The 72,089-nt window shown below is 44.9% G+C and overlaps 1 pseudogene; it reads left to right on the forward strand.

Moving 5' to 3' along the window:
- Positions 1 to 28,243: 28,243 nt before the first annotated feature.
- Positions 28,244 to 37,174, forward strand: LOC145792064 (ABC transporter C family member 3-like; annotated as a pseudogene).
- Positions 37,175 to 72,089: the final 34,915 nt, after the last annotated feature.

Here is a 72,089-nt window from a genome sequence, read left to right on the forward strand (position 1 = left end):
ACTACTACAGTTCGGACTACTGTCATGGTTCTGAATCTAATCTCACAAAGTGCAATGTAAGACTGATAAATCACCAAAGAGTCTAAATTCGGCAAATCATTTTGGAAAATCGATTTTAATCAAAAAGCGCCAAACATGGACTGCTTTGCCAGATTACAGAGTCGCCACCTAAATATTTTATTTTGGAATATTTAGGAAACCCTGACTCGTGCCTAGGCAACGTGTCCATCATCACCAAAGTTGCCTCGGCTCAGGAACTTGGGTACGAGAGGGGAAGGTCCTAAATGAGCACCCACGCTCGTCCGATCAAAGATCGGCCTCTACTAACATGATATGTTGTTTTTATAAACACATGTTCTTATTCTGGTTATTAATATAACTTACTATGTGATGCGCACAGCATACAAGTATAGACTAAGTCACTAGACTTCGAACAAATCAATTCATATTTATTTTTCGAAAATGGTTTGAAAATGCCACTCGCAAGTGGGCTAAAGCGTGGATTTGCCAGTCTCAAGTGGGCTTAAAACAACATGATTTTACCACTTCACAAAGTGGGCTTAAAACTCATATTTGATGAATTGTCCCAATTCAAGCAATCAATCCTTAACCAAAGGCATTCATGCAATTAAACACTTAAGCACATAGCCTCATGGCAAGCATGCAAAACATGGCAACACTCACACTCATGCAAGGATGCTGAAGCGTAAACGCTTACAGTGTACTCCGAGCCAAAATAGAAAACTAGTTAGAAATCAATGCATGATCCTAGCTATGTTAAAATGCCTAATGCAATGCATGGAAAAATGCAACCAATAGGCTTAGCTATTTAAGATGGCATATGAATGCAACACTTGATAACATGCTTTGAAACATGTATTCAAAAAAAGTGTATTTGAAATTGCGATGCAGTTTGAATGATGCACCAAGCCCGATGCATGCAAGAAAAATGAATGATGCACGCATGCGAGCATAAGGTATGCTAATTGAAAATGCCCCTAAACTAACCATCGAAAGCGGTTAAATAAAAGGGAGAAAGACGTGGGGTTGGAAGACATGCACACACACACACACACACACACACCCTTAGTACAACATTATTCCCTCTCGAAGGAGGGTCCGAATGAACAATCTAAGCTAAGCTAATCTAAGTTAATTAAACTAATCTAATTAAACTAATTAGACTAATTATTACAAACCAATCGAATAACAAGTAAACTACTTACTAATTATTACAACACTTAACTAATTAGCACACTAATTAATTAAATTAAATTACAAAACCATGCTAACTAACAAGTAAAGCATTAAATTACACAGCCTCAGCTCAGCTCAAAGAAGTAGAAGATGCATGCTCGGTTTCTGTCCCGAAAAGCTCTCCGGTTTGCTCTTTAGAGGCTCTGTTTGCAGGGTGCCTTCAAGAACCTTTTGCTGAACCTTACCAAAACAATGTTGGGGAGTGCACCAGTGGCCTGCCGGCCATGAATGGTGGCTGCCAGCCAAGAGTGGACCTCTACCGGCCAACAATGAAAGGGTGCCGGCCATCAATGTGGCACTGTCGGCCACTTGTGTGCTGTGACACCAAACAGCAACAGAGCACAAAATAGAGAAAAATGAAGGTTTTTCCAAGAACATGTATGTACTATGCCCCTCCTTATTATCTCAAAACATCAAAGGAGTGACACCATTGGATCTAAAACCATCAATCAAGCATTTCCATGCATGATGGCCAATGATCCAACTTGCACAAATTCAATAATTGCACAAAACAAAGACACAAAGGACCATTACCTTACCATGGTTGATCAAAGGCAACGGAGACAAAGGGGATTGGCTCACTTTCATTACTTTGAGTATGAAATGAACCAATCCACCTTGTGTTCAATATAACGTCCAATTGAACACAATGCAATGCACACAAAACATGTTTATCTTGGCATGTTTTACTTGATTCAATTCTTGTTTACACATTTTACATTACCAAGCCATTCTTTAGTTGATTTGTCCAATGTGAAAGTCCTCTAATGAGAGAGAGATCAATCAAAGATGACTTAAGAGATGGGAGAGACCATGGCTTTGACTAGGAGGAACCCTCAAAAGAGAGTTAAAGCCATTTAAGTACAAACCTCAATCCCATGGCTTAAGCACAACTTTAAGACTAACCAAGTCTCAAAACAAATCAAACATGAAGAAATGAGGGAGGTGGCAGAATTTCAGTGCTGAAATGGCATGAAACACAAGACTCTAACATGCAAACAACTCATATACAACATGTTGAGAGACTTAAGCATTAAAACTAGTGAAAAGATTTACACTAGAACCATGTAATACCAAACTCAAATGGCCAACCCAACCATGGACAGACCTCAAACATGCCAAAACAGTGGCCAAAATGTGCTGAGATGGTGGCACGAAATGCATGAAAAACATGCTCGCATATTGGCTCATAAACAAGACACAAAGCACCACTCTCAAAAGCAATGAAGAAGTGACATATGTGAGAGTGTGACAATGGTTTATGCACTGAAATTACATATAAAATGATGCTATGGTACACAACCATCACAAGCAAAGCATGCTAGAGGTTTTAATAAACAAAGCTAGTAAGGCCAACTATACAATAGCTATACAAAGCACAACATACATAACCAAGATCACCCAAAACAGACTTTAAGCATGTCAAAGCAAGGTCAAAAATATGCTAGAGTGGAGCCAACACATGCTAGAATAATAAGCTAACTCATTAGGCATGCAAGGCTAGTGAGCAAAATTACACTACAAGTGCAAGAAGCAAGCAAGAAGTGACTTGACCAGCCAAAAACAACAAGCAGGTCAAAAATGTCACGAAAACATGCTGATATCAAGCCAAAAGATGGTAGAAAAACTTGCTCACATGTTAGGCCATCAACACATGCAAACAAAACACAAGGAGGGGAGGCCACCCCCTCCTAATTTGGACCTCAAAACCAAGTTTCTACCACTGAAATTCCTCAAGAATTTAGTGGTTAAGAGGCCAAGAAAAGAGTGTTTTCAAGGCTTTAAAAGATGGCACAAAGCTTAGCAAATAAGCTACAAAAGAGGGTGAGACACCGGTAACCCCAAAAGGGCCTCAAACTACCATTTTTAACACTTAAAAATAGAGGTTTTTGTAGTTGAAAGATAGGCTAAAAATAGCATGCAAAGGTGGCCAAACCAATATACAAAAACAAGCTCAAAAGAGTAAAGTGATTACCTTTGAAGCACAGCAACAAATCTGCAACTTTCTTGAGCTAAAACCAACTTTGAGACCTCAAACCAAGCTTCAAGAGACCTCAGCTCCGATATGAAGGTGTTTGGCTAAGGGTGCTAGTTCAAATATGTAGAGAAAGATCACTTTCAAGGCTAAAATATAGAGAGAGAGGATTCTAGAAAGAGAAAGAGAGGGAGAAATTTTGCTCAGCTCAATTCTTGTAACCCTTTGCATGCATATAGATGAGCCCTATATATAGAAGATACAAAAGCCACTTGAAGAGATCCAACCATCCGCGTGGGTTCAAATGGTCTATCCTGCAAACAACTGGCTCAGAAATATCAGAAAAATATCTATTAAAACATTGGTGGCCGACCGGCTATCAGTGATGGCCGGTAGTGGCTCATTGATAGCCAGCAGGACTCATCAATGGACGGCAGGCCTAAATGCATGGTCAGCAGTCCCATTTCAAAGCCAGCAGTGCACCAAAACAAGCACTATGAAGGGACCAAAGCATGGTCCAAAAATGGGGCAGAAAGGATGCAGGGTTTGGAAAGCTCAAACTTGTGACATTCCACTGCGAAATTTGAGCGCTCGACAAGCGATCAAACTTGTCACTAGATGTACCTACAAGAACATCCAAGTCTTGAGGATGGTCAAAAATGGGGTGTCTACAGGGCCGACATGACATGATGTTGGCCTTGGACTTGACTTTGATTGAAAAACGCCGAGACCGTGCCCTTGCATGTATGGCACGGTACCAGCAACAGCTTGCTAAGTCGTATAATCAACTTGTTTAGCTACACCATTATACATTAGGAGAATTGGTCCCCAAGAAATTGTTTCCCGCTGCTAGGAATCCGGCTGACGAAAAATTGAGTCCTAACTGGGACGACCCCTATCAGATTGACTCAATCGCAGGGACAGGGGCATATCGGCTCAAAGACATGGATGGAAGAAGCTTGCCACATCCGGGGACTTCCACACACTTGCGCAAGTTTTATCATCAAGTCAACTTGTATGGCACGACAGCTTGTTTTGATTTTACGCTATGTATATCTTTCTTTTTTCAATGTTATGTTTTCTCTTGAGTTCTGGTTGTGTGCAAAGCCTACAAATTTGGAGCGCCCTTCGTGAATGACACGTTTGGGCCAACACAAATAAGCCTCTGAATTTGGAGTGCCCTTCGTGAATGACGTTTGGGCCAATACAAATAAGCCTCCGAATTTGGAGCGCCCTTTGTGTATGACACGTTTGGGCCGATTAGGCCTTCGAATTCAGAGCGCCTTTCATGAACGACATGTTTGGGCCAAATACGAATAAGCCTCCGAATTCGGAGCGCCCTTCGTGAATGACGTTTGGGCCAATACAAATAAGCCTCCGAATTCGGAGTGCCCTTCGTGAAAGATGTTTGGGCCAATATAATTAAGCGTCCGAATTTGGAGCGCCCTTTGTGCATGACACATTTAGGCCAATTAGGCCTCCGAATTCGGAGCGCCCTTTGTGAATGACGTTTGGGCCAATACAAATAAGCCTTCAAATTCGGAGCGCCATTCATGAATGACGTTTGGGCCAATACAAATAAGCCTCCAAATTCGGAGCACCCTTTGTGACGTTTGGGTCGATTAAGCATCCGAATTCAGAGCACTCTTCGTGAATGACTTGGGCCAATACAAATAAGCCTTCGAATTTGGAGCGCCCTTCATGCATGACACGTTTGGGCTGATTAATCCTCTGAATTTGGAGCGCCCTTTGTGAATGACGTTTGGGCCAATACAATTAAGCATCCGAATTTGGAGCGCCCTTCATGCATGACACGTTTGGGCCGATTAAGCCTCCAAATATGGAGCGCCCTTCGTGAATGACACGTTTGGGCCAATACAAATAAGCCTCTGAATTTGGAGCGCCAATCGTGAATGACTCATTTGGGCCGAATAATCCTCCGAATTCGGAGCACCCTTCGTGAATGACGTTTGGGCCAATACAAATAAGCCTTCGAATTCAGAGCGCCCTTCGTGATGTTTGGGCCAATTAAGCATCTGAATTCGGAGCCCCCATTGTGAATGACTCATTTGGGCCGAATAATCCTTCGAATTCGGAGAGCTTATCGTGAATGACAAGTTTGGGCCAAACACAAATAAGCCTCCAAATGCGGAGCGCCCTTCATGAATTACGTTTGGGCCAATTAAGCCTCCAAATTCAGAGCATCTTTCGGGGATATTATCATCGACGTAAAGTATTAGACAACTTGATTTGCAAGGAAGATTAATAACTTTCTACAAACATCAAATAAACTAATATTTATTTTCAGTAAAGAAATTGTACTCTTACAGACATTCAGAACAATATGTTTTATTCAATAAATCATAAGTACATGCTTTACAAAAAAAAAAAAAAATACATCAAAATTATTTGGCTCCGCCCTCATCATTAGTCTTCTCGGCTTCGAAAGCCTTGAACGGAAAAGTATAGCTCTGAGATAAGGGTGACGCCGGATCAACGCCCGCGGCCTGAAGAGCCTTGGTCCATCCATACTTGAATCCGCGATTTTCGCATCGACAGATCTCCTCGGCTAGTTTCTCCTTCATCTTCTCTATTCCAATTTTTCGGCCCTCATGGAAGCCTTTCTCATAGGACCTAGCCTTGGTAGATTCTATTGCGAACATACTGGCCGTCTCTCTGTCGGCAATCGCGTGATCCAGAATTCGGCGATTTACTTGCTCCGTGACAATCGGATTCACTTTACTCGCCGAATGAGTCTCAAAGAGGTTAGCTTTCTTTAGCTCATTTTTAGCCTTCTCCACGCGAGCTTGCAAGCTCTGAATGCAAGCATCCCTTTGCTCTATCTCTCTTCGCGTGGCACGTAGATGCATGCCGATTTCATAGGAGATATACAAACCCTTTACTACCCCATAAACACCGTCCCGAAAAACTTCATAATAAGCCCGGTCGACCATGGACTGCTGAACTTATGGCATAAAAAATTGTCAAGCAAACTCGACAGCTACATTTGGGTCGCGAATGATGGAATTCGCCTCCGTCATCAGTTTGTTCCCAACAAAAACCGAAAAACTCAATAGGCGCGGTGTCGCACTGGCTTCACCTCTCAAACGAGGGGAGTTACCTCATTCCTGTCTTTCCTTTTTGGGTGACCTACTTCGATGACGTGGGGACTGCCATTTCCCGAGCTCCCTCGACGTCCTAATCCCCATGCGCGTAGGCTCGCCACCTCGGTTCATCTCTGTGTCCAGCTCCATGAGTGTCCTACCTTCCCCTTTACTGTTGAAGAATAGTCTCCTTGCCATCCACAGTTATCCACACTTCTTTTTTCCTCTTCCAATTTGTTGGATTTGAACGCAACAATGGCACCCCCGCGCATGCAGCCCCCGCCCCATTTATTGATTACAGGGGCAGCACTCCCGAGGCGATCTCATCAATGCTCGCATTCAAGTCCTTGCGCTGATAGGTTCATGTGCCGTAGCCAATCCATGAACCACCGATATTCGGCGTTCTAATTCATTCATTAACTGGGGCAAGGGCAGATTCGTTAATCTAATCGGCTAAATTTCAAGGCCTTGCGCCGATAGGTTCATATGCCCTAGCCACTCCATGAACCACCGATATTCGGCGTTCCAGTTCATTCCTTAATTGGGGCAAGGGCAGTTAGTTAATCTTAATGGCTAATGATTCACCAATCTAATCGACTAAATTTTAAGGCCTTGCGCCGATAGGTTCATGTGCCCTAGCCACTCCATGAACCACTGATATTCGGCATTCCAGTTCATTCATTAGCTAGGGCAAAGGCATATTCATTAATGCATTCAGCTAAATTGAAAAAATACGCAGTTATCTAATCGACAGATATTTAATTAGATGTTTAATTTACTCATGATCGTACATCCTACTAGATTGATAGCTAGCACACGCAAGAGACAGTAGTGAAAAACAAAGGAAATTTTTATTAATAAATTGAGTACAGATAGTAGTCATTTTACACATGAAAATTACCCTAAATAAACAAAAATCTATTGAACAAAAAGTTACTAACAATAGTCTACAAGAACCATGCATGGAAGATGCCTAACAAAAATTGGAATGTCACCCTAGTCAATCTTCAGGGTCAGACTCTAGCGACTCAACATCTACCTGCTCATATGGAATCGGCTGGGCCAATGTCACATTAGCGGCAGTGAGGGCTTTGAGCCAGCCGTGTTTGAAGCCCCAATTCCCAAATTTGGGTACTTGCTCCACATAGTTCTCCAAGACGACGTCCTTCCCAGCTTGGAACGCTTTAGAAACCTCGGAGTCGGCTATTTCCTTCGCCTTCTTCGACTCTTCTAAATTGGCTTCTAATTTGGCAATCACCTCCTTGGCTAACTTGAGCATGTCTTCACTCACGGTTGCCCTCTCCTCGGCGGCCAATCTGAGTTGGTCAGAACTCTTCACCTTCTCTGCCTCGACATTGGCTCTTTCACTCTCCTCTACCGCTCTCGTTGACTTGGATTCGGCTCTTTGAGAGGCCTCTATGGCCTTGCTCTTCTCATTTTCAATTTCAGCTTTCAACAAGACGATCTGCTCAATAGCATCATGTTGACAGTGGCCAATCTCGGCTATCCTGCCCGCCGTCTACAAAGTAAGGAATTAGAGTTAAGTCATAATAAAAAATAAAAAATATACATATAGGCGGAAGACTACAGATAAGGTTAAGTCACATACCAATATGGCCGATTGAGCGTCTAAGGCAATTGACAGCAAAGTCGCTCTATCAACCGGCAGGGAAATTAAGGAAGCCACGCTCAAGGCCACAGCCAGATCTTTCAGAGCCGACGCATCGGATGCAATCGGCACATTCTTTATCCTCGGTTGGACAATGAATGGCACGACTAAGTCTGACTCCTCTAAGCGCGGCCATTTATCGGTAACTGTTTCCTCAAGCTCGGCTTCGAGCTCGGCGGGACATTATTCCCTCCTTTGCTCGCCCTTCTGATCCAACTGTTCAATAATTTGTTCTTTCTCGGCCATTTCAACCTGAGTCATTTCAACTTGCTCCATTTTGGTATTCGGCGGAGAAGACTCAGCCACGGCAGCAGGGGAAGGATCGAATCTGTTAGTCCCGGCCCTCTTCCAGGCGGCCATCCGTTCAGAATTTTTCCTTCTGGCCAGCTACGTTAGCGACTCCCCAACCATGTTGCCACGGTACACGCCGGGAAGGTCTTCTAAGTCAATAAAAATGTCTTCAAATGAGGCGTCCCCTCAGCCTGAAGTAGATGGAGGGTTGGATTGATTAAGGTCGGCTTCTTCAAAAGCCAAGTTCAGAGCCTCGTCAACTTTGGCTTCCAAAGTGGACTGATTAGGTTCTTCGGCTACTTCCTCGGTTATTGGTTCTTCCGCCTGCTCCGAGTCAGAAGCTTCCAAACCAATCTACCTAAGGTTTTTGAAGTTGGGGAATATAGGAGCCGTGAGCTACTGTTCGCCCCTCGGAATCGAAATATTGTCTGCGGCCGAAAAGGTTGCATAAGTCGGCTCATATTTGAGAAGTATATGAGTCGCCCTCCCATGCTTCTGGAGATTTGGACAGAAAAAAAACTGGAGTGTGGTTTTGATTTCCGCAAGCACAGCGTCATCGGCTGAAACAAGAACTTTCTTCAAATCGTTTCCTGCATAAATAAAGCCGATTAAATATATATCAAATACATGTAAGAAGCTTTACGGCCACCTAGTTTGCCTTTTTGTCTAGGCACAAGATCTAAGCGATCGTCGCCCTCGCCAAATTCCCAGTTGCCTTGGACAACGACCATAACATTGTCAACTCGCTTGCCAGAGGTGGCAAGCATAGTCACCAAATGATGGTCGGTGTCCTTAGCCCTGAGAAAGTAGCACTCTTGCTAGCTAAAAGATTTGGCCAAGGCATAGCAATATTGAATAGCAAGGATACCAAGATTGATCCCAAGGCGTCGGTTCAACTCTACAATTCCCATTATGATCTGGTAAAAATTTACATTAGGTTGGGAAGGGATTAGACCCCAGTGGCGAAGGACGACCCATAGAAATGGGTGAAGGGGGAAACGGACTCCGCCCTTAACAATTGATAAGAGAGGAAAGATGATTGTACTCTCATCAGTCCTCTCGATATCAAGCATGCTCTCTGCCACGACTGACAGGTGGACTTCGTCAGGAATGGAAAAATGGTGTTGAAAACCGGTGAATCGATTCGCAGAAAGAAGGGCTTTCAAATGTTTGGCCATCCTAGCCAGTTTAGGGAGTATGCTAAACTAAAAACAAACAAGGAAATGGGATTCAAAATGGGGGACAAGAGAACTTAAAAGAAGCAGAGAAGACAATGAGAAACGAGAGGAAGTTGTAGAGGTTGCAGAGTGAAGGTGTCATACTGAAAGGCGAATAGAAAACTTTGAGTATTCAAAAACATACATTCGAAGGGACAAAGTTTTAAATCGCATTAAATGAAGGAAGCGTACGAAAGGGCGGGAAATCGTGACACTTACGTTGGAATGAGGTTAACCGTCGAATTTTTGTTGACTTTTCAAATCTGAAACCAAACACACTGACTAACTAGTGTTAGTGGGATGTTTGGGGGGCAATTGTGGGAGCCGAATAATTTTGATGGTGGAGATGCGGGGTACACTTAGAAAATCAGGATATATATATATATTATATTCAGCCTTGTCCTGTACGATCAAGACGCCGAATATCTAATCGGCCATAGAACTAGTTGAAGAAACAGTCGAGTAAGAATTGGCATACGACAGAAGGGGCCGAATGAACAATCACACGATAGATTAAGAGTGGGCCCGACCCTAGGGCCCAAGAGGGAATATAAATAGAGGGTATGTGAGAACAAATCCAAAAAACTTAAGCCTTAAGCAAACAATAGACTTACACTAACTTGTCTGTCAGAGTGCTAATTCCGGCACCCCCGACCGAAGTGTTAATCTCTTTTTTAGGTGATGATCAGAGGATCTGGGACGTGCTTCAGGATCCAAGAGTATTTGCAAAACCTACTTCTCCACAAAAGGCATGACAAAGTGCTTCCCGTTCCCTAGTGCTCCTCCGAGTGACTGACCATCACTTTAGACTTGTGAGCTTGCAGGGCTCATAGGATGGGATCGAAGAGGAAAGCTTTTCTCTTCATTTCATTGATGGGTTGGAGAAATGTTCACGACCTAAGTCAGTGAAATCAAACAAACGGGTAATAGGCTGCAAAAAGAACCCAAAAGACTAAGTTCATTTTTCCATATCTCTCTCTCAATATGTGGGTTTACTAGTATTTTGGTTCACTTTCCTCTTCATCTATCTCATTTGCTGAGATAGGGTTCATTCAAAGAGAGCGTGACCCTTTACTCAACAATGATAACCTAGATATGCAATCCGAACTACTACCAATAAAGAGAAGGTAAAGAGAAGGGTGGTGGGTATAGAAAAAAAGGATGGTACAATAGGTCTGGGAAGAATTGAAATATTGGGAAGGGCTTCTAAAAGGTCGAGAGGATGAGGAATTTTGAATCTTGCTTATTGACTTCATTTTCGGTACCGGGCATGGGAATATATGCCTTATCTCTGCTCGTGGGAGCTTGGGCAGATCATTGGTTTTGAGGAGTTGAATATGGAGCAAATGAGCCTCTATTCGTAGGCAGAAGATGAGGTCTCAGGTCACTATCAGCAGGTGGAGTGGAAGAGAGCTTATTCCCCAGAGGGAGAGGGCTCACTGTATTATATTATAGACTTCATTTCTGAATGCATGCTTGGGTCTGGGGCGATTCAAATGCTTGGTTGAAGGCTCCAAGTCAGTTTGCTTCCAAGACATGGAGATGAGGATGGAATGTCAGATGGCTCGGCATCAGAGGAAAGAGATTCTTATAGTTCCGTTCCATGAAGGTCGGAAAAGAAGAGGTTTATTTGCTCCACTTCCATATAGTTGACGGTGTGTGCCCATCCAACTCTCCCTCTAAGCTGGCATTCAAAAGTCTACTTTTTCTATTTAGCCCATATAGAAACGAGTAGGATTTGGGTCGAGGGCAAGGGTAGAGAGCTTGGGATTCGATACCTAGAGGGTGGCAAGTTATTTCCTGCATGGGGTTCAAGGATAGCCGAAGAAAGCTTGGATAACATTCCTTTCTATATAGACTGGATTTCAAGAGATGGTGGATTCGGAGTGGAGTCGGTCGAGAGAACAAAACAAGGACTGAGAGTCCATTGCCTTGAATCGAGTGGAGAGGAACGAAATCAAGCGCTTTCCAGAGCTGGGCTCGCCCGCCTTTGTAGCTCCCACTAGAGGGTTCAGAGAGGCATTTGATCTAGGAGCCTCTTTGCTAGTACATCCTTTCGAGGGTCATATGCAGCTATAACAGGTTCTGGTGCTTCTTAGCTCAGAGTGCATTGCCTTGAGGCAAAAGGATGGTTAAGATGAGCTTCACTTGGTAGTTGTGGGGGCCGCATAGAATTATTACAAAGGGAAGCTGAATAATTTAAAGAAAGAAATCAAGTTATGTACTATACGGCTTTATCCCGAAGGGACAGAGGCCGAATAACCAAATCAGTGGAAGAATCAGCTATAAATCAGGCTGAGTATGAACAGGTAGCCAAATAGCGATTGTTAGTTGGACAAAAGGTGGGCCCAACCATCAACATCATGGACGATTATAAATAAGAAGAGCATCAGCTAAGAAAAGGTATGTGAGAAAAAGTAAGATTAACTTGAGGGGTAAGCAACCCAGAGCGTATACACTGACTTATCCGTCGGAGTGCTAATTCCGGCACCCCCGACCGGAGTGTTTGTTTCTTTTTAGGTGACTAGTTGAGGATCAAGAGCGTCCTACAGGATCCAGAGAGTATTTCCAAACCTTATCTCCACAATTGGCGCCATTTGTGGGAATAAACAAGCACATCCATGGCAGGCGTGACAGAAGATCCTCCAATAGTCAATGATGACCTTACGCCACGAGATGATACCACTCTAAGAAACATGCCTCGGCCACATAACATTGCTGCACAAAGGGCCTTGAACCTCGACTTAGTTGCCCAGACCTCACCCTCGACATCAGCACATGAGACAATGCAAGCGATTATGGATCAGGCGAAGCAAAACGAACAAAGGTTACAAAACATGATGGCTGAGAACTTCACCTCCGACAGGATTTGGCCCTGGAGGTGGCAAAATCCCAACAGGCCGCGTGCTAAGATTGGAGACGACCTTTGGGAATGGATGGTCAACGACCTCGAACTTGGAGACATGATAGTGACAGTGATTCTGATTCATCATCCCCAGAATCGAAAAAGAAGGGACGAGTCGAAGTCTCCAGTTCTTCTAGGGGAAGCCCGCATGCGCAGAATAAGCGAAGAAGAAAGGACTCAGACGAAGAGGATCAACATGACCCCTTTATGCGACAGATCGCAGGGGCAGTGCTACCTAAAAAGTTAAAAGCTTCATCGTTCACCCTATACGATGAAAAGTCAGACCCCACTGATCACATTCGTCATTATAAGCAAGCCATGATGCTTCATGCAGACGATGAGGCCCTCATATGTCAAATATTTTCGAGCAATTTGGGACCATTGGCCGTCATATGGTATTATAAATTGGAACCGGCATCGATTAAGAGCTTCCACCAACTCCAAAAATCCTTCAGGGCAAGGTTCATCACCAATGAGGTCCAGCTGAAGCAAGCTGATTCTCTCTGCGCAATACAAATTCAACTAGGAGAAACCCTTTGTGCATACTCGGCGCGCTATTGGGAATGCTTTAATCTAGTAGATGATGCCTGCAATAACTCCATGGCCATCACCGCCTTTAAGATGGGATTGCATCCTGACAATGCCCTCTGCAGCTCCTTGACTAGACGGACCCTCAAAACAGTCTGGTCGTTAATGAAAAAAGTCAAGAAATACTGCAACGTGGAAGATGATGCCCTGCGGGTCAAAGCCGAGCACAAGGCCAACAAGATGGCCCCGTCCGAAATCGTTCAACCGATGAAGTCTGTACCATCACGAAGCCCTGAACCACAAAATTGGGCTAAACGAGACAAAAGACGAGATTCGCGCCGATCAAATGACCAGTGTTCACATCGAGCTAATGAACAAATTCATGTGGACAGTAGGCGCATAAGGCGCGTGGACAAGAAATATACGGAGTTATCGGAGCCGATCAGTGCGATTATGTCTAAAGTTCAACACCTTCTATTCTTTAAATGACCACCCAAGATGGTGGGACCTCCCGACACGAGGAGACGGGATAGGCGATGCGAGTATCACAAAGACCACGGTCATGATACCGACAGTTGTTATGCGTTGACGGACCACCTTGAGGAGTTGGTACAAGACATTCAGCTTATACAACACGTATGAAAGAACAATTCACCAAAAATAGTAGCTATATGGCAGGATTCACCTCCACTCGGTGTAATTCATATGATATACAGCTTGCCGACCGCATCCGCGGTACATACAATTCAGTCGCATCTTGATCCCCAAAAGTAAATCCCACCAGCAAAACGGTCCTATGAAGCTACGAGTATTACTTTCGATGATTCTGATTTGGTCGGCATAACGGTCCCCCATACTGATCCCTTAGTCGTCGAATTATGCATAAATCGATTCACCATTGAACATGTTCTCATTGACCAGGGAAGTACTTCGAAAGTAATGTACTATAAGACCTTTGTTACACTCGGCTTCATTGAGTCGGACCTGTCTCCAGCTGATTATCTGTTATTCGGCTTCAATGCTAATCTGGAATATCCTTTGGGCAAAATCACACTACTAGTTCGGGCGGGCTCCCGATCAGTGGACGTAGAATTTTTGGTTGTCAACCTTCCTTCACCGTATAATCTCATCATGGGACGAACTTGGTTGCATACCATGCAGGCCGTGCCAAGCACATATAATCAACTACTTCGCTTTCTGGCTGAACGCGGCGTAGAGCAAATTTGAGGTTCCCAAAAATTGGCACAGACGTGTTATCTTCTTGCTGCAAAGACACCAAGGGAGCTAAAAGTGAATTCAATTGAGGTGCCGGATCGGGAGAGCCTTGACGACGTTGGGCAGTTCCCAAGTGAAAAGGCAACCGGAGCCCTGGATCGGGTAGAAATTCATGGGAATCTTGGCAAGTTTTTCATGGTCGACGCTTCCCTGAATAAAGCCAACAGGCAAGAGCTAATATCCTTCTTACTTAGCAACCTTGATGTATTTGTGTGGTCACCGTATGAGATGCTGAGGGTGGATTCATCTGTGTCCCAGCACCGCTTAAACGTTGATCCCAAATGTAAGTCAATTATTTAGAAAAGCCGGCGGTCAGTCGCGAAATTCACAGCTGCTGTTGTTGAAAAAGTTAATCGGTTGCTTGATGCCAGGGCAATCTGTGACGTGACCTATCCTACATGGCTGTCGAATACTGTAGTTGTGAAGAAGAAAAATGGAACTTGGCGCGTTTGTGTGGATTTCACGAACTTAAACAAAGCTTGTCCCAAGGATTACTTTCCCCTCCCCAGAATAGACTAACTCGTAGATGCAACGGCACATCATCAACATATGAGCTTCTTGGATGCCTACAGAGGCTACCATCAAATTGCCATGCATCCAGAAGACCAAGAAAAAACTGCATTCCTCACCCCTAGAGGAATCTATTGCTATAAAGTTATGCCTTTCGGGCTGAAGAAATTAGGGGCAACCTACCAAAGACTAGTGACTACCATGTTCAAGCAGCAACTCGGCCGTACCATGGAAGTATACATCGACGATATGGTGGTAAAGTCCAAAGAAGAGCAAACTCATCTAGCTGATCTGGAAGAGACATTCGGCATTCTTCGCAAATACAAAATGAAGCTGAACGCTTCCAAATGTGCATTTGGCATTGGATCCGAAAAATTCCTTGGCTTCATTGTTAACCACCGCGGAATCAAAGCCAACCTAAGGCAAATCACAACAATTCATGAACTCGGCTCTCCTTGGCCGGTCAAAGAGGTTCAGAAGCTGATGGGAATGGCCGCCGCACTCAACAGGTTCATCAACCGTTCCACAGATCGCTGCCAGCAATTCTTTCATATCTTTCGGTAGGGTAAAGCTTTTGAATGGACCCCCGAGTGTGAAGCCTCTTTGGACAATTTGAAGACTTACCTCCGATCAGTTCCACTCTTGACAATGCCTTCGGCAGGTGATCCGCTCATTCTATATCTGGTAGTGTTTCTGACCGGGCGATCAGTACCGTATTGATAAAGGAAGAACGAGGGGAGCAGCGGCCAGTTTATTATGTGAGCAAAGCAATGGCTAACGCCGAAACACGTTACCTTCCGTTGAAAAAACTTATCCTAGCTCTCGTCATAGCAGCAAGAAAACTGATGCATTACTTTTGGGGGGCATACCATCGGGGTACTAACGGACTACCCCCTCAGGTCAGTGCTCCATAACGCGGAAGCGTCAGGGCGCGTTTCAAAATGGGTTTTCGAACTCGGCTAGTACGATATCCATTTTCTACCTAGAACCTCAATCAAGGGGCAAGTGCTCACCGACTTTGTGGCCAAATTCACTGGGTGTCTCGTCGACTTTAATCCTGATCAAAGTCAACCCAAGCCGAGCTGGAGAATTTACGTTGGGGACATTTGGCAGTTGTATTGTGACGGGTCATCCAACCAATGTGGCAGTGGGGTGGGCGTAGTGATCAATACACACATTCCTTGAAAATACATTGCTTTGCCTTTATTTCTCTCTGTTGCAGCAAAAGGAGAAGTCCAGGAATGGGGTGGCCAACTGGCCGGTTTTAGTGGCCAACGACCACTTGAAGTAGCCGACCGGCCAGTTGTAGTAGTCGACAGCCACTTTTTGTAGCCGACTGGCCACCAATGAAATTTTGCATAAGTGTGCTCCTGAGTTGGAGCAGAGACATACTGGGATTTGGTACAATTTTCAGTGATTAAAACAAATGCAAACAGAGGCATCCGATGGCGAGGCAATGGTGTTTTTGGGTGGATCAACTGAGCATGCATGCGTCCTTCGCCCCTCAAGGCCATTTAGTCGCTTTTGTTAGCTTAGAATAAATTAGCTATTTCATTCATACAAGAGTTGTAATAATTAGATTAGAATAGTTAATTAGTTTTGGTTTGTAATAATTAGTCTAATTAGTTTAATTAGTTAACATTAATTAGTGTAGCTAGTTAGCTTATTCATTCGGACCCTCCTTTGAGAGGGCATAATGTTGTAATAAGTGTGCGTGCGTGTGTGGATGTTTTCCAACTCTGCGTCTTTCTCCCTTTTATTTAATTGCTTTCGATGGTTAGTTTAGGGTCATGTTTTGAATAGTATACCTTATGCTTGCATGTTTGCATCCATTCATTTGTCTTGCATGCACCGAGGCTCGGCGCATCATTCAAACTACATTTTCAATACTTATTTGAATACGTATTCCAAAGCATGTTATCAAATTGAATCAAATCATATGTCATATTAGTAGCCGAGCCTATTAATCGCATTATTGCATGTGTTGCATTAGACACTAAACATAGTTAGGATCATGCATCTTTCTAACTAATTTTTGTTTTGGGTTGGAGTACTTGGTAAGTTTTATGCTTTAGTATGCTTGCATGAGTGCGATTGCCATGTTGCCATGATAGCAGGCTTGCCATGTGGCTATTTGCTTAAATGATTAACTGTATGAATGCCTGTGGATGAAGGCTTTGTTGCTTGAATTGGAAAATCCGCAAATCCGCAAACTTTTAAGCCCACTTGAGAGTGGTGAATTCAAACCATTTGCAAAAACAAACATAAGTTGAGTTGTTCCAATTCTCGCTATTTTAGTCTATACTTGATTGTGTGTGCGTCACATAGTAATGTTAGCTAATAATCGGAATAAGAACGCATAATGTTTATAAAATGACATATCATGGTTAGTAGAGGCTGATCCTTTGATCGGGCGAGCGGGGGTGCTTATTTCATGACCTTCCCCCATCGTACCCAAGTTCCCGAGCCGAGGCAACTTTGGTGATGACGGACACATGGCCTTTGGCATGAGTCAGTGTTTCCTAAATTTCCCCCAAAACAAAATATTTAGGTGGTGACTCTGTAATCTGGCAAAACAGTCCAATTTTGGCATTATTTGATTTAAAATTAATTTTCCAAAAAGATTTGCCGGATTGGACTCTTTGGTGTTTATTAGTTTCATATTGCACTTTGTGAGATTAGATTCAAAACCGTGACAGGAGTCCGAACTGTAAGAGCAATTCGAGCTCTCCGAAAGGGGGCACGAAAAAGTCGAGCTACAACTATTCCATTGTGAGTGGGTTAGAGCGGTTTGGTTTGGAAGTGAGCTTAGCTGTAGAGTGGATTGGGCGTCCATCAACTCACTCTTGAAATGGTCTTGCGACATGTTGGAATGTTTTTAGAAAGCTGATAAGCTGAATGTTTTTTTTAGCATGGTAGCCTAGATAGGTTGGTATATATAGAAGGACCGAAACAATTTTGTTTTCAATCACTTTCCGATTAAGCCCTCCTCAACTTTGCATCAAGCTCGAGTAGCAAGGGCAGAATTTGAATGGTGCTACGGCTCCCTTTACAAACGTGGAAACTTAGAGCTTGGTTGGGGAAGACCCAAGGAGAAGTCAGTGGTCTACTAAGCTGCCATTTTACGAGACCCGGAGGAAGGCTCTTGGATGGACTAGTTAAGTAGTGGAACATTTCATCCTCATTTCAGGGAGAAGCCTTAGCTTGTAGGTGCGCTTGTCAACTCGCCCAGGCTTGCAACCTTTTAGAGATGGAAATTGAGGGAGATAACAAAGAAGTCATCCATTTGTGTGTCTCTGAAAAGGTTTCTCCACGGGAGTGTGGGGCTATTTTTGATGATATCAAGAGATTGGCACTTCAAGGGAACTTCTCTTTCAAATGGAATCCAAGAACAACAAATATAGTAGTACATTAGGTGGCCTAAGCATTTTTGCGTTGCCGTTTTCCACTAGATTGGGTTTCAACTGAAAAATCTAGAAATCCCCTAGATATTGATTTGTGATTATGTATCAATTTTAACCAATAAATAATAATCACAATCAAACAATCAAGACAAATCAACACAACGATTTTAACATGAAAAAATCACAATTGGAGCGCTTCCAATTGTGATAAAAAAATCACGGGCAAAAGTCACAAAACAATCCACTAAGAAGACATAAAGGAATCACACAAGTGTGCTCTCAATTACCTAGCGAATCTACGCCCGAATCCAACCAACCCCTATATGTCTCTTCCAGCCCCGTCTTCACCTCAGAATTATCTTGCCCAACGTTGAATCCACAATGCCGATGTCGAATCCACGACGATGAACCACTCCAGAATCTACCAAAGATTTAGGCCCAAATTCCACAGAATCCACCGAAGAATAACTCTCTCTTTTGTATTGAATAAATAAAACGAACAAATTCTTTGATATATTCCACTCAATTCATAATTAAAACTCTCACAAATATCAAAGGAAACAAGCAAAGAAGCTCCAGATGAAAACCCTAATACCCAAGAAGAAAATCTAGAAGCCGTAACCTTAAAATCTGATTGAAACACATATTTATAAAAAATTGGGCCACGAAGGTCACTTGAGCGAAGGATCTTTCGCTCGAGCGAGAAATGCAACTTCTTAGTATTTTACAGTCAATCCCCAACATAGTCAACGAAGTGGCAAACATGAAAGAATTAACTTCTGAAACATCTCTACAAGGCACAATTTAGGTTGGATTTGCATCTAAAACTTATAGCCTCACTGAAATGAAAGATCGAATAAAATTACAACCAAAGGAGATTTTGTCAAACGAGATTGCCAATAACAAAAACCTAACACTAACCTTCACCTGTTGTATTCAGGCTTTGTTTGCCTCTTGTTTTACTTTCCTTGTTCCCCAAAAAAAAAAAAAAAATGTACATTTCTTTTGTAGGCTACACTTTATTGTTTTGTTCTTTAATTTGCATGTGGCTTTCAACTGATGTTAGTTAGAATACTGTGAATTTGCTTTTTTGTTCTAGTAAACTTGTTAAACTAATACAAAAAAAACGCTTAAATAGTACATTATATTAATGTGTGCAACAAATATAAATTTGTAAAAATTTATTAATAAAGTTAAAGTGATCTAATAAGTCACTTTGTTGTCCACGTACATGTAAATAATGTTACGTAGATCATTCATAGAAGAAAAAAAAATAAAGATTGATCAAATAATTGTAAATATATTATTTAGTTACATTCACTACAAGAAAAAAGGGTTTAAGAGACAGAAATTTTTGGGACGGCACATTTGCCATCCCAAAAAATGACTTTTTGCGACGGCACAACTTGTCGTCGCAAAAAATGTGACCTTTTGAGACGGCACAACTTGCCGTCGCAAAAAATGCGACTTTTTGAGACGGCACAGCTTGCTGTCGTAAAAAATGTGACCTTTTGAGACGGCACAGCTTGCCGTCGCCAAAAAATGTGACTTTTTTAGACGGCACTGCTTGCCGTCGCAAAAAAATGTGACCTTTTGTGATAGCACAACTTGCCGCCGCAAAAAAAAATGTGACTTTTTGAGACGGCACAACTTGCCGTCACGAAAATAGAGTATTTGCGACGGCAAAAATTGTTGTCGTAAAAAAAAATAGAGTTTTTGCGACGGTACCAGCAGCAGTCGCAAAAAAAAAAAAAAAGAGTTTTTTTCGACCGTAATAGGTACCGTTGCACACAAAAAAAAAAGTAAAAAATTTATATATATATTGTGGCTTTGAGACGGCTTCATATATATAGTCACAAAATGGTTTAAATAAATGCAATGGTATTTTTCTGTCATTAAAAAAAAAAAAAACGACGTCATTTTACTCTTTTGAACATTTCTCTTTTCACCTATTTTTTCATCTTCCTATCTCTCTGTCTCTGTCTCTCTTCTCTGTCTCTCTCTCTCTCACTCATTACTCTTCTCTGTCTGTCTGTCTCTCTCTCTTTCTCTCTGTCTCTCTTCTTTTTCTCTCTCTCACTCATTACTCTTCTCTTTTTGCCTGTTTGTCTCTCTCTCTCTCTCTCTTTCTCTCTGTGTCTCTCGTCCATCTCTTTTCTGTCTATCTCTCTCATCTCTCTTCTCTCTATCTCTTCTCTTTATCTCACTCACTCATCTCTCTCCGTCTCTCTTTCGTTTATCTCTTTTCGCTCTTTTTTTTTCTCTCTCTCTCTTTATCTATATATTTTCACCCATTTTTTCATCTTTCTTTCTCTCTTCTCTTTCTCTATCTCACTCATCACTCTTCTCTCTCTGTCTATCTGTCTCTGTCACTCTCTCCCTCTCTCTCTCTGTGTCTCACACTCATCTATCTCTTCTCTCATCTCTTTTCTCTCCCTATCTCTTTCGCTCATCTCTCTTCTCTCTATCTCTCTCATCTCTCATCTCTCTCTGTCTCTCTCGTTCATCTCTCTTCTCTCTATGTCTCTCTCGCTCTTCTCTCTTCTCTTTATCTCTCTCTCTCTCTGTCTCTCTCGTTCATCTCTCTTCTTTCTATGTCTCTCACTCTCTATCTCTTTATCTTTCTCTCTCTCTCTCTCTCTCTCTCTCTCTCTCTCTCTCTTTCTCCTCTACTATGTTCGCGTTGCTCACTTTCTCCCTTCCGTCTTCTCTATTTACTGAGCTCTCTCTCGATTTATCTATCCACTACAAGAAAATGCACTTTTAGCGACCATATGTCTCTCTCTCGCTCATCACTCTGTCTAAGTCTCTTACTCATCTCTCTCTCTCTCACCACCCATCTCCTTTACCACGTTCGCCATTACTGCAAAAGCCATTCCACTACAACCATTACTATCACTGTCGCCACTTCACCTCTACGACTACCATTACTACTACCATTGCCACCACTCCACTACCACCACTACCACTACTGCCACTACTACTACCATTATCTCTCCTTCACCCTTGTCACTCCATCTACTCTACTCCTACCACAACTTCACTACTAATCTCCTTCGTCATCACCACCACCACCACCATCAGCTCTTATCCACCACCTTCACCACTACTGTCGCTCCCTCTCCTCTACCGCAAAAAATTAGTTTATGATTTTTAATAACAAAAAAAAATGGGCAGCAGAAAAATATTTTTCATTGACCACAGAAAATTAACTTTTATTTTAGTGGGAAATATTTTTCATTAAAATATTACCCCTACTTCTACCAAATAAAAAATAATAATATTTTTTCTCATTAAAATAAAAATGAAACAAATAAATTTTCAATCTTAGTAACTAAAAAAAAAAAGAAACTTTTTTTAAAAAAATTCATTAACTACAAAAAAATATATATTTTAACAAAAAATAAAATTTTTTGACGATGGCAACCCTTTTTTCAAAAAAAAAAAAAAAAAAGAGTTAAACGGCGTTATTTTTTTATTTAAATTGCATTTCTGAGCCAAAAAAAAAATTTATCAGTGTGTTTGGTTTGAGTTTTTTGAATTAAGTTTTTTGAAAACTCAATTTTTTTGTTTTCGTATTTTTTTTTTTATTTTTAGTGAATATTTTTAAAATTTTATACATTTTTTTTTTACTTTTTTAGATGCACCTTACTTAGATGTATCTAAAAAGTAAAAAATTTGTGAAAAAGATATTTTAAAAATTTGATAAATACAAAAAATGTACTAAATTATCGTTTTTTTTTTTTTGTATTTTTGGTATTTAGTGAATTTTTAAAAGGTTTTTCTCACAATTTTTTTACTTTTTAGGTATATTTATGTTAGGTATGTCTAAAAAGTAAAAAAAAAAATTTGCTTAAAATATTTAAAAATTTCAGTAAAAACAAAAAAACACGAAAAATAAGAAAATAAAATTTTCTGAAAAGTGTTTTTGAAAAAACGCAACCAAGCAAGCAAAAATTTTTTATTCCCGCCCATTTTTTTCCTTTCCTGCTCCCTTCCCCCCCCCCTTTTCCATTCCCGTTCCCTTGCCCCCCTTTTTCCATTCCCGTTCCCTTCCCCTCCCCCTCCCAAAACAAAAAATCCCCAATCTCAAGCCCAAAAATCCCTAATCTCTTTTTACCCCCCTCTCTCTCTCTCTCGATCAACGGCAAGCGGTGGAGGAGTAGCGTCGGAGCAGCGTCATCGTCGTCGTCGTCGTCGTCGTCGGAGCAGTGTCGTCGTCGTCGTCGTCAGAGCAACATTGGAGCAACAGCAGCGTTGGCCTCCTCTTCTGCCACCTCAACATCTCTTATGTCTTTCTTTCTTTACTCTTTTCTCTCTCTCTCTCTCTCTCTCTCTCAAGTTTCTTTCTCTGTTTCTTCTTGTTTTTGGATTTGAATCTACATCTAGGGTTTTGATCGGGTTCAAGGCACTCTCTTTTGAAAGTTCTACTCTCTGTTTCTATCTTCCTTCGTTTCTTCTTGTCTTGCGATTTGAATATGCTCCTAGGGTTTGGATCGACGGATGACCTGTGCAATATTCAAATTTGATGATTTCTGTTATTTGATGAATGCAATTCAATTTTATGTCTTCATTTTTATTTTTATTTTGTTGCTTCCTAAGCTGAAAATTCAGCATGTTTTGTTTTGTCTGATCATATTTCTCCATTTGCCTATGTTTATCTACTTAGAAATTGTTAGAAACTAGAATTGAAGAAATTGAGTTTTATTCTTTAGCTCTATTATTAGTCCCTTAGATTGAAAATTAAGATAGGATTTCTGCACATAACTAAGATGTTCAATAAAGTGAAAATTGTTTTTCCCAAGTCTTTATTGTAGTCATGGAAGATGTTCATAATCATGTTTGAAGGCTTACACATCAAATGAGACTCATGTTAGCCAAGTCCAACAGATTGATTATCAAAAACCTTGCCTTGCTTCTGCACTGGCATATATTTTGGCATATGAATCTTGTATAATATGACAATTTTGGATACATCAGTACAACACAAAAAAAATTAAGGAAGATAAAGAGGGATCATAAAAATAAGTAGTCAGATCTTAGCTGAATTCAAAAAACTCACATCAAAGTTTCCTGTATAACCTTACAAGCTAGGAAAACCTTCTTTAATTTCATAGTTCATCTTTAAAAAATGAGGTTTTAGCTGTAATAGTCCATGAATAAAAGTAAATTTGTTGTTCTTAAGTTGTATATAGATTTTAATGACATTTGGACATTTTTCCCAACTTGTAAGTTCCCACTTCAATTACCCAAATTTAGTCCATTTGCCAACATAACAAAACACAATGACGCTTATTCACTTCCAACCGAGTTATGAGCTCATTATACTAACATTTTATCTTCCATAAAACAAATTAAACAATCAAATTTTGAATGTTAAACAGAGCTCAAAATTAAATAAACACACAAATGTTGGATAGAAACTCTACGTTCTTGGAGCATAGTAATCACAAACTCATTATTAATTAATCAAAGTTAATGAGGCCACATGTTATGCTAGACCCAGTTTCAATACAGGTTTTTGCCTCCCCAAGTCCCAAAAGATGCAAAATTTATAAATAGCATTTTTTAATGAAATTTATTAATACAACATTCACATGTTTCTTTCAGTGCAAAATTTGGAACCAAATAGAAAAGGAAGATGATTTGTATATGTTTAATAAATTAATGCTAAGAAAATTGTTGTTGCATTTAATTCTACTTTCATGTTAAAGTAATTTGTGTAAGCTGTTGGGGTCTACTTTTTTGCACTCCATGTTTGTGAGGTAAATGGTGCACTGAATGCCATTTCATGTGGCAGAGTTGGTCATATTTCAGGGAACCCTGGTTGCAAAAAGTCAACACAACACTTTTACAACATCTAAGACATGCACTACAATGTTAAAGAGCAACTTGATGATGTAGCTTAATATGTAGCTTTTGTAAGCATGCATGAAGAAAACTTATTTCCTCAATGTCATTTTTTTATGCGAACTGAACTGTGCGAACTTTGACTATTGGGTTTAAACAGAAAAAATAAAAATCTTTCAAGGTTTTAAACTCAAAAGTTAGGAACAAGAAGGTATAGGAAAAAACATAAGGAAAAGGATAAAAAAGGTAGAGGGCTATGCAACTTCCTGACAAAAATCTTGATAAATGGATATATCCTCAATGAAAATTCTGTGCTTCTAAGTTAAAACTTTAGGCTTCAGAGTGGTACTTCTCTTCTTGCTAGTTGCCACCTCTGGCTAAGATGGCTGCATCAGTGGTTCTTCCATTTATAGTTTTTACCAACGTAGTTGGCTGACCTCTTTCATTCGTTTTTGTTTTTGCATCAAATTTATTTATTTTTATTATTTCAGTATTCTTATGTTTGGTATATGGCCCGTTTTTGCAAGTCTAAGAATGGTAGATGTTCAGTATAACTTAAATGAGCAACCAAATGAAGGTGGGCTGTTCTTTTGGTTCTTCAACTCAATTTTTTTGGGCAATGGTTTAACTATTGACTACTAACCCAACTGTGTTGTTTCAATATATGTTATAAGGACATAGTCACCAGTCAGACAAATAAGGTTGTTGACATCTAGCATGCTATAGGTTGTCTAATTTGATGATATCCCAAAAATTGAAATTTCATAAAAGTGTTGATCTCTATGGCATATGATACAAATTAAATGGTAAAACTGGAGTGCTACAGTTGCATAGGTTTGATATCCATTTTATTCTGAATCTTCCTTATCATGTGTAGGCAATTTTGCAACTGGTTTTGAATGTTATATTCTGCTGACGAAAGATGGTAAAACCATTTGTCGAACACGATGCCTTAATCCACTTATTCAAATGTACGAGTATTGTCCTTTACATTTTGTATGCTAATTTGTTGGGTTTTTTTGGACTTTCTTACATCCAATACTGAATTTTCCATTTTTAGGTTGGTTCTTTGTGTGTTAGGTTGATCTTTGACTTGTATTTTGGTGCGCTTTTGTAGAGATTACAAGCCTGTCTCTCATTTTATGCAATACAGTGTCACTTTCCAAGCAGGTTACTAGCCCCATTTTCTTTTAGAATTATGTATGCTAATTCTTACGCAGTTACATCTTCTAGTTGGCCAGAGCCCCGAAAGTTGTAATGAAATTTGAAGTTACACGTGTCCATGGCTATTCAAGTTTTTGAGTGACAGTTACAACTTGTGTGATTAGGTTTGGGTATTAGATTGAATTATTTTTTCTCTTTGTTGGCCATGGAGCACTCCCTGTGATTAGTGCAATTACTGTGCATGAGTCCTATGTTCTTATGCATCTCTTCATAGTACCAGCTTATCTCCCACCTGTAGTTATCTTGTTTTTGTAGGAATATTTATGTTTTTTTTACAAAGTGACATGGCCTAGAGCTTTACATGTTACTTTTTTGACAATTTTGAGGCTTACACATTGTGTCTTTAGACGATTGGTATAATTTAGCTTAACCTATAATGAGGTTCAGCCATGTATATATGTAGACAGATTACGAGTAGGGAAATAAATCTGATTACATTGAACAAGGCATAGAATCCGTGATTGCCTAATCATGGGATATCATTCTTGATATTCTTAAAGTAGGTATTCCAACATCTTTTACCTCTTTCCTTATGTGGATTCTTGTTTTCACACTTCTGGAAATAGGTTGTCCCTTGTAGTTTTTTGGTTGGTCCATTTAAGATGTTTTACATTCTTGATCATGAAATTCTACTCACACTAACTATGAAACATTTTGCAGGCCTCTTGTTTGACCATATCTAATATAGTTCGACAAAAGCCAGATGCTATTGTTTCTAGATTACCTCAATGTATCCTACTCCCTGCTTTTCAAAATTCTCAACAGCAAAATGAGTGGGGACTGTTTTTGGGTTTTCTCCAGAAGTATAAAAGGGTAAAATTATGTACATGTCACTTGATATTCATTTTGTTTATGTTTAGATGTATACTAAGGTCCTTCCAAATAGCCTAAGTTGACATTTCCAGTGCTTGCTGCTAATTTGAATTGAACTGCCTTAAAGAAATTTTTGTTGGTCACCTGACCACCGTGACATGCACTGAAAGAAACATGTGAATGTTGGAAATTTTTATAAATTTCATTATTTGGCAAGGACAATTGGTTATTGACACTGTATGTAGCTAGCTTCTTGGATTATGTAATTTTACAAAGAATTGCAGCTTGAATATCATTTTTTAAAGCCTAAAATTAAAGATGGTTTTGCCAAATTTGTCTCAAATAAATAGTTTGGTGCTATTATTTTCAGCAGGGTCTTATTTGGTGTCATAACTTATTTCCATTGCTTGATTTTCTCAGAAATGCATCTGTTCTCATTGTTAATTGAGATGTTTAATTATCCATGTGGGATTTGATGACTAATAAAAAAATGTTGTATTTGATGTTGTTGGGAGTTAGAGCCAGATTTCAGATATAGTTTTTATGTTTTTTTGTATTTGATGCTATAGTAGTTAAATTTTTATTTTTGTATTTGATTGAGATGTTTAATTATGCATGTGGGATTTGATGACTAACAAAAAAAAAATGTTGTATTTGATGCTATAGTAGTTAAATTTTTATGTTTTTTTGTAATTAACATTAACACATAATTATATTGTCATTAATTATTTTTATTTTTATTTTTCAGATATTTCCCATATAGGAGTGTGCTTCTTGCAGAATGCATGCCTGTGGAGAATGTGGCTAATTTTTTTTTTTGTTATCTACGAAGAATGATGAGAAAAATATTTAATTTTGGCTTATGTTATTTTGAATTATAAACAAAATCATGTATTTAAACATTATATCTGTATTATGGAACATTATGTAGTGAGATAATTTTGTTGATGTGTAATTATGAATGGAAGAATATTTTATTATGGAGAAATTGTTATTTTTATACAGAAATTTTTATATTATTATGCAATTATTATAGAGAAATTTTAATATTTTTATTAATTTTATTGCAGGATGTTTTTTTCTTTTTTGTGACGGCACTACACCGTCGCAAAAAACAGAAAATTTTAATATTTTTATTGATTTTGTTACAGGTTTCACTTTTTGCAATGGCACTAAACTGTCACAAAAATAGAAATTTTATTATTTTTTTAATACTTTTTGCGACGACAGTACACTGTCGCAAAAATTGAAATTTTCATATTTTTAATACTTTTTGCGACGGCACCACGCCGTCACAAAAACAGTGTTCTTGCCGTTGCCAAAAAAAAAAAAAGACTATTAGCGATGGTTTTTTTTTGCTAACATTTTTAGCGACGGTAAAATAGTGCCGTCGGAAAAAGTCAAGAAATTTCAAACATTATTAGCGACTGCAAAGTGCCATCGTAAAAGGCTAAAATGCTGTCGTAAAACATTAGCGACGACACTGTGCCATCACAAAAACTCTTTTACAATGCCCCCAGTTGCAACCCCCCCTCTTGCCATCGCAAAAAGTCATTCTCATCGCAAAAAGTTTTTTGTGACGGCATTAGAAGTATTAGCGACAGCATTTTACCATCGCAAAAAGCTGAAATTTTAGTAGTGATTTATTTTCAAAAAATGTATGATGTATATTCAAAATTATTCTTGAAACTCTCAACCACGAAAAATATTAGTAGTGATTTATTTTAGTAGTGATTTATAGTGTCTCTCAACCACTAAAAATATTTTTGAAACTCTCTTTTTCTCTCTCTAAAAACCTCCTTCCCAGGCCTCATTTTGGGCCGGCCGGCTGCCGCCTTCGGCTATGGAGGTCGGCTGGCCCAGTTCTTTTACTGTGTCTGTTTGTTAGTTTTACATTTAATAAACTTGAATCCCCCTTTATTTTCCCACTAGTGCTGGGCGGGCTGCTGTTGATTTTGCTTGGTGCTTTGGAGTGTTTTGGTGAACGTTATGAATGTGCACTGGGTCAGCAAAGAGGACGATCCAGATCTAGTTAGGATGTTCATTCGGGGGCTTCTTTGTGAGTGAAAGTTTGAGGGGCGTTTTTCCGTTCAGATCTTTGGAGGAGTTTCGGTGTTTTGTCCGGGAGGAAGCATTAGTGTCGAAGATGATCCAGATCTGTGTAGGATTTCATTCGAGCGCTCCTATGCGTATGGGAGTTTGAGGGGTGAACTCTGTCCAGATGTGTGGTGGTGTCTCAGCGGTTGTTTTGATTAAGAGGAGGTCGGTGTTGGATCGTCAATGTAGGGACGGTGGAGTAGTATCAGCAGTGGGTGTGTTTCTTCGGTGTTTGGGTTGTTTCGACCATAGGAGTGGAGGTGTCAGTTGGTTTAGTTCAGCTGTGGCAGTGGGTCGTGCTTCCATCGGTGAGTCTAGAGCAGCAGAGGCAGAGGTGGTAGTTGGTTTAGTTTAACTATGGCAGTGGGTCATGCTTCGGCCATGGTTGTTTCCAGTCTGAGCTTTTACAAGCACAACTACCAGCAGGTTGGTGTTGGACCGGCCTACACAGAGGTTGATCAGATTTCTTACCATGGAGCGTGGAGAGTGTGGGGGAGAAAAAAGGTAGACTGTAGCAGTGAGTTGTGGTAGGTATGAGAAGTTGCAACGAGGGTGTGGTGGAGCACGCTGCTGAAGTGACAAAGGTGGGTTTGGGCATGGAGCTGTCTATGAAGGCAGAGGTGTGCAGCAGCAGACTAGGTCAGGCGTGGAGCTGCCTATGGAGCTGTCTATGGAGTAGCAGAGGCAGAGCTATCTACGGAGCTGTCTATGGAGCTGCCTAATTTTCAAGTGAAAGAAAGCTTTCTTTTATGGAGATGTCAGGAGTGGGTCTTGGAATTGGTGGTATGGGCTGTTGAAAAGACTAATTTTTGAGTTGATTAGTAGTGTGTTTTGTTAAATAGAGGAGTGGAGCTGTTTGGGTGTTGAAATAGAAAATTTTAGTTTGTTGAAAAGAGGATTGCAGGAGCTGCTTGGGTGTTTTAATTTTGGTTTTTGGTATTGGGTTGTGTGGGTTAATTTTGTGGGGATTCTTGTATTTTATTTTCTAGTTAAGTCCTTCTTAACTTTTTTTTTGTTTAAAAAAATCGTGAGGCCAAGGGGTTGGTTGTATGATTGCGAGTAGCAGTAGTAGGGGTATTCTGTACTTTTTGAACCTCTCTCGATGCATTTCGTCTTCCTGTACCTTTAATTTCATATTTTTAATGAAATTTTTCTTTGTTGATAAAAAAAAATATTCAAAATTATTCTTATAGTTAATTTTTTTTTTCAATACAATTATTGAATCAATCTAATTTTTGTACTGACAATTTACACAAAATATAATAAAATGAACTAATCAAATCATTAAAATAAAGTTCATGGGGGCCAAATTGAACTGTTGAGTCCACATTTATGGGCATGATGCTGTTTATAAGCTATATCTCTTTTCTTTTTCTTTTTTTAATTTTTTTTTTCAAAATTATGTCATTTTTTTTTTTTTTTACCTTTTTTTGGTCTATCTTATGTAGACAAATCTAAAAATTAAATTTTTTTTTAAAGATTCTTAAAAAAATTAAAAAGCCAAAATAAGTACACAAAAAAATTCACTATTTTTAGCTTATATTTTTAATTTTTTTTTAATTAAAAAATTTCCAGTTCATCTGTCAGGCAAAATGCAAAAACCTAAGACTTCTTAAATAAAAAAAATTTACTAAAAATGGAAATAAATCAACAAAAAAGCTGAAAAAATAAATTAAGAAAAAAAAAATACGTCAAACACCCATTCTTTATTAAACTAAAGCTTTTCTATTGCCTATATAGCCAAGTTACCTAATATGGTTTTTCAATGCATGTGAATAATTGAAAAATGGAAACTTCCAAAATTAGATATTGCAGAGGCAAGAACCAAGACAAATAAAGGGTTGTGAAACCCTATTTCACCTCCTCTGTATATACTAACTCCTCTCTCTCTCTCTCTCTCTCTCTCTCTCTAGCTTTGTTGAGTTTTTTTTTTTTTTTCTGTTTTTTGAGTTCGATAGCTTCAATGGATCAGCCATTGTTGCATAGAGAAAATACCGGTGTTCGAAGGGACATTGTTTGTTATTCGAATGCCGGGATTTGGAGCCACATTACATTCAGATGGCTAAACCCATTGTTTGAGAAGGGTCAGAGAGAGAAGAAGCTCGAACTGAGCCATATTCCTCTTGTTCCAGAGCTTGAAACAGCAGAGAAAGCTTTTTCAAAGTTGCAAGAGTCTATGCAAAGTCTGGAAATAACTTCATTGCCAAGAGCAATAGCCCATGCCATTTGGAAACCCTTGGCCATCAATGCTGCTTTTGTAGGTAATTCTTTTGCAAAAACAATTTGTGCAAGTGTTCATCTATTTGTACATAAAACAATCACATAATCATACACGTTATTACTTTTCGTGGGTTATATTAGAGAATTTTGTTTAATTCTATGAGTAGTTTATATTTTATTAAACTTTTTTACACATATTTAAAAGTTGGGAATGCATTGTTCTTTTATATATGTAATGTAAGACAGTTATGTCTTATTTTGTATTCGGTTTATGTGTTATCAGATTTTTTCACACATATTTAAATGTTGGGGGCATACTATTTTTTACCATGGGTTATTAAGAGGATTAAGTTTGATTATGTAATCAGTATATGTGTTATTATATCTTTTCACACATATTTAAATGTTGGGGACACTAATTAAACACTCTTATGTAGTAGGAATGTGTGAGAGTAGAATAAAAGAGTAGAGAAAATCTCTACAAAAAAATTGGACTATTACTCAAAAACTGCTTAATGAAATCAAACCCTAATAGTTTCAAAAAAAAAGAAAAGAAATCAAACCCTAATAATATAGGAGATCATAAAATTATAACAATAATAAATAATAAAAGACAGATTTGAGTTAAGGTTAAATTTCTAAAAACAAAAAGAAATATTTTGAAGAAAATAAAAAACTTGTCAAAGTCTAATTTGTTTAGACCAAGGAATTGGAAACAAAATTTTCCAAAAATAGAAAGTTTAAATAATGTAATCTACCCAAAAAAGAGTTTCGGTGTGGGTTTTCTGTCACCGTATATTTTTTCACTAAATAAATGGCCTGTTAGTTCACTTTGTCCATATTTGTATATTTGTATAAAACAATTATTCCAAAAAAGGAAAAAACAAATAGGAGAAAAATATATAGTTATATGATTTTATCATTTTTATCTTTAAAAATGGATGGTAAGTATAGGCCATGTTTAATTTGAGTTTTTGAAATTATTTTTTGAAAAAATAAAAACTAGTTTGACAAAAATAAATATAAAAAATATAGTTATGAAATTTTAAAAATTATTTCTAACCTTCAAAAAGATAAATCTATATAAAAATCATAAGTTTTATTTTTTTATTTTTTTCACTAAACTATTTTTTATTTTTTTGTTTTCTAAAAAAAATTTATGAAAACAAATCAAACATAACAAAAAAAAATTGAAAATAAATCGTTCATTAAGATAATAAATCATGTAATTATGCTTATCAGATCAATTTAATTTTTTTTTTTTTTGCGGATAATTTACACATTGAAGCCTAAAATGAAAACATAGGGTTTTTTTTTTTGTTTTGTTTTGTTTTGTTTTGTTTTGTTTTTTTTTTGGCATATCTGCTTACTTTGCATCTCTTATTAGACTTGATTTAGCTAATTTTCACATCCTTTTGCTATATTGTTTTTTTGTTTGTTTTTTTTTTTTGGCAGGAATTTATGCGGTTTCTTCTTACATGGGGCCATTCCTAATCACACACTATGTAAATTCTCTATTTGTGAACAATGATGATGCATCAAGCTACAACCATGGACTGATAATAGCATTCATTTTCTTCATCGCAAAGAACATGGAATCAGTGTCTCAAAGACAGTGGTACTTTGGTGCGCAACGTGTCAGTGTGCGAATTCGAGCAGCTCTCATGGTGTTAATTTACAAGAAATCGTTGTCGATTAAGTTGTCTCAATCTGGTCCGATCAATTGGAGGATCGTAAACTTGATTAATGTTGACATTGAGAAGATTGGAGAGCTTTGTTTGCAGGTTCATCAAGTTTGGTTGCTCACAGTTCAAGTCTTTCTAGCTCTCATCATCCTTTACAGGAGCCTTGGTGCAGCCCCTTCTATGGTGGCTCTGTTCACAACTGTTTTGGTCATGGTTTGCAACACCCCATTAGCCAACAGGCAGAAGAGGTACTTGCTCTTGGAAAAATTGTAAATTTAGAATTCGAAAGCTTTAAAAAGTTATAATTTTGAATTTTTTTAGAGGGAAAAAAATTGGTTTAGAAAAGACAAAATTAAGTCAATTTTTTGGAAGATTTTATGATAATATATATATATATATATATATATATATATATATATATATATATATTTAATAGTGTTTGGGTTGGCCTTTCTCCCCATTTTTAGTGACGAATCAGAAAAGTTTAAAAAAAAAAAAAGACAAGTGTGGATCTACCTTAATTTTGGTTCAAATTTAATCCTAAAAAAAAAAAAAAATTAAATTTCAATTTTTTTTTTTCCTAACAGGTACCACTCCAAGATAACGGACGTTAAGGACTCGAGAATAAAAGCTACGTCAGAGACTTTCAAGAGCATGAGAGTCTTGAAACTGCATTCCTGGGAGTCCAGCTTCTTGAAGAAACTGCTTGGATTGCGACACACACAATCTGCAGTGGCCTTTCTCTTTTGGGCTTCCCTAGTTTTCGTCTCTGCCGCCACTTTTGGTGTTTGCATTGCTCTAGCTAAAACGCCATTGACATTAGGCACAATTTTCCCAGCTTTGGCGACATTTTGGGTTCTCCAAGAACCCATAGATAACCTGCCTGAGTTCATTTCAATGATTGCACAGACAAAAGTCTTGCTTGATCGTACCCGTGAGTTCATTCAAGAAAAAGACCTTGAGATGCCAGTAAACAATGCTAATAACACAGTGTCATCCTTCAATTTTGTGATTGAGATTGAGAAAGGGGAATATTCTTGGGAAACAAATTCGAAAAAACCAACCGTTCGAATTTCTAATGAGCTCAAAATCAAGAAAGGATACAACGTTGCGATTTGTGGGTCTGTTGGATCGGGTAAATCAAGCCTACTCTGCAATATACTTGGTGAGATTCCCAGGATTTCTGGCTGGGGGATTCAAGTTTATGGATCCAAAGCATATGTTTCGTAGAGTGTGTGGATTCAAACTGGAACAGTCAGAGACAATGTGCTGCTTGGCAACAAAATGGATGAGGAATTGTATGAATCTGTTTTGTGCGCATGCACACTGAACAAGGATGTATCGAACTGGGTTAATGGCGATTTGATTTTGGTGAGAGAGAGAGAGAGGCATGAAGTTAAGTGGCGGTCAAAAATCGGGAATTCAGCCAGCAAGGGCTATTTACAGCGATTCAGACGTTTATTTCCTGGACGATCCTTTCAACGTTGTTGATGCACTTGCCGGGGCACATCTTTTCCAGGCAAGCAATATTTTCATTCCCCACCTCGTTTGCTACAACTTATTCTAAGCTAAAAGCCGATAAATCTAAATTTTTTAATTTTTCGTAGGAATGTCTGACTTGATTCTTGTCAAGCAAGACTGTTGTCTATGTCATCCATCAGTTGGAATTTCTATACGCTGCAGACCTTGTTTTGGTATAGTTTTCTCTGAATTTTCATCTGGTACTAATAATATAATAACTCGAGAACAGTGTTCTTATGATTGCATATTATTTCATAGGTACTGAGAGACGGTAGGATTGTTCAATTTGGAAAATATGGAGAACTAATGGAAGATCCACAAGGCGTACTCGTAAGAATGATGACTAGCCACAAAAACTCTCTCAAACAAGTGAATCCAATGGCACCAAACACAAAATCATGCTCATACGCCCAATCAGAGAAATGGGATTCAAGAGTACCAAACAAACAGTCCTGAGAGTTTAAAAAGGACTAATGACCATGAAGAGACACAAACTGGGAGAGTAAACTGGCTAGTTTACTCGAAATTCATAACTAGTGCCTACAAAGGAGCTCTTATGCCGGTTATTCTCTTATGCGAAGTTATCTTCCAAGGATTGCAAATGGGAAGCAGTTGCTGGATTACTTGGGCAGTAGAGGAGCCAGGCAGGGTGAGCAACGAGAAGATGTTGGGGATATTTGTCTCCTTGTCTGCTGGTGGCTCCATTTTTATGCTAGGAAGGATGGTTCTATTGTCGTCAATTGCTCTGAAGACAGCTTAGAATCTATTTGTTGGCACGATTGCTTCGATTTGCACGGCACCTATGTCATTTTTTGACTCGAAACCTTCAAGTCAGATTCTCAACAGGGTTAGTTTTCTCTTTTTTCTTTTTCTATCGTGTGTCTGTTTGTTTCCTTTCCTTAATTTTCTTTTTTTCTTTATTTTTTCTCCTTTTGTCATCAGTCTTCAACAAATCAAAGCACAGTGGACACAAATATCCCTTATAGATTAGCTGGATTAGCATTTGTTCTTATTCAGCTTTTCTGTATCATCATTCGTATGTGCATGGTTTCTTGGCAACTCCCACTTCTCTTCCTTCTCATCCTTCTCATCTCTATATGGTATCAGGTAAGAAAAATCTCTCTTATTTATGCCCCATTTGTTTGGGTAGAAAATATTTTCTTCACATTGTTTGAATAAACGAGCTTATTTGGGCAATGCCACCACACTACCACAATCATCATCACCTTCACCACCTCACCACTAATAAATTAGTTTCAATGATGCAACCAACATAGGAAAACATTTTCTATGGAAAACATTAAACGGAGCGTTAAATATTTTAACCTTGTATCAGTTTTACTGCATCCACACATATCGATGATCTCACTGCACTACAAAAATGGATCAATCAAGAATGATATCTTCCTAGCTATAATATCTTATTAACATTTCCTAATTTGAGGATCAAAACCAGAATATGATTGGTATGCGAAAAGCCCTATACAAAAACATTTTTTGAAATATTCAATTTTATTTCCACGAGTTACTATATAGCAACTGCTAGAGAAACAGCCAGGATGGTTGGCATGCGTTGATTCATTGTTTCAATCGGGAATATGACTTCCTAACAAAGAGTCTTGGACTGATTGATGACTACTCTCACATTGTCTTCCACAACTCCGCAACTATGGAGTGGCTGAGTGTTAGAATTAACTTCCTTTTTAACCTTATTTTCTTTGTTATTCTCGTCATTCTGGTTACCCTCCAGAGGACATCCATTGGCCCAAGTAAGTAGTCTTCTTCCTCTTCCTCCTCCTCCCCCTCCTTCTCTCCCTTTTCTTTATGAACTATTTTTGAATAACAAAAGATAAAATTGCTTCAATAGTGTTTCATTTTATATCAGGCTTGGTAGGTTTGGTGGCCACATATGGTTTGAATTTGAGTGTTCTACTAGCGTGGGTTATTTGGGACCTGTAAGAGGAGCTAATTTGAGTCCGCTAAATTAATTAGGCTTAATAACCCAAGGTTGGTAGGCCCGAATTTATCGTAGATCCAAGATTGGTGGGCCTAGATTTATCGCCATCAAACGGGCTGAATCACTCTAAGCCTCGAAAGGGTTTAGATCCATGAACTTAGAAACTTACTCGGGCTCAGACTCGAAAGGGTTCGGATCCACGAACCTAGAGATTCGAAGCACTTGGCTTCGAACGGATTCAGACGCAATCTAGAGGGTGCTCCATTAATGAGTCCCATAACACTTGCGGACTCGGAGCTTTCCGGGATTTACATACCAGAACCATGGGCGTAATGGAGTCCGAACAAAGGACCCGATCCTGAGGACGGTGAGTGGAGATAAATTCACTCTTCGATTAAACTAGCCTATACCCGGGTCGAGGTGGCACGATCTAGGGGGTTCCTGAGACTCGACAATATTTGGGGCAGGGCGTTCTCTTGAACTAGCCCTGACCCTTCTGCGGCAGGGCGTCCTCTGGGACTACCCCTGACCCTTTGGGATGATTGGGGATCATTGGTTAGGTATGGCTAAGAAGAAGGGTTCACCGAGAGGTTGATCTCCTCTTCGGGATTTTTCTCATCCTCGGAGAGGTCACCTCCTCGGACAAGGTTGTTAGAGAAAATATTCCTCGTGTGCCTTGCACATGGGCTCCATTCTGCATCATGAGGTGCCTATAAATAGCACACATCCATAGCTTTACAAGGGATAGATTTTGGAGAGACAACTCTTGGGAAAGAACTAATTTCCCTTCTCCATTATCTACCTTGAGAGTGAAAGTGGGAGATCCATGGGAGAGTCTTGCCATTATTCTCTCTCTAACTACTTTGCCTTCTTTTTCACCCAATCTCTTATCTCCATCATCTCCTTTCTTTTGTGTTCTTAGTTGTGACTATTGAAGAATCTAAGCCTCTCATCATATCTAGAGAATTCGAATTTTCTCTTCAAAGATCTTTAAATTTTCCAACGACGTCCTTGAACCCTCTCATAGAGAACCTATGTAATGCAGAAAACAAAATGATCTCAGTTGAGAGAATTCTTAGATTGTCTAACATACCAACTGAAGCACCACTAGTGATCAAAGATTATAGACTAGAACAATTGTGGCCAACAAATGGAAGAATTGACCTGGAGGACCTTTCCATTTGATACACGCCTACTCTCCCGATGGCACTTAAAGGGATATCTTGCTCCTTTTCGGGAGGGAAAATAATTGGAGTTGTGGGTAGAATTGGATAGTTCAAGCTCTATTCAGGGTTGTAGAACCCTTTGAGGGACATATATTGATTGACGGAGTAGATATTAATAAGACAGGCCTCCAGGATTTAAGGTCTCAGTTGAATATAATTGCCCAGGACCCAACCCTATTCCAAGGAATGATGAGAAGTAACATCGATCCTCTGCAGCAACATTCAGATGAAGAGATTTGGGAGGTGAAAACTCGTTCATTTTTTTTATAGAAAAAAAACCATATCGAGCCATATTTTTTACTCATTTTTGTTATGTTCTTCAGGTTTTGAGCAAATGCTACCTTAAAGAAACTATAAGGCAGGATCAGAGACTTCTTGATGCACCCAGTGTGTATATCCGACACCTCCTACGATGGTTGCTAAAGCTCCGAGTGAACCCGAAATAGGCCATGGACTTGGATCTACCAAATGATAAGAATGCCTCTGAGATTTAATCATAAACCACTTTGCCTTGGTTGTATGTAAACCCCCCCTTCACCTCCACCCCCTAAAGTGGTAAAGAAGGGCTCTTTCTTTGGGGTCTAATTTTCTTTCTATCTGACAGGACAAACAAATAGGAAGGGATGGTTCTTTTATTGATAGAAGTCTAACTACAAAAAGATCTCTCTATTACTTTGAGAAGAGAATCGTTGGTTTGACTGACGAACTACGTGGTAAAATTAACCTTCTTTCTTTGATTTTCAGCAAGCCTTTTTGGAAAGTAACAATTCCTTGAAAGGAAGTGAATACTAGAGCAAGTAAAACGGTACTACCAATAGCTTTTATCGATTAAGTTTTTCCGTCATGGCCGTTACTAATTGATTGAATAACGGGCTGGCCATTCTGTTGGACCCTAGTTCAATAAAAGCTATTTGTAGTATCGGTTTCCATTCATGGAGTGGAATGTTCCATTGCTGGAAATCTGCACGTATAACATCTTTGATAACTCGACCCTAATGTTGGGGAGTTTGTGGAGGAAAAAAGTGCCCATCCGCTGTTAAGGTCTGCATCAAATCACTGATCGCCTTGTGCTCCGTTCTAATCTGAGCCATCATTTGTTGATTGGTTTCACCTGTTCCACTTCTTGCAAGGCTTCCCATAAAACTTCCTGGCTTATCCCAGGGGTCGCCACCCGGGGGGGACTGGCTTGCTGCATCATTGGGCCAACGCTTGTAGATGAGGTTGGGTATGGATGCATATTCTTCGTTGGAATTCCCAAAGTAATACATTATCGAAGAATTGTATATTTTTCGTGCTGATCAACAATGATTACAATATCGGGTAACCCTGTCATATATTTAATCTCGCCCCGATATGTTTGCAAGTGAGGTAATTGTCTTTTCAACATAGCTGCATCTCTTTTTGAAAGACGGTTGAGTCTGCCCATTTTTTGTTCCGTTCTCAAGTCTCTGAACTTATGAAGTCTCGTTTCTGTAGTGGACTAATTCGTTATTGTTTACTATTGTAGAATGCAGCGAAGCTAAAGTTTCCCCGCTAGGTACACTATCCATTGAATTCGAGAGGGAAGGCTCTGAATTCGTAGCCCCATCTGTGCAGGTCATCTTTGGGCTGAATAAAGACTCCGGATTCGGAGCGCCCTTCGTGGATATCACGATTGGCCAAGATAAAAAAGCCTCCAAATTCGGAACACTATCCGTGCAAGTCACGCATGGGGCGAATAAGCTTGCGGATTCGGAGTGCCCTTCATGGACATCACGATTGGCCAAGATCAAAACGCCTCCGAATTCAGAGCACCATCCGTGCAGGTCACGCATGGGCCGAATAAGCCTGTGGATTCGGAGCACCCTTCGTGCATATCACGATTGCCCAAGATAAAAAAAAGGCTTCGAATTCATAGCCCCATCCGTGCAGGTCACGCATGGGCCGAATAAGCCTCCAGATACGGAGTGCCCTTCGTGGATATCACGATTGGCCAAGACCAAAAAACCTCCGAATTCAGAGCCCCATCCGTGCAGGTCACGCATGGGATGAATAAGCCTCCGGATTCGGAGTGCCCTTTATTGATATCACGATTCGACAAGATCAAAAAGCCTTCGAATTCGGAGCCCCATCCGTGCAGGTCATGCATTGGCCGAACAAAGACTCCGGATTCGGAGCCCCCGTTGTGGATATTACGATTGGCCAAGATAAAAAAGCCTACGAATTCGGAGTCCCATCCGTACAGGTCACGTTTGGGCCGAATAAAGACTCCGGATTCAGAGCGCCCTTCGTGGATATCACGATTGGCCAAGATAAAAAAGCCTTCAAATTTAGAACACCATTCGTGCAAGTCACACATGGGGCGAATTGTCCTGCAGATTCGGTGCGCCCTTCGTGGACATCACGATTGCCCAACATCAAAAAGCTTCCGAATCCAGAGCTCTATCCGTGCAGGTCACGCATGGGCAAAATAAGCCACCGGATTCGGAGCGCCATTCGTGGATACCACGATTGGCCAAGATCAAAAAGCCTCCGAATTCAGAGCCCCATCCATGCAGGTCACCTTTGGGTCGAATAAGGACTCCGGATTCAGAGCGCCCTTGGTGGATATCACGATTGGCCAAGATAAAAAAAGATCTGAATTCAGAGCCCCATCCATGTAGGTCATGTTTGGGACGAATAAAGACTCTGGATTCGGAGCACCCTTCATGGATATCACGATTGGGCAAGATCAAAAACCTCCGAATTCGAAGCCCCAGCTGTGCAGGTAACACATGGGCCGAATAAGCCTCCGAATCCGGAGCGCCCTTCGTGGATATCACGATTGGCCAAGATAAAAAAGCCTCCGAATTAGGAACACCATCCGTGCAAGTCACGCGTGGGGCGAATAAGCCTGCGGATTCGGAGCGCCCTTCGTGGATATCACGATTGGCCAAGATCAAAACGCCTCCGAATTCGGAGCACCATCCGTGGAGGTCACGCATGGGCCGAATAAGCCTACGGGTTCGGAGCGCCCTTCGTGGATATCACGATTGGCCATGATCAGAAGCCCCTGAATTTGGAGCCCTATCCGTGCAGGTCACACATGGGCCGAATAAGCCTCCAGATTTAGAGTGCCCTTTGTGGATATCACGATTGGCCAAGATAAAAAAGGCTTCGAATTCGTAGCTACATCCATGCAGGTCACGCATGGGCCGAATAAGCCTTTGGATTTGAAGCGCCCTTCGTGGATATAATGATTGGCCAAGATAAAAAGGCTTGCGAATTCGGAGGCCCATCCGTGCAGGTCATGTTTGAGCCGAATAAAGACTCCGAATTCGGAGCGCCCATTGTAGATATCACGATTGGCCATGATCAAAAGGCCTACGAATTTGGAGGACCATCCATGCAGGTCACGCAGGGGCCGAATAAGCCTGCGGATTTGGAGCGCCCTTCATGGATATCATGATTGGCCAAGATCAAAACGCCTCTGAATTCGGAGCCCCATCCGTGCAGGCCATGCATGGGCCGAATAAGCCTTCGGATTCAGAGCCCCATCCGTGCAGGCCACGCATGGGCCGTATAAGCCTTTGGATTTAGAGCCCCCTTCGCGGATATTACGATTGGCCATGATCAAAAAGCCTATGAATTCAGAGCCCCATCCATGCAAGTCACGTTTGGGTTGAATAAAGACTCCAAATTCAGAGCGCCCTTCGTGGATATCACGATTGGCCACGATAAAAAAGCCTCCAAATTCGGAACACCATCCGTACAAGTCTCGCATGGGGCGAATAGTCCTGCGGATTCGGAGCGACCTTCATGGATATCACGATTGGCAAAGATCAAAACGCCTCCAAATTCGGAGCACCATCCGTGCAGGTCATGCATGGGCCAAATAAGCCTTCGGATTCGGGGCGCCCTACGTGGATATCACGATTGACCAAAATGAAAAAGCCTCCGAATTTGGAGCCCCATCCGTGCAGGTCATACATGGGCCGAATAAGCCTCCAGATTCGGAGCGCCCTTCGTGGATATCACGATTGGCCAAGATAAAAAAAGGCTCCGAATTTGTAGCCCCATCCGTGCAGGTCACGCATGGGCCGAACAAGCCTTCGGATTCAGAGCGCCCTTCGTGGATATCGTGATTGGCCAAGAACAAAAAACCTCCGAATTCGGAGCCCCATCCGTGCAGGTCGCGCATGGGACGAATAAGCCTCCGGATTCAGAACACCCTTCGTTGAAATCACGATGGGACAAGATGAAAAAGCCTCTGAATTCGGAGCTCCATCCGTGTAGGTCACACATTGGCCGAATAGAGACTCCGGATTTGGAGTCCCCTTCGTGGATATTACGATTGGCCAAGATCAAAAGCCTACGAATTCGGAGCCCCATCCGTGCAGGTCACGTTTGGGCCGAATAAAGACTCTGGATTTGGAGCGCCCTTTGTGGATATCACGATCGGCCAAGATAAAAAAGCCTCCGAATTCGGAACACCATCCGTGCAATCACGCACGGGGTGAATAAGCCTGCAGATTCGGAGTGCCCTTCATGGATATGACGATTGGCCAAGATCGAAATGCCTCCGAATTTGGAGCACCATCCGTGTAGGTCACGCATGGGCTGAATACGCCTCCAGATTCGGAGCGCCCTTCGTGGATATCACGATTGGCCAAGATAAAAAAGGTTTCGAATTCGTAGCCCCATCCGTGCAGGTCACGTATGGGCCGAATAAGCCTCCGGAGTCGGAGTGCCCTTCGTGGATATCATGATTGGCCAAGATAAAAAAGCCTACGAATTTGGAGCCCCATCCGTTCAGGTCACGTTTGGGCCGAATAAAGACTCCAGATTCGGAGCGCCCTTCATGGATACCACAATTGGCCAAGATAAAAAAGTCCCCGAATTCGGAACACCATCCATGCAAGTCACGCATGGGGCAAATAAGCCTGCATAATCGGATCGCCCTTCGTGGATATGATGATTGGCCAAGATCAAAACGCCTCCGAATTTGGAGCACCATCGGTGTAGGTCACGCATGGGCCGAATAAGCCTCCGGATTCGGAGCGCCCTTCGTGGATATCACAATTGGCCAAGATGAAAAAGCCTCCGAATTCGGAGCCCCATCCGTCCAGGTCACACATGGGCCGAATAAGCCTCCGGAATCAGAGCACCCTCCGTGGATATACGATTGGCCAAGATAAAAATGGCTCCGAATTCGTAGCCCCATCCGTGCCGGTCACGCATAGGCTGAATAATCCTCAAGATTCGGAGCGCCCTTCCTGGATATCATGATTGGCCTAGATAAAAAACCCTACGAATTCGGAGCACCCTTCGTGCTTATGACGATTTGTCAAGATCAAAATGCCTCCAAATTTGGAGCCCCATCTATGTAGGCCACGCATGGACCGAGAGCCTCCGGATTCGGTGCCCCCTTCGTGGATATTACGGTTGGCCAAGATAAAAAAAGCCTACGAGGTCGGAGCCCCATCCGTGCAGGTCACGTTTGGGACGAATAAAGACTCCGAATTCGGAGTGCCCTTCATAATTGGCCAAGATAAAAAAATCCTCCGAATTCGGAACACCATACGTGCAAGTCACGCATGGTGAGAATAAGCCGGCGAATTCGGTGCGCACTTTGTGGATATCACGATTGGCCAAGATCAAAACGCCTTCGAATTCGAAGCACCATCTGTGTAGGTCATGTATGGGCCGAATAAGCCTCCGGATTCGGAGCGCCCTTCATGGATATCATGATTGGCCAAGATAAAAAAGGATCCGAATTCGTAGCCCCATCCATGCAAGTCACGCATCGGCCGAATAAGCCTCCGGATTCGGAGCGCCTTCGTGGATATCATGATTGCCCAGGATAAAAAGGCCAACGAATTCGGAGGCCCATCCGTGTAGGTCACGTTTGAGCCGAATAAAGACTCCGGATTTGGAGCGCCCTTAGTGGATATCAGGTTTGGCCTTGATAAAAAAGCCTCCGAATTCAGAGCACACCATCCGTGCAGGTCACTTAGGGGCCGAATAAGCCTACGGATTTGAAGCTCCCATCATGGATATGACGATTGGCCAAGATCAAAACGCCTCCGAATTCGGAGCCCCATCCGTGCAGGTCACGCATGGGTCGAATAAGCCTCCGGATTCGGAGCGCCCTTCGTGGATATCACGATTGGCCAAGATCAAAAAGCCTCCGAATTCGGAGCCCCATCTGTGCAGCTCACACATAGGCCAAATAAGCCTCCGGATTCAGAGCGTCATTCGTAGATATCACGATTGGCCAAGATAAAAGTGGCTCCGCATTCGTAGCCCCGTTTGTGCCGGTGACCCATGGGCCGAATATGGCTACAGATTCAGAGCGCCCTTCGTGGATGTCATGATGGGCCAAGATAAAAAAAGCCTACAAATTCGGAGGCCCATCCGTGCAGGTCACGTTTGAGCCGGATAAAGACTCCGGATTCGGAGCACCCTTTATGGATATCATGATTGGGCATGATCAAAAAGCGTCCGAATTCGGAGCACCATCCGTACAGGTCACGCAGGGGCCGAATAAGCCTGCGAATTCAGAGCGCCCTTCGTGGATATCACAATTGGCCAAGATAAAAAAAGCCTCCGAATTCGGAAAACCATCCGTGCAAGTCACGCATGGGGCGAATAAGCCTTGGATTCGGAGTGCCCTTTGTGGATATCAAGATTGGCAAAGATCAAAACGCCTCCGAATTCGGAGCACCATCCGTGTAGGTCACGTATGGGCCGAATAAGCCTCTGGATTCGGTGCAACCTTCATGGATATCACGATTGGCCAAGATAAAAAAGGCTTTGAATTCGTAGACCCATCCGTGCAAGTCACGCATGGGCCGAATAAGCCTCCGGATTCGGAGCGCACTTCGTGGATATGATGATTGGCGAGGATAAAAAAGCCAACGAATTCTGAGGCCCATCCGTGTAGGTCCCGTTTGAGCTGAATAAAGACTCCGGATTCAGAGTGCCCTTAGTGGATATCACCATTGGCCATGACAAAAAAGCCTCCGAATTCGGAGCAACATCCGTGCACACGTAGGGGCCGAATAAGACTGCAGATTCGAAGCTCCCTTCGTGGATATCACGATTGGCCAAGATCAAAACGCCTCGGAATTCGGAGCCCCATCCGTGCCGGACACGCATGGGCCGAATAAGCCTTCGTATTTAGAGTGCCCTTCGTGGATACCACGATTGGCAAAGATCAAAAAGCCTATGAATTCAAGACCCCATCCATGCAGGTCACCTTTGTGCCGAATAAAAACTCCGGATTCGGAGCACCCTTGGTGGATATCCCGATTGGCCAAGATAAAAAAAGGCTCCGAATTCGGAGCCTCATTCATGCTGGTTATGTTTGGGCCGAATAAAGACTCCACATTCAGAGCGCCCATCGTGGATATCACGATTGGCCATGATCAAAAAGCCTCCGAATTTGGGGCCCCATCCGTGCAGGTCACGCATGGGCCGAATAAGCCTCTGGATTCGCAGTGCCTTCGTGGATATCACGATTGGCCAACAACAAACAACCTCCGAATTCGGAGGCGCATCCGTGTAGGTCACACAAGGGCCGAATATGCCTCCGAATTCGGAGCGCCCAAAGTGGATATCACGATTGGTCAAGATAAAAAAGCCTCCAAATTCGGAGCACCATCTGCGCAGGTCACGCTTGGGACGAATAAGCCTCCGGATTCGTAACGCCCTTCGTTGATATCCCGATTGGACAAGATCAAAAAGCCTCCGAATTCAGAGACCCATCCGTGCAGGTCACGCCTTGGCCGAATAAAGTCTCTAGATTCGGAGTGCCCTTCATGGATATCACGATTGGCCAACATCAAAAAGCCTCTAAATTTAGAGCCCCATCCGTGCAGGCCACTCATGGGCCGAATAGGCCTCTGTATTCGGAGCCCCCATCGTCGATATCACGATTGGCCAAGATAAAAAATGCTCCGTATTCGGAGCACCATCCGCGCAGGTCTCGCATGGGACGAATAAGCTTGCGAATTCGGAGCGCCCTTCGTGGATATCACGATTGGACAAGATCAAAAAGCCTCTGAATTCGGAGCCCTATCTGTGCTGGTCAAGCATTGGCCGAATAAAGACTCCGGATTCGGAGCGCCCTTCATGGATATCACGATTGGCCGTGATCAAAAAGCCTCTGAATTCAGAGCCTCATCCGGGCAGGTCACGCATTGGAATAAGCCTCCGGATTCGGAGTGCCCTTCGTAGATATCACGATTGGCCAAGATAAAAAAGCCTCCGAATTCAGAACATCATCCATACAAGTCACACATGGTGCGAATAAGCCTGTGGATTCGGAGCGCCCTTCGTGGATATCACGATTGGCCAAGATCAAAATGCCTCCGAATTCGGAGCGCAATCCGTGCACGTCATGCATGGGTTGAATAAGCTTCCGGATTCGGAGCGCCCTTCGTGGATATCACGATTGGCCAAGATCAAAACGCCTCCGAATTCGGAGCACAATCCGTGCAGGTCATGCATGGGCTGAATAAGCTTCCGGATTCGGAGCGCCCTTCGTGGATATCATGATTGGCCAAGATAAAAAAGGCTCCGAATTCGTAACCCCATCCATGCAAGTCACGCATGGGCCGAATAAGCCTCCGAATTCGGAGCGCCCTTCGTGGATATCATGATTGGCCAGGATAAAAAAGGCCAACGAATTCGGAGGCCCATCTGTGTAGGTCATGTTTGAGACGAATAAAGACTCCGGATTCAGAGCGCCCTTAGTAGACATCACGATTGGCCTTGATATAAACGCCTCCGAATTAGGAGCACCATCCGTGCAGGTCACGTAGGGGCCGAATAAGCCTGCGGATTCGGAGCTCCCTTCGTAGATATCACGATTGGCCAAGATAAAAACGCCTCCGAATTCGGAGCCCCATCCGTGCAGGTCACGCATGGGCCGAATAAGGCTCTGGATTCGGAGCGCCCTTCGTGGATATCACGATTGGCCAAGATCAAAAAGCCTCCGAATTCGGAGCCCCATCCGTGCAGGTCACACATGGGCCGAATAAGCCTCCGGATTCAGAGGGCCATTCGTGGATATCACAATTGGCCAAGATAAAAATGGCTCCGAATTCGTAGCCCCATCAGTGGCGGTCACGCATGGGCCGAATAAGGAGACGGATTCGGAGCGCCCTTCACGGATATCATGATTGGGCAAGATAAAAAAGCCTACAAATTTAGAGGCCCATCCATGCAGGTCACGTTTGAGCTGAATAAAGGCTCCGGATTTGGGGCACCATTTGTGGATATCACGATTGGCCGTGATCAAAAAGCCTCCGAATTCGGAGCACCATACGTGCAGGTCACGCAGGGGCCGAATACGCCTGCAGATTCAGAACGCCCTTCATGGATATCACGATTGGCCAAGATCAAAATGCCTCCGAATTCGGAGCCCAATCCGTGTATACCACGCATGAGCCGAATAAGCCTTCGAATTCGGAGCACCCATCATGGATATTACGATTGGCCAAGATCAAAAAGGCTACGAATTCGGAGACCCATCCATGCAGGTCACGTTTGGGACGACTAAAGACTACGAATTCGGAGCGCCCTTTGTGGATATCACGATTGGCCAACATAAAAAAGCCTCCGAATTCGGAACACCATCCGTGCAAGTCACGCATGGGGCGAACAAGCCTGCGGATTCGGGCGCCCTTCGTGGATATCACGACTGGCCAAGATCGAAACACCTAGAGCACCATTCGTGCAGGTCACGCATGGGCCGAATAGGCCTCCGAATTCGGAGCACCCTTCGTGGATATCACGATTGGCCAAGATAAAAAAAGGCTTTGAATTCATAGCCCCATCGGTGCAAGTCACGCATGGGCCGAATAAGCCTCCGGATTCGGAGAGCCCTTCGTGGATATCATGATTGGCCCAGATAAAAAGGCCAAGGAATTCGGAGGCCCATCCGTGTAGGTCACGTTTGAGCCGAACAAAAACTCCGGATTCGGAGCACCCTTAGTGGATATCACGATTGGCCTTGATAAAAAAGCCTCCGAATTCGGAGCACTATCCGTGCAAGTGACGCATGGGCCGAATAAGTCTCTGGATTCGGAGCGCCCTTCGTGGATATCACGACTGGCCGAGATCAAAAAGCCTCCGAATTCGGAGCCCTATCCGTGCTGCTCACACATGGGCCGAATAAGCCTCCGGATTCTGAGCGCCATTCGTGGATATCACGATTGGCCAAGATAAAAATGCCTCCGAATTTGTAGCTCCATCCGTGCCGGTCATGCATAGGCAGAATAAGCCTACGGATTCGGAGCGCCCTTCGTGGATATCATGATTGGCCAAGATAAAAAGGCCTACGAATTCGGAGGCCCATCCGTGCAGGTTACATTTGAGCCGAATAAAGACTCTGGATTCGGAGCGCCCTTTGTGGATATGACGATTGGCCATGATCAAAAAGCTTCAAAATTCGAAGCGCCAACCGTGCTGGTCACGTAGGGGCCGAATAAGACTATGGATTTGGAGCGCACTTCGTGGATTTTACGATTGGCCAAGATCAAAACGCCTCCTAATTCGGAGCCCCATCTGTATATGCCACGCATGGGCCGAATAAACCTCCGGCTTCGGAGCCCCCTTCATGGATACTACGATTGGCCAAGATCAAAATGCCCACGAATTCGAAGCCCCATCCATGCAGGTCACATTTGGGCCGAATAAAGACTCTGGATTTGGAGGGCTCTTCGTGGATATCACGATTGGCCAAGATAAAAAAGCCTCTGAAATCAGAAAACCATCCATGCACGTCACGCATGGGCCGAATAAGCCTGCAAATTTGGAGCGCCCTTCATGGATATCACGATTGGCAAAGATCAAAACGCTTCCGAATTCGGAGCACCATCCGTGCAGGTCACGCATGGGCCGAATAAGCCTCCGGATTCGGAGCGCCTTCGTGGATATCACGATTGGCCAAGATAAAAAAGGCTCCGAATTCGTAGCCCCATCCGTGCAAGTCACGCATGGGCCGAATAAGCCTCTAGATTCGGAGCGCCCTTCGTGGATATCACGATTGGCCAAGATAAAAACGGCTCCGAATTCGTAGCCCCATCCATGCCGGTCACGCATGGGCCGAATAAGCATACGGACTCGGAGCGCCCTTCGTGGATATCACGACTGGCCAAGATCGAAACACCTAGAGCACCATTCGTGCAGGTCACGCATGGGCCGAATAGGCCTCCGGATTCGGAGCACCCTTCGTGGATATCACGATTGGCCAAGATAAAAAAAGGCTTTGAATTCATAGCCCCATCGGTGCAAGTCACGCATGGGCCGAATAAGCCTCCGGATTCGGAGAGCCCTTCGTGGATATCATGATTGGCCCAGATAAAAAGGCCAACGAATTCGGAGGCCCATCCGTGTAGGTCACGTTTGAGCCGAACAAAAACTCCGGATTCGGAGCACCCTTAGTGGATATCACGATTGGCCTTGATAAAAAAGCCTCCGAATTCGGAGCACTATCCGTGCAAGTGACGCATGGGCCGAATAAGTCTCTGGATTCGGAGCGCCCTTCGTGGATATCACGACTGGCCGAGATCAAAAAGCCTCCGAATTCGGAGCCCTATCCGTGCTGCTCACACATGGGCCGAATAAGCCTCCGGATTCTGAGCGCCATTCGTGGATATCACGATTGGCCAAGATAAAAATGCCTCCGAATTTGTAGCTCCATCCGTGCCGGTCATGCATAGGCAGAATAAGCCTACGGATTCGGAGCGCCCTTCGTGGATATCATGATTGGCCAAGATAAAAAGGCCTACGAATTCGGAGGCCCATCCGTGCAGGTTACATTTGAGCCGAATAAAGACTCTGGATTCGGAGCGCCCTTTGTGGATATGACGATTGGCCATGATCAAAAAGCTTCAAAATTCGAAGCGCCAACCGTGCTGGTCACGTAGGGGCCGAATAAGACTATGGCTTTGGAGCGCACTTCGTGGATTTTACGATTGGCCAAGATCAAAACGCCTCCTAATTCGGAGCCCCATCTGTATATGCCACGCATGGGCCGAATAAACCTCCGGCTTCGGAGCCCCCTTCATGGATACTACGATTGGCCAAGATCAAAATGCCCACGAATTCGAAGCCCCATCCATGCAGGTCACATTTGGGCCGAATAAAGACTCTGGATTTGGAGGGCTCTTCGTGGATATCACGATTGGCCAAGATAAAAAAGCCTTTGAATTCAGAACACCATCCATGCACGTCACGCATGGGCCGAATAAGCCTGCAAATTTGGAGCGCCCTTCATGGATATCACGATTGGCAAAGATCAAAACGCTTCTGAATTCGGAGCACCATCCGTGCAGGTCACGCATGGGCCGAATAAGCCTCCGGATTCGGAGCGCCGTCGTGGATATCACGATTGGCCAAGATAAAAAAGGCTCCGAATTCGTAGCCCCATCCGTGCAAGTCACGCATGGGCCGAATAAGCCTCTAGATTCGGAGCGCCCTTCGTGGATATCACGATTGGCCAAGATAAAAACGGCTCCGAATTCGTAGCCCCATCCATGCCGGTCACGCATGGGCCGAATAAGCATACGGACTCGGAGCGCCCTTCATGGATATCATGATTGGCCAAGATAAAAAAGCCTACAAATTTGGAGGCCCATCCGTGCAGGTCACGTTTGAGCCGAATAACGACTCTGAATTCGCAGTGCCCTTTGTCAATATCACGATTGGCCATGATCAAAAAGCCTTCGAATTCGGAGCACCATCCGTGCAGGTCACGCAGCGGCCGAATAAGCCTGCGGATTCGGAGCGCCTTTCGTAGATATCACGATTGGCCAAGATCAAAACGCCTTCGAATTCGAAGCCCTATCCATATAGGCCACGCATGAGCCGAATAAGCCTCCGGATTCGGAACCCCTTCGTGGATATTACGAATGGCGAAGATCAAAAAGTCTACGAATTTGGAGCCCCATCCGTGCAAGTCACGTCTGGGATGAATAAAGACTCCAAATTTGGAGCGCCCTTCGTGGATATCATGATTGGCCAAGATAAAAAAGCCCCCGAATTTGGAACACCATCCGTGCAAGTCATGCATGGAGCGAATAAGCCTGTAGACTCGGAGCGCCCTTCGTGGATATCACGATTGGCCAAGATCAAATCGCCTCCGAATTCGGAGCACCATCCGTGCAGGTCACGCATGGGCCGAATAAGCCTCCGGATTCGGAGCGCCATCGTGGATATCACGATTGGCCAAGATAAAAAAGGCACTGAATTCGTAGACCCATCCGTGCAAGTCACGCCTGTGACGAATAAGCCTCCCGATTTGGAGCGCCCTTCGTGGATATCATGATTGGCCATGATAAAAAGGCCAACCAATTCGGAGGCCCATCCATGTAGGTCACGTTTGAGCCGAATAAAAACTCCGGATTCGGAGCGCTCATTGTGGATATCACGATTGGGCTTGAGAAAAAGGCCTCCGAATTCGAAGCACCATTCGTGCAGGTCACGTAGGTGCCGAATAAGACTGCGGAGTCAGATCACGCATGGGCCGAATAAGCCTCTGGATTCAGAGCGCCCTTCGTGGATATCACGATTGGCCAAGATCAAAAAGCCTCTGAATTCAGAGCCCCATCCGTGTAGGTCACACATGGGCCGAATAAGGCTTCAGATTCAGAGCGCCATTCGTCGATATCACGATTGGCCACGATAAAAATGGCTCCGAATTCGTAGCCCGATCCGTGCGGTCACACATGGGCCGAATAAGCCTACGGATTCGGAGCGCCCTTCGTGGATATCATGATTGGCCAAGATAAAAAAGCCTACGAATTCGGAGGACCATCCATGCAGGTCACGTTTAAGCCGAATAAAGACTCCAGATTCGGAGCGCCCGTTATGGATATCATAATTGGTCATGATCAAAAAGCCTCCGAATTCGGTGCACCATTCGTGCAGGTTTTGCAGGTGTCGAATAAGCCTGCGGATTCGGAGCGCCCTTCATGGATATCACGATTGGTCAAGATCAAAACGCCTCCGAATTCGGAGCCCCATCCGTGTAGGCCACGCATGAGCTGAATAAGCCTCCGGATTCGAAGCCCCTTCGTGGATATTACGATTGGTCAAGATCAAAAAGCCTTTGAATTCGGAGCCACATCCGTGCAGGTCACGTTTCGGACGAATAAAGACTCCGAATTCGGAGAGCCCATCGTGGATATCACGATTGGCCAAGATAAAAAAGCCTCCGAATTCGAAACACCATCCGTGCAAGTCACACATGGAGCGAATAAGCCTACGGATTCGGAGCACCCTTCGTGGATATCACGATTGGCCAAGATCAAAACACCTTCGAATTCGGAGCATCATCCGTGCAGGTCACGCATGGACCGAATAAGCCTCCGGATTCGGAGCACCCTTCGTGAATATCACGATTGGCCAAGATAAAAAAGGCTCCGAATTTGTAGCCCCATCCGTGCAAGTCACGCATAGGCCGAATAAGCCTCTGGATTTGGAGCGCCCTTTGTGGATATCATGATTGGCCAGGATAAAAAGGCCAACGAATTCGGAGCACCATCCGTGCAGGTCACGCATGGGCCAAATATGCCTACGAATTCGGAGCGCCCTCCGCGGATATCATGATTGGCCAAGATAAAAAAGCCTCCGAATTCGGAGCCCTATCCGTGCAGGTCACACATGGGCCGAATAAGCCTACGGATTCAGAGTGCCATTCGCGGATATCACGATTGGCCAAGACAAAAATGGCTCCGAATTCATAGCCCATCTGTGTAGGTCACGTAGGGGCCGAATAAGCATGCGGATTCGGAGCGCCCTTCGTGGATATCACGATTGGTCAAGATCAAAACGCCTCCGAATTTGGATCCCCATCCATGCAGGTCACGCATGGGTCGAATAAGCCAATGGATTCGGAGCGCCCTTCGTGGATATCACGATTGACCAAGAACAAACCCATCCGTGCAGGTCACGCATGGGCCGAATATGCCTTTGGATTCGGAGCGCCCTAAGTGCATATCACGATTGGCCTAAATAAAAAAGCCTCCGAATTTGGAGCACCATCCATGCAAGTCACGCTTGGGATGAATAAGCCTCTGAATTCGTAACGCCCTTCGTGGATATCACGATTGGACAAGATCGAAAAGCCTCCGAATTCGGAGACCCATCCGTGTAAGTCACGCCTTGACCGAATAAAGTCTCCGGATTCGGAGTGCCCTTCATGGATATCACGATTGGCCAACATCAAAAAGCCTCTGAATTCGAAGCCCCATCCGTGCAGGCCACTCATGGGTCGAATAGGCCTCTGTATTCGGAGCCCACATCGTCAATATCACAATTGGCCAAGATAAAAAATGCTCCGAATTCGGAGCACCATCCGCGCAGGTCTCGCATGGGACGAATAACCTTGCGGATTCAGAGCGCCCTTCGTGGATATCACGATTGGACAAGATCAAAAAGCCTCTGAATTCGGAGCCCCATCCATGCAGGTCAAGCATTGGCCGAATAAAGACTCCGGATTCGGAGCGCCCATCGTGGATATCACGATTGGCCAAGATAAAAAAGGCACTGAATTCGTAGCCCCATCTGTGCAAGTCACGCCTGTGCCGAATAAGCCTCCCGATTTGGAGCACCCTTCGTGGATATCATGATTGGCCAGGATAAAAATGCCAATAAATTCGGAGGCCCATCTGTGTAGGTCACGTTTGAGCCGAATAAAGACTCCGGATTCGGAGCGCCCTTAGTAGACATCGTGATTGGCCTTGATAAAAAAGCCTCCGAATTCGGAGCACCATCCGTGCCGGTCACGTAGGGGCCGAATAAGCCTGCGGATTCGGAGCTCCCTTCGTGGATATCACGATTGGCCAAGATCAAAACGCCTCCAAATTCGGAGCCCCATCTGTGCAGGTCACGTATGGGCCCATTAAGCCTTTGGATTCGGAGCACCCTTCGTGGATATCACGATTGGCCAAGATCAAAAAGCCTTCGAAGTTGGAACCCCATCCGTGCAGGTCATACATAGGCCGAAGAAGCCTCTGGATTCAGATCGCTATTCGTGGATATCATGTTTGGCCAAGATAAAAATGGCTAAGATAAAAATGGCTCTGAATTCGTAGCCCCATCAGTGTCGGTCACGCATGGGCTGAATAAGCCTACGGATTCGGAGCGCCCTTCGTGGATATCATGATTGGCCAAGATAAAAAAGCCTACGAATTCGGAAGCCCATCCATGCAGGTCTCGTTGGAGCCGAATAAAGACTTCGGATTCAGAGCGCCTTTTGTGGATGTCACGATTGGCCACGATCAAAAAGCCTCAGAATTCGGAGCACCATACGTGCAGGTCACGCAGGGGCCGAATAAGCCTGCAGATTTAGAACGCCCTTCGTGGATATCACGATTGGCCAAGATCAAAATGCCTCCGAATTCGGAGCCCCATCCTTGTAGGCCACGCATGAGCCGAATAAGCCTCAGGATTCGGAGCACCCTTCATGGACATTACGATTGGCCAAGATAAAAAAGGCTACGAATTCAGAGCCCCATCCGTGCCGGTCATGTTCGGGACGACTAAAGACTACGAATCCGGAGCGCCCTTCGTGGATATCACTATTGGCCAAGATAAAAATGCCTCCGAATTCAGAACACCATCCGTGCAAGTCACGCATGGGGCGAATAAGCCTGCGGATTCGTAGCGCCCTTCGTGGATATTACGATTGGCCAAGAACAAAAAACCACCGAATTCGGAGCCCCATCCGTGCAGGTCACGCATGGGACGAATAAGCCTCTGGATTTGGAGCGCCCTTCGTTGAAATCACGATGGGACAAGATGAAAAGCCTCTGAATTCGAAGCACCATCCGTGCGGGTCACGCATTGGCCGAATAGAGACTCCGGATTCGGAGTCCCCTTCGTGGATTTTACGATTGGCCAAGATCAAAAAGCCTACGAATTCGAAGCCCCATCCGTACAGGTCACGTTTGGGCCGAATAAAGATTCCAGATTCGGAGCGCCCTTCGTGGATATCACGATCGGCCAAGATAAAAAAGCCACCGAATTCAGAACACCATCCGTGCAGTCACGCATGGGGCGAATAAGCCTGCGGATTCGGAGCGCCCTTCATGGATATGACGATTGGCCAAGATCAAAACGCCTCCGAATTCGGAGCACCATCCATGCAGGTCACGCATGGGCCGAATAAGCCTCCGAATTCGGAACGCCGTTCGTGGATATCACGATTGGTTAAGATAAAAAAAGGTTCCGAATTCGTAGCCCCATCCGTGCAGGTCACGCATGGGCCGAATAAGCCTCCGGAGTCGGAGTGCCCTTCGTGGATATCATGATTGGCCAAGATAAAAGAGCCTATGAATTTGGAGCCCCATCCGTGCAGGTCGCGTTTGGGCCGTATAAAGACTCCGAATTCAGAGAGCCCTTCATGGATATCACAATTGGCCACGATAAAAAAGCCCCCGAATTCGGAACACCATCCGTACAAGTCACGCATGGGGCGAATAAGCCTGCGCATTGGGAGTGCCCTTCGTGGATATGATGATTGGCCAAGATCCAAACACCTCCGAATTTGGAGCACCATCGGTGTAGGTCACGCATGGGCCGAATAAGCCTCCAAATTTGGAGGGCCCGTCGTGGATATCACGATTGGCCAAGATGAAAAAGTCTCCAAATTTGGAGCCCCATCCGTCCAGGTCACATATGGGCTGAATAAGCCTCCGGTGTCAGAGCGCCCTTCGTGGATATCACGATTGGCCAGGACAAAAATGGCTCTGAATTCGTAGCCCCATCCATGCCGGTCACACATGGGCCGAATAAGCCTCAAGATTTGAAGCGCCCTTCGTGGATATCACGATTGGCCTAGATAAAAAAGCCTATGAATTCAGAGTGCCCTTCATGCTTATCACGATTTCCAAGATCAAAATGCCTCCAAATTTGGAGCCCCATCTGTGTAGGCCACGCATGGGCCGAATAAGCCTCTAGATTCGGTGGCCTCTTCGTGGATATTACGGTTGGCCAAGATCAAAAAGCCTATGAGGTCGGAGCCCCATCCGTGCAGGTCACGTGTGGGACGAATAAAGACTCCAAATTCAGAGCGCCCTTCACGATTAGCCATGATAAAAAATCCTCCAAATTCGGAACACCATACTTGCAAATCACGCATGGGGAGAATAAGCATGTGAATTCGGAGCACACTTCGCGGATATCACGATTGGCCAAGATCAAAACGCCTCTGAATTCGGAGAACCATCCGTGCCGGTCACGCATGGGCCGAATAAGCCTCCGGATTTAGAGCGCCCTTTGTGGATATCATGATTGGCCAAGATAAAAAAGGCTCCGAATTTGTAGCCCCATCCGTGCAAGTCACGCATCGGCTGAATAAGCCTCCGGATTCGGAGCGTCCTTCGTGGATATCCTGATTGCCCAGGATAAAAAGGCCAACGAATTCGGAGGCCCATCCGTGTAGGTCACGTTTGTGTCGAATAAAGACTCCGGATTTAGAGCGCCGTTAGTGGATATCACGATTGGCTTTGATAAAAAAGCCTCCGAATTCAGAGCACACCATCCGTGCAGGTCACTTAAGGGTCGAATAAGCCTGCGGATTCAGAGCTCCCTGCATGGACATCACGATTGGCCAAGATCAAAACGCCTCCGAATTCGGAGCCCCATCCGTGCAGGTCACGCATGGGCCGAATAAGCCTTCGGATTCGGAGCGCCCTTCGTGCATATCACGATTGGCCAAGATCAAAAAGCCTCCGAATTCGGAGCCCCATCCATGCAGGTCACACATAGGCCGAATAAGCCTCCGGATTCAGAGCGTCATTCGTAGATATCACAATTGGCCAAGATAAAAATGGCTCCGCATTCGTAGCCCCGTCTGTGCCGGTGACGCATGGGCTGAATATGCCTACGGATTCGGAGCGCCCTTCGTGGATGTCATGATGGGCCAAGATAAAAAAAGCTTACAAATTCGGAGGCCCATCCGTGCAGGTCACGTTTGAGTCGGATAAAGACTCCGGATTCGGAGCGCCCTTTGTGGATATCACGACTGGGCATGATCAAAAAGCCTCCGAATTAGGAGCACCATTCGTGCAGGTCACGTAGGGGCCGAATAAGCCTGTGAATTCGGAGCGCCCTTCGTGGATATCACGATTGGCCAAGATAAAAAAGCCTCCGAATTCGGAAAACCGTCTGTGCAAGTCACGCATGGGGCGAATAAGCCTCGGATTCGAAATGCCCTTCGTGGATATCATGATTGGCAAAGATCAAAATGCCTCCGAATTCAGAGCACCATCCGTGTAGGTCACGTATGGGCCGAATAAGCCTCCGGATTCGGTGCAACCTTCGTGGATATCACGATTGGCCAAGATAAAAAAGGCTTCGAATTTGTAGACCCATCCGTGCAAGTCACGCATGGGCCGAATAAGCCTCCGGATTCGGAGCGCACTTCGTGGATATGATGATTGGTCAGGATAAAAAAGCCAACGAATTCGAAGGCCCATCCGTGTACGTCACGTTTGAGCCAAATAAAGACTCCAGATTCGGAGTGCCCTTAGTGGATATCACCATTGGCCATGACAAAAAAGCCTCCAAATTCGGAGCACCATCCGTGCAGGTCACGTAGGGGACGAATAATCCTGCAGATTCGAAGCTCCCATCGTGGATATCACGATTGGCCATGATCAAAACATCTCCGAATTCGGAGCCCCATCCGTGCTGGTCATGCATGGGCCGAATAAGCCTTCGTATTCAGAGTGCCCTCCGTGGATACCACGATTGACAAAGATCAAAAAGCCTACAAATTCAGTGCCCCATCCGTGCAGGTCACCTTTTGGCCGAATAAAGACTCTGGATTCGGAGCACCCTTGGTGGATATCCCGATTGGCCAAGATAAAAAAAGGCTCCGAATTCGGAGCCTCATTCATGCAGGTTATGTTTGGGCCGAATAAAGACTCCACATTCGGAGCACCCTTCATGGATATCACGATTGGCCATGATCAAAAAGCCTCCGAATTCGGGGCCCCATCCGTGCAGGTCACGCATGGGCCGAATAAGCCTCTGGATTTGGAGCGCACTTCACGGATATCACGATTGGCCAAGAACAAACAACCTCCGAATTCGGTGGCCCATCCATGCAGGTCACGTATTGACCGAATAAGCGTCTGGATTCGGAGCGCCCACCGTGGATATCACGACTGGCCAAGAACAAACAACCTCCGAATTCGGAGGCCCATCCATGCAGGTCACGCATGGGCCGAATATGCCTCCGGATTCGGAGTGCCCTAAGTGGATACGATGATTGGCCAAGATAAAAAAGCCTCCGAATTCGGAGCACCATCTGCGCAGGTCACGCTTGGGAGGAATAAGCCTCCGAATTCGGAGTGCCCATCATGGATATCACGATTGGCCAACATCAAAAAGCCTTTGAATTTAGAGCCCCATCCGTGCAGGCCACTCATGGACCGAATAGGCCTCTGTATTTGGAGCCCCCATCGTCGATATCACGATTGGCCAAGAGAAAAAATGCTCCAAATTCGGAGCACCATCCGCACAGGTCTCGCATGGGACGAATACGCTTGCGGATTCGGAGCGCCCTTCGTGGATATCACAATTGGACAAGATCAAAAAGCCTCCGAATTCGGAGCCCTATCCGTGCAGGTCAAGCATTGGCCGAATAAAGACTCCGGATACGGAGAGCCCTTCGTGGATATCAGGATTGGCCAAGATCAAAAGGCCTCTGAATTCGAGGCCGCATCCGTGCAAGTCACGCATGGGCCGAATAAGCCTCCGGATTCGGAGCGCCCTTCATGGATATCATGATTGGCCAAGATAAAAAAGCCTCCGAATTCAGAACCTCATCCGTGCAAGTCACGCATGGGGCAAATAACCCGGTGGATTCGGAGCGCCCTTCGTAGATATCACGATTGGTCAAGATCAAAACGCCTCCGAATTCGGAGCACCATCCGTGCAGGTCATGCATGGGCTGAATAAGCCTCCGGATTTGGAGCGCCCTTCGTGGATATCACTATCGGCCAAGACAAAAAAGGCTCCGAATTCGTAGCCCCATCCGTGCAAGTAACGCATGGGTCGAATAAGCCTTTGAATTCGGAGCGCCCTTCGTGGATACCATGATTGGCCAAGATAAAAAGGCCAACGAATTCGGCAGCCCATCTGTGTAGGTCATGTTTGAGACGAATAAAGACTCCGGATTCGAAGCGCCCTTAGTAGACATCACGAATGGTCTTGATAAAAAAGCCTCCGAATTAGGAGCACCATCCGTGCAGGTCACGTAGGGGCCGAATAAGCCTGCGGATTCGGAGCTCCCTTCGTGGATATCACGATTGGCCAAGATCAAAACGCCTTCGAATTCGGAGCCCCTCCGTGCAGGTCACGAATAGGCCAAATAAGCCTCTGGATTCGGAGCGCCCTTCGTGGATATCACGATTCGCCAAGATCAAAAAGCCTCCGCATTCGGAGCCCCATCCATGCAGGTCGCACATGGGCCGAATAAGCCTTCGGATTCAGAGCGCCATTCGTGGATATCACGATTGGCCAAGATAAAAATGGCTACAAATTCGTAGCCCAATCAGTGTCGGTCACGCATGGGCTGAATAAGCCTACGGATTCGAAGCACCCTTCGTGGATATCATGATTGGCCAAGATAAAAAAGCCTACGAATTTGGAGGCCCATCCATACAGGTCTCGTTTGAGCCGAATAAAGGCTCCGGATTTGGAGCGCCATTTGTGGATATCAGGATTGGCCATGATAAAAAAGCAACCGAATTCGGAGCACCATACATGCCGGTCACGTAGGGGCCGAATAAGCCTGTGGATTCAGAACGCCCTTCGTGAATATCACAATTGGTCAAGATCAAAACGCCTCCGAATTCGGAGCCCCATCCGTGTAGGCCACGCATGAGCCGAATAAGCCTTCGGAAACGAAGCACCCTTCGTGGATATTACGATTGGCCAAGATCAAAAACAACTTCGAATTCGTAGCCCCATTCGTGCAAGTCACGCATGGGCCGAATAAACCTTCGGATTCGGAGAGCCCTTCGTGGATATCATGATTGGCTCGGATAAAAAGGCCAACGAATTCAGAGGCCCACCTATGTAGGTCACGTTTGAGCCGAATAAAAACTCCGGAGTTGGAGCACCCTTATTGGATATCACGATTGGCCTTGATAAAAAGGCCTCCGAATTCGGAGCACCATCCGTGCAAGTCACGCACGGGCCGAATAAGTCACTGGATTCGGAGCGCCCTTCGTGGATATCACGATTGGCCAAGATCAAAAAGCCCCCGAATTTGGAGCCCCATCCATGCTGCTAACACAAGGGCCGAATAAGCCTCCAGATTCAGAGTGCCATTCGTGGATATCACGATTGGGCAAGATTAAAATGGCTCTGAATTCGTAGCCCCATCTGTGTCGGTCATGCATGGGCCGAGTAAGCATACAGATTCGGGGCGCCCTTCGTGGATATCATGATTGGCCAAGATAAAAAAGCCTACGAATTCGGAGGCCCATACGTGCAGGTCACGTTTGAGCCAAATAAAGACTACGGATTCTGAGTGCCCTTTGTGGATATCACGATTGGCCATGATCAAAAAGCCTCCAAATTCGGAGCACCAACCCTGCAAGTCGCGTAGGGGCCGAATAAGACTGTGGATTTGGAGCGCACTTCGTGGATTTTACGATTGGCCAAGATCAAAATGCCTCCCAATTCAGAGCCCCATTCGTGTATGCCACGCATGGGCCGAATAAGCCTCCAGTTTCGGAGCCCCCTTCGTGGATATTACGATTGGCCAAGATCAAAAAAGCCCACGAATTCGGAGCCCCATCCGTGCAGGTCACGTTTGGGCCGAATAAAGACTCCGGATTTGGAGGGCCCTTCGTGGATATCACGATTGACAAGATAAAAAGGCCTCTGAATTCGGAACCCCATCCGTGCACGTCACGCATGGGCCGAATAAGCCTGCAGATTCGGAGCGCCTTTCATGGATATCACGATTGGCCAAGATCAAAACGCCTCCGAATTCAGACCACCATTCCTGTAGGTCACGCACGGGCTGAATAAGCCTCCAGATTCGGAGCGCCTTCGTGGATATCACGATTGGCGAAGATAAAAAAGGCTCTGAATTTGTAGCCCCATCCGTGCAAGTCACGCATGGGCCGAATAAGCCTCTGGATTCGAAGCGCCCTTCGTGGATATCACGATTGGCCAAGATAAAAACGGCTCCGAATTCGTAGCCCCATCCATGCCGATCACGCATGGGCCAAATAAGCCTACGAATTCGGAGCGCCAATTGCGGATATCATGATTGGCCAAGATAAAAAAGCCTACGAATTCGGAGGCCCATCCGTGCAGGTCACGTTTGAGCCGAATAAAGACTCCGGATTCGAAGTGCCCTTTGTGGATATCACGATTGGCCATAATAAAAAAGCCTCCGAATTCAGAGCACCATTCGTGCAGGTCACGCAGGGGCCGAATAAGCCTGCGGATTCGGAGTGCCCTTCGTGGATATCACGATTGGCCAAGATCAAAACGCCTCCGAATTCGGAGCCGCATCCAAGTAGGCCACGAATGAGCCAAATAAGCCTCCGGATTCGGAGCCCCTTCGTGGATATAACGATTGGCGAAGATCAAAGAGTCTACGAATTCAGAGCCCCATCCGTGCAGGTCACGTCTGGGACGAATAAAGACTCTAGATTCGGAGCGCCCTTCGTGGATATCACGATTGGCCAAGATAAAAAAGCCCCCGAATTTGGAACACCATCCGTGCAAGTCACGCATGAAGCGAATAAGCCTGCGAATTCGGAGCGCCCTTCACGGATATCACGATTGGCCAAGATCAAAACGCCTCCGAATTCGAAGCACCATCCGTACAGGTCACGCGTCGGCTGAATAAGCCTCCGGATTCAGAGCGCCCATCGTGGATATCACGATTTGCCAAGATAAAAAAAGGGACTGAATTCGTAGCCCCAACCGTGCAAGTCACGCATGTGCCAAATAAGCCACCGGATTTGGAGCGCCTTTCGTGGATATTATGATTGGCCATGATAAAAAGGCCATCGAATTCGGAGGCCCATCCGTGTAGGTCACGTTTGAGCCGAATAAAAACTCCGGATTCGGAGCGCCCATAGTGGATATCACGATTGGGCTTGAGAAAAAGGCCTTCGAATTCAGAACACTATCCCTGCAGGTCATGTAGGTGCCGAATAAGAATGCGGAGTCGGAGCGCCCTTCGTGGATATCACGATTGGCCAAGATCAAAAAGCCTCTGAATTCGGAGCCCCATTCGTGTAGGTCACACATGGGCCGAACAAGGCTCCAGATTTAGAGCGCCATTCGTCGATATCACGATTGGTCAAGATAAAAATGGCTCCAAATTCGTAGCCCCATCCATGCCAGTCACGTATGGGCCGAATAAGCCTACGGATTCAGAGCGCCCTTCGTGGATATCATGATTGGCCAAGATAAAAATACCTACGAATTCGGAGGCCCATCCGTGCAGGTCACATTTCAGCCGAATAAAGACTCCGGATTCGGAGCACCCTTTGCGGATATCGATTGGCCATGATCAAAAAGCCTCCCAATTCGGAGCACCAACCGTGCAAGTCGCGTAGGGGCCGAATAAGACTGTGGATTTGGAGCGCACTTCGTGGATTTTACGATTGGCCAAGATCAAAATGCCTTCCGATTCGGAGCCCCATCCGTGTATGCCACGCATGGGCCGAATAAGCCTCCGATTTCAGAGCCCCCTTCGTGGATATTACGATTGGCCAAGATCAAAAAGTCGACGAATTCGGAGCCCCATCCGTGCAGGTCACGTTTGGGCCGAATAAAGACTCCGGATTTGGAAGGCTCTTCATGTATTCACGATTGGCCAAGATAAAAAAGCTTCTGTAATCGAAACAACATCCGTGCACGTCACGCATGGGCCGAATAAGCCTGTAGATTCGGAGCGCCCTTCATGGATATCACGATTGGCCAAGATCAAAACGCCTCCGAATTCGGAGCACCATCCGTGAGGTCACGCATTGGCCGAATAAGCCTCCGGATTCGGAGCGCGTTCGTGGATATCATGATTGGCGAAGATAAAAAAGGCTCTGAATTCGTAGCCCCATCTGTGCAAGTCACGCATGGGCCGAATAAGCCTCTGGATTCGGAGCGCCCTTCATGGATATCACGATTGGCCAAGATAAAAACGGCTCCGAATTCGTAGCCCCATCCATGCCGATCACGCATGGGCCGAATAAGCCTACGGATTCGGAGCGCCCATTGTGGATATCATGATTGGCTAAGATAAAAAAGCCTACGAATTCGGAGACCCATCCGTGCAGGTCACGTTTGAGCCGAATAAAGACTCCGGATTCGGAGTGCCCTTTGTGGATATCACGATTGGCCATAATAAAAAAGCCTCCGAATTCAGAGCACCATTCGTGCAAGTCACGCAGGGGCCGAATAAGCCTGCGGATTCGGAGTGCCCTTCGTGGATATCACGATTGGCCAAGATCAAAACGCCTCCGAATTCGGAACCGCATCCATGTAGGCCACGCATGAGCCGAATAAGCCTCCGGATTCGGAGCCCCTTCGTGGATATAGCGATTGGCGAAGATCAAAGAGTCTACGAATTCAGAGCCCTATCCGTGCAGGTCACGTCTGGGACGAATAAAGACTCTAAATTCGGAGCGCCCTTCGTGGATATCACGATTGGCCAAGATAAAAAAGCCCCCGAATTTCGAACACCATCCGTGCAAGTCACGCATGAAGCGAATAAGCCTGCGGATTCGGAGCGCCCTTCACGGATATCACAATTGGCCAAGATCAAAACGCCTCCGAATTCGAAGCACCATCTGTACAGGTCACGCGTCGGCCGAATAAGCCTCCGGATTCAGAGCGCCCATCGTGGATATCACGATTTGCCAAGATAAAAAAAGGGACTGAATTCGTAGCCCCATCCGTGCAAGTCACGCATGTGCCAAATAAGCCACCGGATTTGGAGCGCCTTTCGTGGATATCGTGATTGGCCATGATAAAAAGGCCAATGAATTCGGAGGCCCATCTGTGTAGGTCACGTTTAAGCCGAATAAAAACTCCGGATTTGAAGCGCCCATAGTGGATATCACGATTGGGCTTGAGAAAAAGGCCTTCGAATTCGGAGCACCATCCGTGCAGGTCACGTAGGTGCCGAATAAGAATACGGAGTCGGAGCGCCCTTCGTGGATATCACGATTGGCCAAGATAAAAAAGCCTCCGAATTCGGAGCCCCATTTGTGTAGGTCACACATGGGCCGAACAAGGCTCCAGATTTAGAGCGCCATTCGTCGATATCACGATTGGTCAAGATAAAAATGGCTCCAAATTCGTAGCCCCATCCATGCCAGTCACGTATGGGCCGAATAGGCCTACGGATTCAGAGCGCCCTTCGTGGATATCATGATTGGCCAAGATAAACAGACATACGAATTCGGAGGCCCATCCGTGCAGGTCACATTTCAGCCGAATAAAGACTCCGGATTCGGAGCACCCTTTGCGGATATCACGATTGGCCATGATCAAAAAGCCTCAAAATTCGGAGCACCAACTGTGCAGGTCACATAGGGGCCGAATAAGATGGTGGATTTGGAGCGCACTTCGTGGATTTTACGATTGGCCAAGATCAAAATGCCTTCCGATTCGGAGCCCCATCCGTGTATGCCACGCATGGGCCGAATAAGCCTCCGGTTTCAGAGCCCCCTTCGTGGATATTACGATTGGCCAAGATCAAAAAGTCGACGAATTCGGAGCCCCATCCGTGCAGGTCACGTTTGGGCCGAATAAAGACTCCGGATTTGGAAGTAGGAATGGCAACGGGGCGGGGCGGGGCCGGGGATCACACTCCCCGTCCCCGATCCCCGATGGTGGAAATCCCCCCGTCCCCGGCCCCGATCCCCGATGGGGAACCTATATCCGCCCTCGTCCCCGCCCCCCAACGGGGATCGGGTTTCCCCGACCCCGAACAACCCCCGACCCTTTTTTTTTTTTTCTTTTTGGAAAACTGCTTTGAAGCTGAAGGATAAAAAAAAAAAAAAAAATCGACATGGAGAAACAGAGAGATCAACACCAACAGATCATCATGTATCATCATCAACAACAAATAAAAAAAAAAAAAAAGAACAGAACAGATCAAAAAACACCAACAGATCCAAAAAAAAAAAGAAGAGATCAACAACATATTATCATCATCATAGAATAGATCTCAAGATCTATGCTTCAATCTATAATATATATACATATATACATATATATGTGTGTATAACACAGAGAAAGAGAGAGGGATAGAGATCGACGCTGTGAAGAGGAGATCGGCGAAGGAGTCGGCGGAGGAGGTTCTTTTCTCTCGGCGGAGGAGATCGGCTCCGGCGAAGGATCGACTCTCTCTCTCTCCCCCTCTCTCCATTTTTCTCACGCAGCTCCCTCTCACTCCATTTTTCTCACACAGCAGCGAAGTGATTGTGTGTGGTGGATCGTTCACTCAAGACTTGAGTTCAGTGAGAGAGAAAAGAGTGGAGAGTTCAGTGAGAGAGAGAGAGTGAAGAGTCAGAGTGAAAGACAGATTTGAGATAAAGTTTAACATATCTATAATATATAATATAATAAAGTTGAGATCTGATAGTGGAAGCCTAGCCTAAACACATATATATAATATATAATATAATAAAGCTTAGCATATGTATATATCTGTAAAGATGGTTCGGGGATGTTCGGGGCGGGGCCGGGCCGGGGCCGGGTTTGGAGGAGCTATCACCGTCCCCGGCCCGAAAATTATCGGGGATTTAATTTTTAATACCATCCCCGGTCTGTCGGGGGTATTTTTCGGGGAAAAACCGTCCCCATCGGGGTCGGGGGGTCGGGTCCCCATCGGGCCGGTTTCAAATTGCCATCTCTATTTGGAAGGCTCTTCATGTATTCACGATTGGCCAAGATAAAAAAGCTTCTGTAATCGGAACAACATCCGTGCACGTCACGCATGGGCCGAATAAGCCTGTAGATTCGGAGCGCCCTTCATGGATATCACGATTGGCCAAGATCAAAACGCCTCCGAATTCGGAGCACCATCCGTGTAGGTCACGCATTGGCCGAATAAGCCTCCGGATTCAGAGCGCCTTCGTGGATATCACGATTGGCCAAGATAAAAAAGGCTCTGAATTCATAGCCCCATCTGTGCAAGTCACGCATGGGCCGAATAAGCCTCTAGATTCGGAGCGCCCTTCGTGGATATCACGATTGGCCAAGATAAAAACGGCTCCGAATTCGTAGCCCCATCCATGCCGGTCACGCATGGGCCGAACAAGCCAACGGATTCGTAGCGCCCTTTATGGATATCATGATTGGCCAAGATAAAAAAGCCTACAAATTCGGAGGCCCATCCGTGCAGGTCACGTTTGGGCCGAATAAAGACTCCGGATTCGGAGTTCCCTTTATGGATATCACGATTGGCCATGATCAAAAAGCCTCCGAATTCTGAGCACCATCCGTGCAGGTCACGCAGGGGCCGAATAAGCCTGCGGATTCAAAGCGCCCTTCGTGGATATCATGTTTGGCTAAGATCAAAAAGCGTCCAAATTCGGAGCCCCATTCATGTAGGCCACGCATGAGCCAAATAAGCCTTCGGATTCGGAACTCCTTCGTGGATATAACGATTGGCGAAGATCAAAAAGTCTACGAATTCGGAGGCCCATCCGTGCAGGTCACGTCTGGGACGAATAAAGACTCCGAATTCGGAGCGCCCTTCGTGGATATCACGATTGACCAAGATAAAAAAGCCCCCGAATTTGGAACACCATTCGTGCAAGTCATGCATGGAGCGAAAAAGCCTGCGGATTCGGAGCGCCTTTCGCGGATATCACTATTGGCCAAGATCAAAATGCCTCCGAATTCGGAGCACCATCCGTGCAGGTCACGCATGGGCCGAATAAGCCTCTAGATTCGGATCGCCTATCGTGGATATCACGATTGGCCAAGATAGAAAAGGCACTGAATTCGTAGCCCAATCCGTGCAAGTCATGCATGTGCCGAATAAGCCTCCGGATTTGGAGCGCCCTTCATGGATATCATGATTGGCCATGATAAAAAGGCCAACGAATTTGGAGGCCCATCTGTGTAGGTCACGTTTGAGCCGAATAAAAACTCCGGATTCGGAGCGCCCATAGTGGATATCACGATTGGGCTTGAGAAAAAGGCCTCCAAATTCGGAGCACCATCCGTGCAGGTCACGTAGGCGCTGAATAAGACTGCGGAGTCAGAGCTCCCTTCGTGGATATCACGATTGGCCAAGATCAAAACGCCTCTGAATTCGGAGCCCCATCCGTGCAGGTCACGCATGGGCCGAATAAGCTTTTGGATTCGGAGCACCCTTCGTGAATATCATGATTGGCCAAGATCAAAAAGCCTCCGAATTCAGAGCCCCATCCGTGTAGGCCACACATGGGCCGAATAGGGCTCCGGATTCAGAGCGCCATTCGTCGATATCATGATTAGCCAAGATAAAAATGGCTCCGAATTCATAGCCTCATCCGTGCCGGTCACGCATGGGCCGAATAAGCCTACAGATTCGGAGCGCCCTTCGTGGATATCATGATTGGCCAAGATAAAAAAAGTCTACAAATTCGGAGGCCCATCCATACAGGTCACGTTTGAGCCGAATAAAGACTCCTGATTCGAAGTGCCCGTTGTGGATATCACGACTGGCTATGATCAAAAAGCCTCCGAATTCAGAGCACCATCCGTATAGGTCATGCAGGAGTCGAATAAGCTTGTGGATTCGAAGCGCCTTTCGTGGATATCACGATTGGCCAAGATCAAAACGCCTCCGAATTCGGAGCCCCATCCGTGTATGCCACGCATGAGCTGAATAAGCCTCCAGATTCGGAGCCCCCTTCGTGGATATTACGATTGGACAAGATCAAAAAGCCTATGAATTCGGAGCCCCATCTGTGCAGGTCACGTTTGGGACGAATAAAGACTCTGAATTCGGAGAGCCCTTCGTGGATATCACGATTGGCCAAGATAAAAAAGCCTCCCAATTCGAAACACCATCCGTGCAAGTCACGCATGGAGCGAATAAGCCTGCGGATTTGGAGCACCCTTCGTGGATATCACGATTGGCCAAGATTAAAACACCTTCGAATTCAGAGCACCATCCGTGCAGATCACGTATGGGCCGAATAAGCCTCCGAATTCGGAGCGCCCTTCGTGGATATCACAATTGGCCAAGATAAAAAATGCTACGAATTTGTAGCCCCATCCGTGCAACTCACGCAAAGGCCGAATAAGCCTCCGGATTTGGAGCGCCCTTCGTGGATATCATGATTGGCCAGGATAAAAAGGCTAACGAATTCGGAGCACCATCCGTGCAGGTCACGCATGGGTCGAATAAGCCTACGAATTCGGAGCGCCCTCCGCGGATATCATGATTGGCCAAGATAAAAAAGCCTCCGAATTCGGAGCCCCATCCGTGCAGGTCACACATGGGCCGAATAAGCCTACGGATTAAGAGCGCCATTCGTGGATATCACAATTGGCCAAGATAAAAATGGCTCCGAATTCGTAGCCCCATCCGTGCAGGTCACGTAGGGGCCGAATAAGCCTACGGATTCGGAGCGCCCTTCATGGATATCATGATTGGCCAAGATCAAAACGCCTCCGAATTCGGAACCCCATCCATGCAGGTCACACATGGGTCGAATAAGCCTCTGGATTCGGCGCGCCCTTCGTGGATATCACGATTGGCCAAGAACAAACAACCTCCGAATTCGGAGGCCTATCCGTGCAAGTCACGGATGGGCCGAACATGCCTCCGGATTCGGAGCGCCCTAAATGGATATCACGATTGGCCAATATCAAAAAGCCTCCGAATTTGGAGCACCATCCGCGCAGGTCACGCTTGGGACGAATAAGCCTCCGGATTCGTAACGCCCTTCGTGGATATCACAATTGGACAAGATTAAAAAGCCTCCGAATTCAGAGACCCATCGGTGCAGGTCACGGCTTGGTCGAATAAAGTCTCCGGATTCGGAGTGCCCTTCACGGATATCACGATTGGCCAACATCAAAAAGCCTCTGAATTCAAAGCCCCATCCGTGCAGGCCACTTATGGGCCGAATAGGCCTCTGTATTCGGAGCTCCCATCATCGATATCACGATTGGCCAAGATAAAAAATGCTCCAAATTCAGAGCACGATCCGCGCAGGTCTCTCATGGGACGAATAAGCTTGCAGATTCGGAGCGCCCTTCGTGGATATCACGATTGGACAAGATCAAAAAGCCTCAGAATTCGGAGCCCCATCCGTGCAAGTCAAGCATTGGCCGAATAAAGACTCCGGATTCGGAGCGCCCTTCATGGATATCACGATTGGCCAAGATCAAAATGCCTCTGAATTTGGAGCCCCATCCGTGCAGGTCACGCACGGGCCGAATAAGCCTCCGGATTCGGAGCGCCCTTCATGGATATCATGATTGGCCAAGATAAAAAAGCCTTCAAATTCAGAACATCATACGTGCAAGTCACGCTTGGGCGAATAAGCCTGTGGATTCGGAGCGCCCTTTGCGGATATCACGATTGACCAAGATCAAAACGCCTCCAAATTCGGAGTACCATCTGTGCAGGTCACGCATGGGCCGAATAAACCTTCAGATTCGGAGCGCCCTTCGTGGATATCACGATTGGCCAAGATAAAAAAGGCTCCGAATTCGAAGCCCCATCCGTGCAAGTCATGGATGGGACGAATAAGCCTCCGGATTCGGAGCGCCCTTCGTGGTTATCATGATTGGCCAGGATAAAAAGGCCAACAAATTCGGAGGCCCATCTGTGTAGGTCACGTTCGAGCCGAATAAAGACTCCGGATTCGGAGCACCCTTAGTAGACATCACGATTGGCCTTGATAAAAAAGCCTCCGAATTCGAAGCACCATCCGTGCAGGTCACGTAGGGGCCGAATAAGACTGCGGATTCGGAGCTCCCTTCGTGGATATCACGATTGGCCAAGATCAAAACGTCTCCGAATTCGGAGCCCCATCCGTGCAGGTCACGCTTGGGCTGAATAAGCCTCTGGATTCGAAGCGCCCTTCGTGGATATCACTATTGGCCAAGATCAAAAAGCCTTTGAATTCGTAGCCCCATCCGTGCAGGTCACACATAGGCCGAATAAGCCTCCGGATTCAAAGCGCCATTCATGGATATCACGTTTGGCCAAGATAAAAATGCCTCCGAATTCGTAGCCCCATCAGTGTTGGTCACGCATGGGCGGAATAAGCCTACGGATTTGGAGCGCCCTTTGTGGATATCATAATTGGCCAAGATAAAAAAGCCTACGAATTCGGAGGCCCATCCATGCAGGTCTCGTTTGAGCCGAAGAAAGACTCTGGAATCGGAGTGCCTTTTGTGGATATCACGATTAGCCATGATCAAAAAGCCTCAGAATTCGGAGCACCATATGTGCAGGTCACGCAGGGGACGAATAAGCCTGCGGATTTAGAATGCCCTTCGTGGATATCACGATTGGCCAAGATCAAAACGCCTCCGAATTTGGATCCCCATCTGTGTACGCCACGCATGAGCCGAATAAGCCTCCAGATTCGGAGCACCCTTCGTAGATATTACGATTGGCCAAGATCAAAAAGGCTACGAATTCGGAGCCCCATCGTGGATATCACGATTGGCCAAGATAAAAAATCCTCCGAATTCGGAACACCATCTGTGCAAGTCACGCATGGAGTGAATAAGCCTGCGGATTCGTAGCGCCCTTCGTGGATATCACGACTGGCAAAGATCAAAACGCCTCTGAATTCGAAGCACCATCCGTGTAGGTCACATATGGGCCGAATAAGCCTCCGGATTCGGACCGCCCTTCGTGGATATCACGATTGGCCAAGATAAAAAAAGGCTTCGAATTCGTAGCACCATCCGTGCAAGTCACGGATGGACCGAATAAGCCTCTGGATTCGGGGAGCCCTTCGTGGATATCATTATTGGCCCGGATAAAAAGGCCAACGAATTCGGAGGCCCATCCATGTAGGTCACGTTTGAGCCGAATAAAAACTCCGGATTCGGAGCACCCTTAGTGGATATTACGATTGGCCTTGATAAAAAAGCCTCCGAATTCGTTGCACCATCCGTGCAAGTCACGCATGGGCCGAATAAGTCTCTGGATTCAGAGCGCCCTTCATGTATAACACGATTGGCCAAGATCAAAAAGCCTCCGAATTCGGAGCCCCATCCATGCTGGTAACACATGGGCAGAATAGGCCTCCGGATTCAGAGCACCATTCGTGGATATCACTATTGGCGAGAGCACCATCTGTGCAGGTCACACATGGGCCGAATAAGCCTCCGGATTCAGAGCGCCATTCGTGGATATCACGATTGGCCACGATAAAAATTGCTCCGAATTCGTAGCCCCATCCGTGCCGGTGACGCATGGGCCGAATCAGCCTATGGATTCGGAGCGCCCTTCGTGGATATCATGATTGACCAAGATAAAAAAGCCTACGAATTTAGAGGCCCAACCGTGCAGGTCACGTTTGAGCCAAATAAAGACTCCGGATTCGGAGCGCCCTTTGTGGATATCACAATTGGCCATGATCAAAAAGCCTCCAAATTCGGGGCACCATTCGTGCAGGTCACGTAGGGGCCGAATAAGCCAGCGGATTCAGAGCGCCCTTTGTGGATATCACGATTGGCCAAGATCAAAACACCTCCGAATTCGGAGCCCCATCCGTGTAGGCCACGCATGCGCCAAATAAGCCTCCAGATTCGGAGCCCCCTTCGTGGATATTACGTTGGCCAAGATCAAAAAGCCAACCAAGTCAGAGCCCCATTCGCACAGGTCACGTTTGGGACGTATAAAGACTCCGAATTCAGAGCGCCCTTCGTCGATATCACGATTGGCCAAGATAAAAAAGCCTCTGAATTCAGAACACCATCCGTGCAAGTCACGCATGGGGCGAATAAGCCTGCGCATTCAGAGTGCCCTTCGTCGATATCACGATTGCCAAGATCAAAACGCCTCCGAATTCGGAGCACCATCCGTGCAGGTCACGCATGGGTCAAATAAGCCTCTGGAATCGTAGCGCCCTTCGTGGATATCACGATTGGCCAAGGTAAAAAAGGCTTCAAATTCGTAGCCCCATCCGTGCAAGTCACGCATGGGCCGAATAAGCCTCCGAATTCAGAGCGCCCTTCGTGGATATCATGATTGGCCAGGATAAAAAGGCAAACGAATTCGGAGGCCCATCCGTGTAGGTCATGTTTGAGCTGAATAAAAACTCCGTATTCGGAGCGCCCTTAGTGGATATCACGATTGGCCTTGATAAAAAAGCCTCCGAATTCGGAGCACCATCTGTGCAGGTCACGTTGGGGCTGAATAAGCCTGCGGATTCGGAGCTCCCTTCATCGATGTCACGATTCGCCAAGATCAAAACGCCTCCGAATTCGGAGCACCATCCGTGCAGGTCACGCATGTGCCGAATAAGCCTCTGGATTCGGTGCGCCCTTCGTGGATATCTCAATTAGCCAAGATAAAAAAGCCTCCGAATTCGGAACACCATCCATGCAAATCACGTATGGGGCGAATAAGCCTGCGGATTCGGAGAGCCCTTTGTGGATATCACGATTGGCCAAGATCAAAACGCCTCCGAATTCGAAGCACCATCCATGCAGGTCACGCATGGGCCAAATAAGCCTCTGGATTCGGAGCACCCTTCGTGGATATCACGATTGGCCAAGATAAAAAAGTCTTCAAATTCGTAGCCCCATCCGTGCAAGTCACCCATGGGCCGAATATGCCTCCGGATTCAGAGTGCCCTTCGTGGATATCATGATTGGCCAGGATAAAAAGGCCAACGAATTTGGAGTCCCATCCGTGTAGGTCACATTTGAGCAGAATAAAAACTCAAGATTCAGAGCGCCCTTAGTGGATATCACGATTGGCCATGATAAAAAACCCTCCAAATTCGGAGCACCATCCGTGCAGGTCACGTAGGGGCCGAATAAGCCTGCGGATTCGGAGCTTCCTTTGTGGATATCACGGTTGGCCAAGATCAAAACACCTCCGAATTCGGAGCCTTATCCGTGCAGGTCACGCATGGGCCGAATAAGCCTCTAGATTCGGAGAGCCCTTCGTGGATATCATCATTGAACAAGATAAAAAAGCCTCCGAATTCGGAGCCCCATCCGTGCAGGTCACACATGGGCCGAATACGCCTTCAGATTCAAAGCGCCATTCGTGGATATCACGATTGGCCAAGATAAAAATGGCTTCGAATTCGTAGCCCCATCCGTGCCTGTCACGCATGAGCTGAATAACCCTATGGATTCAAAGCACCCTTCGTGGATATCATGATTGGCCAAGATAAAAAAGCCTACGAA

This window comes from Camellia sinensis, chromosome 5, assembly GCF_055761805.1.
Source record: "Camellia sinensis isolate YWXY chromosome 5, ASM5576180v1, whole genome shotgun sequence".
Classification (NCBI taxonomy): Eukaryota; Viridiplantae; Streptophyta; class Magnoliopsida; order Ericales; family Theaceae; genus Camellia; species Camellia sinensis.